Here is a 71,302-nt window from a genome sequence, read left to right as displayed (position 1 = left end):
CAATAAACATAAAAAGAAACACACTGGGAAATTAAAATCTAACAAATTCTGGGGTCAATATTAAGAAAAACTTAAAATATATTTAGAAAAGAATGGCATAAGCATCTGAATACAGGATGTTGCCAAAGCTGATTTCAGAAGTTGATGATTATTTACAGAATAAAGCTGAAATTCAATAAATTAAGATTTATCTAAATAAGCCTGAAAAAGAATATAATGAATTAAAAGTACACCCACACATACACAAAATAAACCTTAGATTTATAATGTTCCTTTTTAAAGACACCACGTAGTGACAAAAAATCAGTAATTTCTTGCCCCATTTCACCCCTCTATCTCTACTCCAACCCAGGAAAAGGGCAGGGATGACCCAAAATTGACTGAGACAAGTCACTGTCCTCTGGCTTAATAGCAGTTGTGATGGAAGTCATCTTCTGATGCAAATGATGATAAAATGCACAATTTCTGTAGACAGGAGTTTTGTAATTCTCATCTGTATAATTTAAGCAAATTTTAAATTAGATTATAAAGGGACCAGTCTATACATCACAATGTAATCATCTGTAAACCATCAACTCCCGACTCATTCGGTTGGGTGTCCCTCTCTACATGTGTCTCCCTCCCTCACTGTGTCTTTCTCTTTCCTCTCTTAGTTTCTCATTTCCTTCCCTACTCTCTCCTCCCCTATTTCTCCCCTTCCCTGCCCTGTTTCACCTCTTGTTGCTCTTTCCCCCAACCTCTCTGATGGACCTGCATCTGATTCTCCTCTGCTCTCCTTGTTATACACCCCTTCTGCCTCCACTCTCTAGTACCCTGAGCGTGCTGAATTTCTCTCTGCTGTTCTTCCAGCACCACTGATCTCCGTGTCACCCCTTGCATCCCTTTTTGTCCCAGCACCAAGTCACTCTGTCTGTTATGGCTCCAACTCCTCCTTCCTCTCCCCTTTACTGTATGAAATGTCACCCCCCAAGTCAACCTCCACTCCTACTGTAGGCCAAGGGCCCCTTCCCCCTCCTATTTTTCTCTCCTTCATCTCTCTGTAGATCCCTCCCTTTCTTTTTAGATTTCTCTGTTTTCTTTGCTTGATACTTTTTTGGCTTATTTATTCTCCTTCACTTTTACTGTCTCTTAGCAAGTCCCTCCCCCAGTCTGTATGGTGCCATCTGTTTATGGCTTTCCTTCACTTTTCTTTTCTCTCCCAGTATTTCTATTTCTCTCCCAATTGCTGTCTCTCAATCCCCTTGCCCACACGCGCACAGGGATAGAATGAGATGCCCGCTGCCCGGGAACAGCACACCTTCCGGGGGGTGGGACTGGGGACGGAAGTACAGGGGATGTCACAGGACACACCGGTAGCCCCCGCTCCCTCCCTCCCATACGGAGGTCATGGAGGAAGAGATGACTGCGAAGGGGAGGTGGTAGGATCGACCTGAGGAAACTCGAGGACGGGGCCTCAGGAAAGGTGGGGGTCTCAGTCTCAGGACCTGAAAGACCTTCAGAGGTGATATTAGTGTGTGGGGTGAGGGACGACTGTTGCCAATCCATCTCTTGGTGAGGACTTAACACGGCACATAGCTGGGGGGGGTCAGAAAGGGTTTTAAAGCAGGAAAAGAACTCAGTAGGCGGTGTCCTCATCGCTCTAGGATAGAAACGCTGGGGCGGTTCTTACCGCAATTTCGTGAGTTAGAGCCACCTGCCACAAATAGCCAATTCTTGAGACAGGGGTGAGGTGGGTAGCAAGAGCTTTATCAGATATACCGGTGTATGGAGACAGAGGGGAATGATCTCCTCCTAAAGTCGTCTGTCTCACCAGACTACCGATGGGTTCAGGTTTTTAAGGGCAAAGGGGCCATAAGTTTTAGGGACTTGTGGAATGTGCACTCTCTTTCTTGTGTTTGGTTTTGGTGGTCATATCTCAAACATGTTGATGTTATCCTACCATTATCCCATCAGCTCAGGGGGTAGCTGGTGCCATCCTTTGTCTTATTTGACAAACTTAGATCAATATCACTTGTTTTCCACAGTCTTAGAGGAAACATTGGTTAACACTTACCACTTGGGGAGCTAACATCAGGATCTTACCTGGAGGCAGGGATGGGCTAGGGGAGGGAAAGGAGAGAAAGAAGAAAGAAGAAGAAAAAAAAATTGGCTCAGGTACTGTTTAAGATATGGCTGAGTAGCCTGTTTCAATCCCCCCTTTTTGTTGTAGGTTTCTCAATCTTGGGAAGCAGGGCGCTGTGTCTCTCTCCAGCTACTTCCCGCTGGATGGGGACATCGGATGGGGAGAGAAAGCTGACATCTACTAGGGGTCATATACAGGTTGCGATTTGGAAAGATGAAATTCGGCAACGTCTTGTTAGATTAAGTGATGCACATCCCTGGAGACTGGGAAAGGAGTTCAGTCTACCGGGGCAAAGACCTCTCCAGCCTTGAGGGTGTTGGTGGCGCCCCTGGTAACCACTTTTATTAGACGGGGGCACAAATGCATACCAAAGCGACTGTTACTCCCAAAGTTATTAAAGGAGTCAACCAGGACCCCAAGGTGGGGAAAGGTTAGTGAACCAATCCCACATGCTCTCTTGCCTAGGTGTTGGGGCAGTCCATTTGGTTACCTTATGGATAGCATCTAGTCCTACCTCTACTTCTCCGGTGGTGTTTATCCAGGCACAACAGATTTTGTTAATCACAGCACACACTCCTCCCGATTTGGCTAAGAGGAAGTCTAAGGATATTCTATTATCTACGACCACCTTTACTAAGGAGTTTAAAGAGGTTTGTTGTGCTCTAAGTGCCTTTTCAGTTCCTAGGGCTAGCAGGTGGATAGTATCTGACAAGTTTCTAATGGCCCCTTCCATGTGGTACATTTCTAAGCCTGGAATAATTGTTCTCAAGAACTACCACCCAAACCCATTTTCCTCTAGAACAGGGTTACTTTCCATCCCTGTCATTTCTAGGGATTTTTTTTTAGGATCTACTGAAAACAAATCCCTTTTCTTTTGGGGGATCTTCATGGTGAGTTGGGCAGATGGTGGATGAACTTGGGTTGGGAAAGTCAGGAACCCCAGAGTACACTGTCCCACAAAGTGAACTCCTGTTAAGCACTGAATGGCCCAGGTATAAGGTGATGGCCTAGGGATGGGGACTTCACTGGTGGGGTAGGGTCTCCCTCCACATAGGAAGGTGTATCCTGGTGGAGCACACAAGGATAGATTCTTATTGGGGTCATCGGGAATACTAGAATTGATGTGAATCAACTGGGGTATGGTCAAAAATTTGTTGCAGGACGAAAGAAGCTGGAAGTTTCGAAAAACCTGCCGTGTGACTTTAGCTCGGGGACTTTGTGATCTTGTTCCCCATTTAGTTCCCGAGGTATGATTATAAAGATTAGAGAGGAGAAAACAAGGTATGGGAAACGGGTACTGTACGAGCTGAGCTTGGATTGGGGCCTTGGGGCATGGTGAGTTAAGGTACAGTTAGGGACATCCTTGTGATAGTCAAAAGTTGGGGCTGCCATGGGGCTTAAAGGTGCTCCTGACCGAGGAAGATGATGGTATATCCAGCAGTTGCTGAGATTTCCCCCCAGCCACTGCTTGGGACATGGTGACTAGGCCATTGGATGACCAGTCCGACCCACCTGGGAGGTGGGCAGGCTCTTGATATACTACAACAACTACCTGGATTCCTTCCCCCCTACTGATTTCAATATCTTTTGGCGACCCTTTTTTAAACTTCACACGGTAATAAAACCCTGCATCAGACAAGGTTATATCTGAAATAATGATTGAAAAGTCGTGATTGTATGACCGACTGGTGTCAGCCATGGGGGTCACTCGGGAGGAGCCAGCAGTTTTGAAGTCCCAGACAACTATCTGTTCTTTCTCCCGGGTTACCAGTATCCATTTAATGGGGCCAAATGGAGTCAGAGATGATACGACACACGGAAGAGTCAGGGTATCTCCTACTTGTAAGATCAGAGTCCCTCTGGTTTGCAGAATCAAAGGGGCCTGATTTGTTGCCATGGTGTGGTGTGCGCCATGGAAGAAAAGGAAAACAAAGGTTAAAAATATGATTTTGTGATTTTTTTAAACCCCTACTTTAAATCTTGAACCGGTGTGCAGGAATAAGGTGACTCTTCAGTTCCTTCTTTTTCAAGCGGAGCTGTTTTTACTCTGGAATGACGCACCCATGCAGTCACTCCTACCAACTTTAAAGATGAGTGAGTAGTCAGGAGGACTTCAAAAGGCCCCTCCCATTTGGGAGCCAGCTGGTCTTCAGGGTGCTGGTGTCTCGAAGTCTTTAGTAATACCCGATCTCCTGGCTGAAATCTGTGAAGAGGGGTATCAGAGGGAAAAGACAGATGGAGAGAGGCATATTGGTTAATAATGTTTACAACAGCTCCCAGAGAGCGGATCCAGTCTCTCTTTTCTACCTCTGTCATTACCGAGGTGGGGAAGGTGGACTTTCTCAGGAATGGTCTCCTATGTACTAATTCATAAGGGCTTAACTTAAGCCCACGTCGAGGGGCCACTTGGATTCTAAGCAGTGCAACAGGCAGGACTTGTAACCATGTTAAGTTAGTTTCCTGACATATTTTTGCCAGAGCCTTTTTTAGGGTGTGATTCATCTTTTCAGTCTTTCCTGTCGACTGTGGCCTCCAGGCAGAATGTAACTTCCAATTTATATCCAGGGCTTTGTGATTTCTTGGGTTATTTGTGCCATGAAAGCTCCTCCATTGTCACTTTGAACTGAAATTGGCAATCCGAACCCAGGGACAATCTCTTTGAGTGGTACCTTAGTTACTTCTCGAGGTTGTTTGGTTCGACAAGGGAAAGCTTCTACCTACCCTGAGTAGGTATCCGCAAAGACCAACAGATACCTGAAGTTTCCAGGTACCCGGGGCATAGCTGTAAAATCTATTTGCCGATCTTCTCCCATGTTAGTTCCTCGATGTTGGACTCCTGGCTCTGTTAGATGGGGCACAGTCTTTGGGTTGTTCTTTGCACAAAGGTGGCATCTTCTTGTGACTTCTTGAATGGCCTTGAGGAGACTTTGTCCTGCGACCACCTGTTGGATCCACTCAAGACTGGCATCTCTCCCATAATGAGTTCCTTCATGTAAAGTCGATACTACACTATACACTTGGGCTTCTGGTAGCAGTACTTTTCCTTCGGAGCTCACTAACCAGCTGGAATGGGGAACCGGGTGAAAACCTCATTCTTCAGCCCTTTTTAAGTCTTGAGTGGTGTAGGTAGGTGCAGGAAGGTCAGCAGGGTCCAGGTGAGGGATCAGGGCCATTTCTTTCTCTATCTCATTTCCTCGCATTGCAGCCCTTTTGGCCTCTGCGTCTGCTTTCCAGCTCCCTACAGCTTCAGGGGATTTTCCCTTCTGGTGCCTGGGGCAATACACCACTGCCACCTGGAGAGGATCACTGACTGCTTCTAGGAGCTCAAGAATCTCTGGTACATGCTTTATCTCTTTGCTAGCAGACGTAAGGAGGCCCCTCTCCTTCCACAATGCCCTGTGGGAGTGAAGCACAAGATGGGCATATCTGCTGTCTGTGTACACTGTTACACGCCTTCCTGCTCCCAGCCATAGGGCCCGTCCAAGGACTCTTAACTCGGCTTTTTGTGCCGAGGTGCCAGCAGGAAGCCGAGCAGCCTCTAAAATTTCAGCCTGAGTCACTACTGCATAGCCCGCCCTTTGATGTCCTTTATACATGAAGCTGCTACCATCGGTGTACATTTCTAACTTGGAGTCAGTTAAAGGGGTGTCTGACAGACCGGCCTGCTGGAATAAACCTCTTCTATAATCTCTAAACAGTCACGTATTGGCCCTTCTTCTGAGATGGGTAGTAGGGTGGCTGGGTTGAGAGCAGAGACAGCCTTTAAGATTACATTTGGGTTGTCTAATAGGATTGCCTGATATTTCCCCATGCGTCCTGCTGTAAGCCAAAACCCCCCCTTTTGTTCCAAGAGGGGAAGGACAGTGTGAGGCATGTGAACCATCACTTTTTGTCCTAGGATAAAATTTTCAGCTTCTTGCAGTAAGTCACATGTTGCAGCCACAGCCCAGAGGCAAGGGGGCCATCCTCGAGCCACGTTGTCTAGCTGTTTTGAGAAAGAGGCTACTGACCTCTTGGTTGGTCCCAAAGTCTGGGTCAACACTCCCAGAGCAACTCCCTGTCTCTCATGTACAAACAGTTCGAATGGTTTCTGGAGATCTGGTAACCCTAATGCTGGGGCCGTCATTAATTTATATTTAATTTTTTCAAAGGCTTGTTGACATTCAGCAGTCCAAAACAGGGGTTCTTTATCCTCTCCCTTCAGGGCTTCATACAAGGGTTTTGCCATCAGTCCAAACCCTGGTATCCAGATTCGACAAAAACCTGCCATCCCAAAAAAACCTCTAAGCTGTTGCTTAGAGGTAGGGGGCACTACCCGCATAATAGCTTCTCGCCGGTCCTGGAGAAGGCTCCGCTGCCCCTGTGATATTTGGAACCCCAGATATCTTACTTGTTGTTGTGATATCTGGGCCTTCCTTTTGGAAACTCGGTACCCACACCTAGCCAGATGGTTTAAGACCAGGATGGTATTTCGATCTGAGTCTTCTTGACTTTCACTTGCCACTAAATTATCGTCCACATACTGTAAGACCATCCCCTTTTCTAGTTGCAAGGCCCTCATGTCTTTAGCCAATGTCTCTCCGAAAATTGTGGGGGAGTTCTTGAACCCTTGGACCAGCACCTGCCATGTGAGGTGCCTTTTTGTCCCTGTTTCTAAATCAGTCCATTCAAAGGCAAACAGAAGTTGAGATTCAGGATGCAAGGGAATGCAAAAGAAAGCATCTTTCAGACCTAATACTGAAAACCAAGCATATATGCTGGGTATGGTTACTAGGAATGTATATGGGTTGGGCACAACCAGGTGAATATCTTCTAATATTTGATTAATCTTTCTTAAGTCTTGCACAAACCGATATTCTCCTGTCCTGGGCTTTAACACTGGCAGAATGGGGGTGTTATATGGTGACTGGTATGGTCTTAAAAGTCCAATTTCTATATATCTTTGGGCCAGTGGAGCAATCCCTTCCAGAGCTTCTCTACGGACCAGGTATTGTTTCTGATTTACAACAGGAGCTTCAGGCTTTAGGGTAATTTTGACCGGCTCAGCGAACCTGGCCCTTCCCGGTCTCCCTGATGCCCAGGCTTCCGGGTTCACTTCTTGTTGTATGTGGACAGGGATGTCACTAGGGGCTGCTGGTTCCTCTAGCAACAAGGTTGCTTGCAAAGCGCATGCTTGTTCGGGTAGAATTTGCATCAAAATTCGAGACGGTCCAAAGGTGACTTTTGCCCCAAATTTTGACAAATATATCCCTCCCGAGGAGAGAGGCAGGGCATTCTGGCATATAAAGGAACTCATGGTATAACAAGTCTTTTCCAATTTCACAATTCACCGGTTGGAGGAAAGGCCGAGTTGAAAGTTTTCCTGAAACCCCTACCACTGGGGCAGTACCTGGACTAAGGGGAGATTCCGCGGTGTTCAAAACCGAAAAGGTGGCACCCGTATCCAGAATAAAGTCAATAGGGCATCCTCCCACCTTTAGAGTTACCCAGGGCTCGCGGTGGGAGATAGCCAACGAGGCTTGAGCTCCTGGGCCCCGTCATTCAGAATCATCTAATCATGCCGGCCCTTCCTGATAAGTCTGGAGAGTGGTGGTTTTGGTCTGTCTTGCCTTTCCCTTTTCTCTGGGCACTCCCCTTCCAGTGGCCCGGTTTACAGAAGGCGCACTGGTCAGGTTCTAAAGGTCTCCCTCCTCGCCCCCGGGTGGTCCTTCTTATGGTTCTTATCTCCCTTCCCCCTTCTTCATTCGGGGGGTGCTAAGACTGCTGCTAGTAAGCCTACCTTTTGTTTCATCTTTTGTTTTTCTTTTTGTTCTGCTACCTGGTCCCAGTTACTGAACACCTTAAAAGCTACTTCAAGCAGCTGCCCTATTGGCATCCCAAGTCCTCCTTCTAATTTTTGTAATTTTTTTTGAATATCCGGGGCACTCTGCGAAATAAAAGTCAGGTTTATAAGCCGGGCGTTGTTGGGATCTTTGGGGTTGATATCAGTGTACTGACGAAACATGTCTGTCACTCTTTCTAAGAAAGTGGATGGGTCTTCCTTTTCTCCCTGGATAATTTCTCTAACCTTTTGTAAGCTCTTGGGTTTGGGGGCCCCGTTTCTCAACCCAATGATTAGGCAGTCTCGATAGAACTGAAGTCTACCTGCCCCTTCTTCACGATTGTGATTCCCACCCAGATCTCTAGTAGGAATGGCTTCTGTCCCAGGGGGTCAGCCTCTATTACTAGGGTCTAAGTTATGGAGCCTATCAGCCTCTTTCCGAGCCTACTCTAACACCATATGGCATTCTTCTGAAGTTAACAGAGTGGTGAGGAGTGCCTGTGTATCTGCCCAGGTAGGGCGGTGAGTAGAGAAAATATAAAGAAACAGTTTGGTCATTTTGTTTGGGTCACTCTGGTAGGGGGGTTATGGCTCTTCCAGTTATATAGATCAGAGGTGGAAAATGAAGTATGTACCAGCATTGTCCCCGTGGCTGCCCTTTATCATCAACTCCGGCAGGAACTTCTCTCAGTGGGTACTGCCTTGTCTGGACTCCTGAGGCATCCTCACCAAAAACGGTACCCTGACGGGTATGAGAAGAGGAGACCCTGCCTGAAGTAGCCGGACCTTCACTGCCTGATCCTCCTCCTCCATCCGCCTTTGGTGTGCTGGCCAAGCTAGAATCGGGCTCGACCATTCTGTTTGGAGACCTTGTCGTTCCACGGTCTGACCCCTTGGCTTCTACCACACCTCCCCTATATGAGGGAGGGGGAGCCGAAACGGTGGCCATAGCCCATCCCTCTAGGAGGGGGTCCTCTGATGAGGATTCAGGGAGTACTTTGGCCCTTGATTTTCCCTGGAAGAAAACCTGCTCAGGGGGTGCAAAGTCTGGTAGCAAGACATGAAGGCTTGTACATAAGGGACTTCTTCCCACTTTTTAGTTCTTCTGCAGAACAAATCCAATTGAAGTATTGTATTATAACGTAAAGACACCTCTGGGGGCCACTGTTCTTGGTCCCCCAGCTGGTATTGGGGCCATATGTTGTTACACAGGCGAATCATCTGCTTTTTAGTCATGGGCTCATAGCTATACCTTTTCCAATTGGCCAAAACGCAGCCCAGTGGGGATTCAGCTGGAATAGACCGGCCTCCTCCCATGCTAATATCTCTTTTGTTTAAACTTGCGTCTTCCTGCCCCAGGCAGGATCAACTTTGCTCGACAAAGGGGAGAGTTCGAGCCTCTCGAGCACAATGCTTAATCTATCTCTTCTCTAATTAGGTTTAACTCTTTCAGGATTTCTTGGGCTCCTATCTTAGGACCATAACTTCTTTGGGGACAGTCTTCGAAAATAGTCTGTACACAGACCAATGAAACTAATTGTCAATCTCAAGAACTTAGGTTAAAACTGTTCTTGAACCTGGTGAGGGGTTTTGTATGAATAGGGATTTACAAGATGATGACACCGAGAAAAAAAAAAAGAAAACCTCATGAGGACAAGTAATGGTACATAAGACAAACAGATAGACCGACAAAAGTAACAGATAACCTTGCAGTCTCAACCTCCCAGACAGCAAGACGGGTTGTACATAAGACAAACCTGACAAACAGAGAAAAACACTCAGACCACAAACGCCAGAAAGGAAAGGGAGAAGAGGATAATCTTAGTGAGGTCTAACACATTACTAGGAATGTCTCAATCTCCACTTCAATCCTCCAGATACCTCCTATCCTCAATGCCAGGCACAGGGGCTTCAATCTCCCAATCTAAACCGACAGAGATGTCTATACCCACTCCCCAAAACCAGGGTGCACCAACCAGAGACAGACAACAATCCAAATACAAAACCCACGGCCGATACACACTCATACGCCTGCCCAGCTCTAGAGTCACCAAGAGTCCCTCCTTGCAATCCTACTCATGGGGACGGTCATCAAAGGCATCACTCGCCTTAGAAACCAAGGGCCTGGGTCCAGTTCCAGAAACCACGCTGGCCCGCCCTATTCGCCCTGGCCCTGAGCGCAACAGGGAGAGGGTCGCGGACTCACCTCAGGATCCTGTTTAGGTCTTGCCTTCACCCACTTCTTTGGTGCAGTTGGGGACCGGTGGCGCTGCAAGGGAGCCCGGGTCTGGGGATAGCCTCGGGGGACAAACACAGTCCCCAGCGGCAGCCTGGTAGGAGAACTGTCAGTCAGGCCCGGGCCCCGCCGTGGGGCCACCAAGTCTCAAACAGCTGGAATCCCCATATGGGCCACCAAACTGTTACCGCAATTTCGCGAGTTAGAGCCGCCTGCCACAAATAGCCAATTTCTGAGACATGGGTGAGGTGAGTAGCAAGAGCTTTATTAGATATACCGGTATATGGAGACAGAAGGGAATGATCTCCTCCTAAAGTCGTCTGTCTCACCAGACTACCCATGGGTTCAGGTGTTTTAAGGCAAAAGGGGCCATTAAGTTTTAGGGACTTGTGGAATGTGTGCTCTCTTTCTTCTGTTTGGTTTTGGTGGTCATATCTCAAACATGTTGATCTTGTCCTGCCATTATCCCATCAGCTCAGGGAGTAGCTGGCGCCATCCTTCGTCTTATTTGACAGGCTTAGATCAATATCACTTGTTTTCCACAGTCTTAGAGGAAACATTGGTTAACACTGAACCATTTGGGGAGCTAACATCAGGATCTTACTTGGAGGCAGGGATGGGCTAGGGGAGGGAAAGGAGAGAAAGAAGAAAGAAGAAAAAAAAAATACTGGCTCAGGTACTGTTCAAGATATGGCTGAGCAGCCTGTTTCAGAAAGGCCGGACCGGGCGCGCCTCAGCACGATTTTAAACCGAAATCGAAGGGGATGCCTGGCCCCCGGAAGGCCGACATGGCCGCGCCGGGATCTGTGCGTGTGGGATGGGCAGGTGCAGGGACTTTAACGTTCGGAGAGACCCCTGGGCCGGTTGTGGGAGTGAGACCGCAAAGAGGAAGTCTAAACCAGAAACGAATTTACCTCGGGGTGGCCCTGGCCCTGGGAAACCTTCTGAGTCTGCACTAAGCTGCGCAGGCGCGCGGCGGACAGCCTGTAGGCGTGGGGGCGGGGCCTGGGCGGGGCCAGTTGATAAGGGGCGGGGCGAGGAGATGGGCTAAGTCTGGGCGATGAACAGATCAGGGTGGTCCCGGGGGCGGGCCTGGGCCTGGCATTCCCTAAGTCTCCCTCCAGTGCGTCTTTACCTCTTGGGTTTGGACCTCGTTCGCATTATGTGGGGGACAGTGGCTCTCTGCCTATTTTGACTTAATGTTTCTGACAGGTTAAGGTAAAAGCTTAGAGTTGTGTGGGCCACTGATGTTGGAACAGCGATGTTTTCCTCTTAACAGGTTGAAAACATTTTAAGTCCAAACCGTTTGTGCAAGGGGGTGGAGACTAGTAATGACTGAAGCACCGTTGGGGCGCTGAGTTCTTGGTGGGGGGTCCAAGCGTGGAAGTGGCTGGATCTAGGAGCTGCAGTTAAATTTAATGTAAGCCGTTTAATTAAGGAAGCATTGGTGCTGTCTGTGTAGGAGATGCAAACTGAAATGTGAAATGCAAAGCTGCAGTTTCATCCAAATGTTGCTTAAAAAGTAGCAATGATTTTTTTTTTTTTCTGTTCCTAACCCTTCTCCCCCATAAGTCACTAATGTGTGTGAGTGTATATATATTCGGAGTCATTTTCCTCTCTAGGTTTCGTTTTGGATGGTTTCTATTAAGTCTTTAAATTCTCTAATTGTGTCTTATACAATGTGTGCTCTGCCATTAATCTCATCAATTTTTTTCATTTCTGATATTGCAGCTTTCCTCTCTAGAAGTTTGAGTCTTTTATATCATCAATAACTTTACCTACTGCGTTCAGTGTATTTGCTAACTTTCCTGTGACCCCAATACCCCCCCAGCATATTTTCTCCCTTTTCAAAATGAGCAACTGAGAGCTTAACCTAAGGCCAACACAGAAAAGGCCAATATATACCTTAAATTGTTCTTCCTCTGCCTGCCTCCTTCACTTACCTCTGTTAATGACTTTGTTTTGACCAAATGTTAATGACTTCCTTCTTTTTTTCAAACTGATGCAAATAACCTTTTGTTCTGTCCTACCTGTGGCATACAACCCCCACAGGAACCTTGGACCCCAGGTATCAGATATATATTTCTTTAGCTTAATAAAGCAATGTCTGGCAGGGGACTACAAAGACACTTCTAACCCTTGTAAGATTCTATATAAGCTCTAATGTAAAATTGCTGTGTTGCTGCTGGGTCCCTGGTGATGTATACATCTCCTTAATAAACTTTCTCACTCTTCTGACTTGGAGTATGTTTCATTGGCTCTACTGCTCCAGGGCACGGGCCCTAATCAGGTAACATTTGAGCAAATGGGATTCAGATATAATTGTTTTAATGTGTTTTCTACTAATTTTTGTATCTGTATCAGTTATGTGTAAGGGCACTAACTTTAAAAATAGCTATGAGTTTTCTTTGTACTTGTTACTCCAATCCATACTTCAGATGAATGATAAAGTCAAATACCTTTGAGATAAACTTTGTTGGCACCACAATTTGCATAAGTCATTAATTTCTAATGATTTTAGTGTAATTTCAAGTTCATTTGACATTATTCTGAGTAACTAGAAAGTGCAGTTTTTATTTAAAAATTGTTATGTATTTTACCTGTTTTGTTTTCTGTTTCAAAATATACTGTCAGGTGTGGGTAACAAAGCCTGTTAAATATATACTCTTTAGAAGACATTTGGATTCATTTTCACCTAAAGAATAATTAATTTTGCAGTATTTCTAAGGGCATTTGATCGGAGGGTCTATTCTTTTTATATGAACCCTAAAGAAGGTAAAACTAGATTATCAAATTTCCAATATCCTTATTTCTACCCTCCATAATTTTTAAGGCATTATCTGTGAGTGACCGTCTACTATGAAGTATTTGTGTCTATCAAATCCCTAGATGTGGGAGATTTCTCTCCAGTTAGAATTATTTGATGAGACTTTTGGATAAAAAAGCCTATTCATGCATATTACACTTATAAGGTCTCACTGCAGTGTACATTTTAGGATGTTTCATAAGCTTTAAGCATTGGTTGCAGTCTTTGTGATGTTCATCACATTTGAATTATCTGATATTAGTAAGGCTTGGGAGCCTTGTTGGCGTGTAGTGATTAAGAACTTGGTTGCTAACCAAAAGGTTGGCAGTTTGAATCCACCAGCTGCCCCCTGGAAATCCTATAGGGCAGTTCTGCTTTGTCCTGTAGGGTCACTATGAGTCGGAATCGACTCGATGGCAATGGGTTTGGTTTATTGTTTCAGAAAGGCTTGAGCATCATTACAGGCTTTGCCACAGTCATAAAATTTGTGAGATTTAATTCCAAAATTAATATTCTGATGATCCCCAAGGATTGAATTTTGGATGATAACCTTGCCACACATATTTTTAAGTTTTCTCTCAGGTATTTACTTTTTGATGTTCAGTAAAGCCTGACTGTTGTTTAAATAATGTAAAAATGATGCCACCTGTAAAAATGGCATGGCAGAAGCATCTGACCTTCTCTAACTTCACAGGGGGGGAAGAAGAATCAAGATCAGCCCAAGTCTGATTTCTATGAACATGCCTCTCCACCCTTCAAACCTTTTACCATTTCTGACACCAGCTGTCCCTCCCATGGCACTCTCTACTTCTCTGCTGGGTTTGATAATTCATTGCTGTGGCCACACAGAACTCACAGACCATACTCACAGTTATGGGGTTTATTAGGGAAGTAACAGTTTACAATTCAGGATCAGGGACAACTCAGGATACAATTCTTCAATCAGGACAGCCACTTTTCAGCCATGTCTGCAGGTAGGCTGCTCTGTGGCCCTCGGCCTGGCCTCTGTCCTGCTCTGGCAAGTGCTACAAAGCTTTTTAGCTCCACCAGTAAGTGCCTGGAGGAAGGTACTCAGCTGTCTCACTCATGGGTCGGCAAGCCTAGCTCCACTTAGAAGTGCCCCGAGTAACACCACTCAACCAGCAAGTCTCCTGCTCGAAGATGCTCAGCTCTTGCAGTCTGTAAGCTGGGAAGCCCACTGTGCCACCTCCTGCCAGTCTTCTGGTTCTGCTGCTTTTGCGGCTGTGTCTCTGCTGCTGCTTTGCACTCTTTCTCACTGTCTCTGGTGTTACAGCTCCTCTCTGTCTCCCTTCAAGCCTAGCAGGATGGCAAAACTGACCAATCCCCTCATTAGGGTCCCACCCCAACAAGGGTGCCATGCACCTTATTTACATTTTTAGCAAGCTATCCAATCCCCTTGCAGGCAGAAGCACTATTTGCATAGTACCACCCAGTCATTTGGTAGGAGTTACAAGACCATGGCAAGAAAGGCCACATAAGAGTGTCCATTGCACTGCAAGTACATTCCCCCACTCAATATAGTTTTAAGACCTCGTCCAGTAGAACTTCCTGAAGATCAATGTGGATTCAGTCTGTCTAAAGGCCTTCCCCAATTTATCACACTAATATGTGTCCTCTAATAAATGTTCTCTGTCTTTTGTTTTTAATCAGTAGAAAATGGGTCAAAACTCTCCCATATTTATTGCAAATGTTAATTTTTGACACTAGAAGGGATTTTCTCAAATTGTGAGTGAGGAACTATTTCGATAGATTTCTTCATTTTATTACATTTAATAGAATGCATCTTCAGCTTGAAATCTTTACAGTTCAGACAGATGTGACTGAAAGCTTAATGCAGTCCTACTTTCAAATGATTCCATACATTTGTTCCTTCATAGATAATGCTGATTTTTAGTTTTATCAAAGTTCTAGGAAATGTCATCTGCTTGTGCTCTTGATTTGTTCTTTCCCTTACAGAACACTGTTGTGTAAAAGAAACTGACCTCAGGTGGGAATTATTTGAGGATTTTTTATGTTCTGAATTTTTTCTCCTAGTGAGAATTTTGTTATAGGGCACTATTGGTAGTCTCTTTCAACATGGCCCTGCCGCTTCTCAAACTGACTTTTATTGCCTCATTCTTCCCTGAAATAAAAATTACTGAAGTAAGACCTTGGTGTCTTTACAAGCTCATTGATTGAAGTGCTTCTCTCATTAGTGCCCTCAAAACGGGATAATTTCTTGGTCTTGAATGCAGTTGAGATAATACATAAAAAGAAAATCAGGTCTTTTTTTGGGTATTCTTGGAGAAATAAATATTGCATATTGGAAAGCTCATGTCATACCAAATGTTATACATGTCATGAGCACAGAGCTATGAAACTTCTCAATCATTACCTTCAACCAAAAATATGTTTCAGGGACATAAAGGCAATGGGATCCTCAATAAAGAAAGGGTGATTATGCATTATATGCAATACAAACTATTTTCATGGTAACCCAACTACAGAGTTTCAAATTCCCTATCACCAGACCATTCATGTAATATATATTTACAATATGAACCCAGGCAAAGAAGGGGTTTTTCACAGGTACATAAAAAATACAAATTGGCAGTGATGTATGAGTGTCTTATGTTTGAAGAAACTCATATCTTAACACATTTACAGGAAAATTATTGTATAAAAACAGATGGTTGCCAAAATATTGCACATTATATGCCAAATAAACCTTCCACAACAAACAGCTAATGAATAACCTAAACAACAATTTAGATTTACAAAACAAGAAGAGCATCAAAAAGTCAAGGAAAATATAGTAATACACAGAAACAAAACATCCTAAAAATCGATTTGAGTATGTTTTCTGACAATATAGAAATTAAAGAAGAAGTCAGTAACAGATATCTGGAAAATACCCAAATATGTAGAAACCAAACAATCTACTTCTATGTAAACCCTAGATCAAAGAAGAAGTCTCAAGGCAAATGACAGAAATTTTTTAATTAAATAAAAATAAAAATACAACATATAAAACTTGTGGGATGTAGCCAAAGTGGTGCAGAGAGAGAAATTTGTAGCAACAAATGCATATATTAAAAAAGAAGAACGGTGTCTTAGTTATCTAGTGCTACCATAACAGAAATACCACAAGTGGATGGCTTTAACAAAGACAAATGTATTTCCTCACAGTGTAGTAGATTAGAAGTCCAAATTCAGGGTGTCAGCTCTAGGGGAAGGCTCTCTCTCTCTGTGGGCTCTAGAAGAAGGCTTTCCCTGGTCGAGGAGTTTCTCAGGTAAAGGGTCCCCGTTTCCAAAGGATGTGCTGTGCTCCAGGTGCTGCTTTCTTGGTGGTATGAGGCCTCCAACTCTCTGCTTGCTTCCCTTTTATGTCTTGAGAGATAAAAGTTGATGCAGGCCACACCCTAGGGAAACTCCCTTTACACTGGATCAGAGAGGTGACCTGAGTAAGGGGTGGTGTTACAATTTCACCCTAATCCTCTTAACATAAAATTACAATCACAAAATGGAGGTCAACCACACAATACTGGGAATCATGGCCTAACCAAATTGACACATATTTTTGGGGGGACACGATTCAATCCGTGACAAAAGGTCTCAGCTCAGTAACCTAAGATTCCATTGTATCAAACAAAACAAGAGCAAATTAAATCTCTGGCAACTGAAGGAAGGAAATAATGAAGAGCAGAAGTCATTGAAATTGAAAAAAAAAAAAGAAAAATCAATGAAACCAAAAATGGTTTCATGAAAAAATAAAGTTGAGAAAACTCTCATCAGAGTGACCAAGAAAAATGTCACAAATTATCATTATCAGGAAAGAAGGCAGTAGCATCACCATAGTCCTCCCCACACGTAAAAAGAATACTAAGAGAATATTATGAACGACCTGATGCTCTTAAATTGGACAACTTAGATGAAATGGGAGAAATTCCTTGAAAACAAAGCTCACTCATGAAGAAATAGTAACATTAACTGAACAGGCCTTTATCTATGAAAGAGGTAGAACTCATAGTTAAAAACCTTCCAGTAAATAAAACTTTGGACCAACATGAGTTCACCGCTCAATTTTATCAAAGAAATATTACTGTGATGCAGTGACCTCCTATATGTGGACTTTGACCTTGATTATTTGGAAAGACAGCTTAGGAGATATTTCCCTAATTGGTGAGAAGTTGTTACCTTTGCCCTAGTTCTTTTGAGAAGTTGGGGGACCACCTAGGGTGTTTTCTACCACAGACTCTTTCTTTTGCCAGGGGAACAGCCAGTCTGTGCCAGCAGAAAATGTACTTTTGTACAAGACCTTAGTTGACTGACATTTTAGGGGTAATTGCTGGTCTGGTGAAGGAGGCCCCACCTCATAGCTGTTGAGGACTGGGATATGTATATAAATGGCTTAAATGCATAGGTTCTGAAGGCCTTCTGGTTGACAGAAGTTATGAGGGGAGCACATCCTTTGGGATGTGGAAGTCCTTCCCAGGCTGGCAAAAAAAAGCTGCAGCTGAGAGACCTGCTGGATAAGACCTGGACTGGCAGAGGCAGAGACCTGTGGCAGCAGGGTGGTCGCAAAACTACAGTATGAACTGGGCTAGTTAGCAGCAGAGCAGCCAGTGGTGAAAAAGCCCTACAGTGGAGAGGCTCTGTGACAGAGAGCTGTTGCTAAGAGAGCCGCAGTTGAGAGGGCTCAGTGAGCTGCTACAATATGAGCTGGGCCGGTTAGCAGCAGAGAGAGGCCTGAAGCCAGAGAGCAGCTAAGAGAGCTGTCCTGGTCAGAAGCTATCCCAGTCAGAAGCTGTCCTGCACTAAGAAGGGAGGAATGTGTTCTCCACTTCTGGGACCATTTCAGATCTTAGCACACTCTAGGCTCTTACCTTAAATTGTTTGAAACATTGACTTAAAATAGGCAGGAAGCAGCTGTGCTAAACCGAACACCACAGTGATAGATCTGAAAGCAAAGAATCACACACTGTCAGGATGAATCGACCTGGCAATGCCCAGGGGAGGGGTGGGCGAGTCCCACTCATACCTCAACTCCATCCCCAACCCAGCTGGCTCCCTGTGCCATCCTGGCCTCTACCGCAGCCTTCCCCGTTGCCAGCCCCGCCCCTTGTCCCACTGCACAGGCAGTTTCCTGAACACATGTAGAGGATTGGGCACACTCAGTGATATTATCTCATTCAAACTTGAGCTTTGTGGTCCCCCAGGCACTGGTCCTCCACACTGGGGGTCTGAGGAACACTCTGGTGGATAAAGTCCCCATACCTGCTTGTCGGTCATGGTGAGTCCTGGTGTCACCTTGAGATGTTCTGATCATTGCTCTGATGCTGGGGTCTGCATTCAATTCTACTTAAAATTCCCGAGGCCCTCCCATCCCCAACCTTTCTGCCTTTGATCCATGCAGACAGCAGCTGTTATGTCACTTGCCTGCTTAGAACCCTTCATTGATTCCCATACCCTCCCGCTGCCCTATCCCAACCATGCCAGGTAAAGTCCTCACTTGGCACATGCGTTCAAGTACATTGCCCTTCATTCCCTCATCCCCAGGCTTGTTCCCAAAATTCCAGTAAGAGATTTGAAGGGTAGCAACACGTCTCCAGCCTCCATATTTGATTTCAGTGCATCGCCTTGTACCATTCCTGTTCTTTCACTGAACTAGTTAAAGGGACATCATTCTTCACGTTTATACAGAACCTACTCTGTACTTGTCATTGCCCTATGTGAATTTTCACATCACAAAAGCTTCAGAAAAGCGTTTTTAGATTTATTTTGAGCCACCAATATTCTCACCAGAGTAACACATGGAAGAAGAAATGCAAATTAAACATATAATTTGGGTTAAAATGTGTGGAGGAAAAAAACAGTAGGGACAAATTTAAGAGTTTTTTTTCTTACTATAATTGAAAAAGAATTGTTAACATTTTGCTTAACACCATAATCTCGTTACTATTTTTAAAGCCTTAGAAAATTTTCTCTTTAAGATTAAATCACATTTATTGCCTGATAAGCACTTCCACATTTTCATGAAATTAATGTAAAAACATTAGGCATGTTATCTATATAGATTTCACAAGCACTTTGAAAAATCATACTGTATAAAGGGTCCTGTTTGCAGCAGGAAAGGTCATGTAGGATGATATTGAAAACCAAACCAGCATGGTGACTCCATGTGTTTCAGAGTAGAACTGTGTTCCAGAATGACTGTAACCTTTTGAAAGTAGATCACCAGGTCTCTCTTCCAAGGTGCCTCTGGGTGGATTCGAATCACTGACCTTTCAGATTAGTAGTCAAGTGCTTAAACATTTGTCACCCAGGGACTCTTAGCAAGATACTAGCATGAAGGAAATTGTGGAGTTTCAAGAGCAAACATTCAGTATTATATTTGAGAACCTTACTCCACTTTTTTGTGTTTGACTACTGTCATGGATTGAATTATATCCCCCCCAAAATGTATCAATTTGGTTGGGCCATGATTCCCAGTATTGTGTGGTTGTCCTCCATTTTGTGATTTTATGTTAAAGAGGATTAGGGTGGGATTGTAACACCCTTACTAGGGTCAAATCCCTGATCCAATGTAGTTTCCCTGGGGTGTGGCCTGCACCACCTTTTATCTTACGAGATAAAAGGAAAGGGAAGCAAGCAGAGACTTTGGGGACCTAAGACACCAAAAAAGCAGTGCCAGGAGCACAGCGTGTTCTTTGGACCTGGGATCCCTGCGTGAAGCTCCTAGTCCAGGGGAAGACTGACGAGAAGGCTGACAGAGAGAGAAAGCCTTCCCCTAGAGCTGATGCCCTGAATTTGGACTTTTAGCTTACTTTACTGTGAGGAAATAAACTTCTTGTTGTTAAAGCCATCCACCTCTCTTATTTCTGTTATAGCAGCGTTAGGTGACTAAGACAAACTACTGACAGGCTTTAACGCTCAGCTGATAAAAAAGAGGAAGTGCTCCCTTCCTTTTGGTGCTAGTGGGGTGTTCAAACCACATACAGGTACTCTCAGCAGCTCCACCTCCTAATTACCATAGAAATACAAGCCAGTCTCCTATCCCTGATCTCTCCAACCTGTAAAGCCTCCCCAGCTCTTGTTATGTAATAGGCATTCTCACTCCCCTTTAGTATATGGCATCACCATTCTTAACATCTAAACCAAACTTTGGTTAGAGGTCCATCCTGTCTTTGTGGACTGGGCACAAGTGCAAATTAACTGAAAGTTTTGGGGGAGTGAACATATAAATTTTCTAGTTTACCTATACTATGCTTATTCTTAAGGGAAAATAATGAATATTCATCTCTTGAAATGATTCCAGGGAGGACTCTAAGCAGGGGAAAAAATATTATTCCTTACAAAGGAGAGGAAGACCATCATTTCTCTTCCATTATTTCTGTCACATTAGCAGTCCATAGTAAAGTATCATTCTGTTGCCATGAAAACCTCTCAAGTCTTTCTCAGCCTGCTGTGTTTCTTGGTCACCTGGTAGAGCAATAATTCCCTATAATTAACACTGACCCTCTACTGTAGCAACGTGTCTGGGGAGGTCTGAAAACATTTACTGTGATGGTTTAGAACATAGTTTTGTGTCTATCCTTAAGCTCTCTCCAATTTCTTATTCAAATTTACACCGTATCTTAAATTCAGTGTCCTTATCAATCGCTTCCCAGAGAGCACCACATTGACACACGAAAGATCTGTGATAAAGGTTTCAAACTTCAGGTTGAAAGCCATCTAAAGTAATAAACCTTTTCAAGAACTCTGATATGGCTGAATAAAAATATTGTCTAAACTGAAAAACACTGAACCTTTTTACAGATGTCCTCGTGCTTTTGATACCTATTATCTCATAAATTTTAAATGATTTTGCCTTTTAATTACACTGCAGGATGTCACACCTAAGGTTTATTAAAGGAGCCTGGTGATGCAACAGTTGAGCCTCAGCTGCTAACCGAAAGGTTGGTGGCTTGAACCAATCCAGCCTCTTTGTGGAAGACAGACCTGGTGATCTGCTTTCATAAAGATTACAGCCTAGAAAACCCTTTGGGGCAGTTCTACTCTGTCACATGGGATTGCTATGAGTTGGAAATCGACTTGATGGCACCGAATGACAACAAAAAGGTATTTAATCTTTCAGAAAGACAAGAAGTTTAGCTCCTTGTAGTATGATGTCTCCGGTATGTAGTCCATTGTGAAAATGGACTAAAGGATTTGTGACATCATTACATTTGAAGGGCTCCTCTCCAGTATTTATTCACTCATGCATCCAAAGGTGTGAACATTTGATAAAAAATAAAAGATCACATTCATTTGTAAGGTTTCTCTCCAGTGTGAATTTTCTCATGATCCCCAAGGCTTAAGTTTTGGATAAAAGCATTTACACATATACTAGATTTACATCGTTCATTTGCAGCGTGCATTTTCTGATGTCTAGTAAGGTTTGCAAAATGTGTAAAAGTTTTGCTACATTCATTACATTTGTAAGGTTTTTCTCCAGTATGGCTTCTCTTATGATTAGTAAGGCTTGAAAGCACGGTAAAGGATTTGCCACACTCATTACATTTGTAAGGTCTCTCTCCAGTATGGCTTCTCTTATGATTAGAAAGGCTTGAGTGCATGGTAAAGGATTTACCGCACTCGTTACATTTGTAAGTTTTCTCTTTACTATGAGTTATCTGATGATCCCCGAGGTTTGGACTTTGGATGAAAGCATTCAGAGATATATTAGATTTACGAAGCTCCTTTTTAGTATGTATTTTCCGATGTCTAATAAGGTTTGAAAAATGGGTAAAGGCTTTGCCACATTCATTACATTTGTAAGGTTCCTCTCCAGTATGAATTCTCCTATGATTAGTAAGGCTTGAACGCACAGAAAAGGCTCTGTCACACTCACTGCATTTGTAAGGTTTCTCTCCAGTGTGAATTCTTTGGTGAATCCTGAGGTCAGATTGTTGCCTAAAAGCCTTGCCACATTCACTACATTTGTATGGTTTCTCACCAGTGTGAATTTTCTCATGATCCCAGAGGTATGAACGACATAGAAAAGCCCTACCACATTCATTACATTTATAAAGGTTCTCTTCATTATGGAGTCTCTGATGTCGAGTAAGGCATGAATGCACAGTAAAGGCTTTGTCACATTCGTTACATTTGTAAGGTTTCTCTCCAGTATGAACTCTCTCATGACCCAGAAGTTGCGAACGTCTGATAAAAGCCTTACCACACTTGTCACATTTATAAGGTCTTTCTCCAGTATGAATTCTCTGGTGAATCCTAAGGTTTGAATTTTGAATAAAGGCCTTGCCACATACACCACATTTATATGGTTTCTCCCCAGTATGGATTCTCTTATGTTTAACAAAGTTTGAGAAGTAATTAAAGGCTTTGCCACAGTCATTACATTTGTGAGCTCTCAATCTAGAATGAACTTTCTGATGTTTACTGAGGGTTGAGCTTTGGTTGAAAGTCTTCCCATCTTCATTATATTCATAAAGTTTTCCTGTAATATGTGTTTTCTGGTGTTGTGTAAGCAATGAGGGATCCTTAAACACCTTCCCACATTTATTACATATGTTGAAATTGACACCAGGAGGAATTCTTTGAAGTGGTGAAGCTGGGCAACCATTGTTGATAGACTTCTCAACTTGATTGCATCCGTAAATTTTCTTTACAGGTGGAAATCTCTGCAGTCCAGCCAAATCTGACTGAAAGGTTAATCTAATCTTATTTTCAAAACATTTCATGTTCTTGTTTTCTCCACAGCTAATGTTATTTTTGAGTTTTAATAAATCCCTTACAAATGGATTCTCATGTTTATAATACTGACACACACTTTTTCTTACAGAAACACTATGCTTTAGAAGAAAATTATTCCAGGATGTGTCATGCTGTTGGTCTTCTCTACCAGTGGGATCATTATTATGCGAGGTAGTCACTCCTCGGTTATTTCTTTCATTATATCCCCAATGACTCTCAAATTTATGCATATTTTCCAGGGCTTCTCTGAGGTCAGAATTCTCTAGACTATGACTTTCATGTCCTTCCAACGTCACTGTTTGGAATACTTCTCCTTTAATAACGTTCTCATGTGGTGATAATTCCTGGAGCATATATCTAGAAGAGATATCTGAAAGATATAAAGAACCATAGGCTTACTATGAAGTAGAGTTGGAAAATGAGTAAGTAGCTTAAACTGAGAAATATATTACATCAGAAGTAATACTTATCATGAACAGAGTTACAAAACTTACCAGTCACGGTGCTCTAATGTTTAGGAATGCAAAAAGGCAACAGCATTCCTCAGTAAAGAAAGGGTGATTACATGTCGTTCAAATTATTTACATGGAAACCTAGTTTCAAATACTCTATGACCAGCTCACTCACACAATGTAAACTTAAGAACTGAAAGAAGGGGTATTCTACTACCACTTGAAAGTACAAGTCAATTATCAGTTTCACTCTTATTCCAAGGCCAGGATTTTAACTACTGTTACAGACTGAATTGTGTCCCCGCAAAATTCGTGTTGTATGATCACATTTGGGAATGGGTTTTCTTAGTTATGTTAATGAGGCAGTATTAGATTAGCGCCTATCTTGAGCCAATCTCTTTTGAGACGTAAAAGAGCAGATTAAACAAGGAAGTACAACAGAGATGGGGGAAGATAGATACCATGCCACATGAAGACCACCAAGGAACCAATGAGCAAGGATCTTCCCCAGAGCTGACAGAGACAGAAAGCCTTCCCCTAGAGCTGGTGCCCTGAATTCGGACACCTAGCCTCCTTAAATGTGATAAAATAAATTTCTGTTTGTTGAAGCACAGATTTTGATATTTGTTATAGTTGCACTAGAACTAAGACAACTACCCTACCAAAATCACATTCCCATAACGTTGTAAGCATAATTTTTCAGATAAAAAGGCTAGGCCCACAGATTATGTACACAACGCTAATTAACAAAGAAAGTAAATTCTACAGCCAGAGTTTGAACCATCCTGAAGCAACAGACACCACTGCCTACTCAGGTGGTGCAGATGCCAACAGGTCACAGTAAATCCTTGGTCACAGGAAGAAATGCTTCAAAGGAGATACAAGACTTGAGCTGTATCAATCCAAACCCACTGCTGTTGAGTTGATTATGACTCACAGCAGCCCCATGTGACAGAGCGGAACTGCCCCGTAGGGTTTTCTAGGCTGTAATCTTTACAGAAGCAGATTGCCAGGTCTTTTCTCCAGTTGACTGCTGGGTGTGTTTGAACCACTGACCTTTCAGTTAGCAGCAAGTGCCTAACCATTGCACCACAGGGCTCCTTATGTCATTAACAGTATTAACCAGGGATTTCTTCTTGGATGTGTCATCGTTCCCTACGCATGTTGAATTAGATGAGGTTACAGGGACCATGTCATAGCGTGTTGTAAGACACAATAAACACTTTGCCTTCATCTCTGTTTCAGCTGGGGCACTACTAAAGTTGAACGTTACATGTCTGAAGAACAGAGTGATAAGCAGAAGGAAGGAAAATTTCCTTTGAGAGCTTACAAGAAATAAACTTTTGCTTTCCTACAGATCTCTTCCATTTGGGGAGTTTCCCAAAGATTAATAGATCTGTTTCCTCTCTGCCCATGTGTGTTTTAGCCTGTGTTTATACTTTTGATACATTCCTACCCATATGGGTTTTTTTTTTTTTTCCCTCTCCACAGCCCAGGGCTCTTCCCTTTGGCTCCAAAATGGAGATTATTCAGGTCAGAAAGAGAGATTCTTGATTATAAGAAAAAAGAAATGTGATGTGCGGAGACTTTTCCAGATAGAATCCAAACCCTCTGTTCAGCGGAGAAAACAGGACATTACAGATGGGTCTAGAAAACTAGTTCACAAATTTGTCCATGGACTGCATCCTTCTAAATGCCTGTGTAGATACCTAGCTCTCTTCCAAGACCTACTGAATCAAAAGCACAGGGGTAAAACCAGGAAATCGGATATTTTAAATGTTTGGTGTAAAGTTTTGTGATACTCAAGCTTTGGGACTACCACTGATGACGTAGTGTGAAGAGGGCAGATCATCTGAAGAAAGAGGAAGGTCACAGCCCAGATGGGGCATTATGAAGCTTTTCGTTCCTAAGTGAACTTCAGTCTCTCAGTTAAGAACAGGGATTTTAAACTCTAGCAAGGCAGGGGCTGCCAGGAGACTCTCAAAGGAAAATGCAAAGATACTCAAGGGCAGATCCCTACTTCTGGAGGAAAGTTATGCTCACCCAAGGAGACAAGGTTCCTGAAGTTCTCCAGCATCACGTCCCTGTACAAAGCCTTCTGAGCAGGGTCCAGGGATTTCCACTCCTCCTGAGAGAATTCTATGGCCACATCCTTGAATGTCAACAGTCCCTGTAATGAAACACACATCTTACCAAGTAAATATGGAGAGACTTCTAATTTTCATGCAAAATGAGAAGACAGAGGTATAAGGATCAACTTGATGGATGTGAGCATTCTGACAGGTCCATGTAAGATAATTCTGAGCAACTTATGTGTCCCTAATTTTGTTTTATTATACTTTTCCAAGAGAGGGTGTGAAACCCACTAATCATTGTGGACTTCACATTTTTATGGACAATAAAAGAAATATGCAAACAAAAAAAATTCAACAAGTGTCATCTATATAGACCTGTTAGATGTTAGTTCTGCACAGCAAGTGACAACAATGAGCTTCTCAAATGAGCTAGAGCAAGAATGGTGTCTTCATGAACGACAAAGTCCACTGTGTCTTTAAAGAAAGGTCAGAATCAAAAAACTGTGATGCCAATAACCAAAACGACTAAAATTTTTGAGCAGGAATGTGCTAAGCTTTACTCTAAATGCTTTATATGCATTAAATCGTATGGTGACATAATAGCCCAATAGAGAAAGATCTGTTTCCACCTTACACAGGAGACAACTGTGTCACAGGCACTAAAAGACACTCAAACAGCTAATAAGTGACAGACCCAGCACCTGAACCCAGGTTGTCAAGTTTTAGAACTGAACCTAAGAAAACTAAACAGTTAAGAATAGGTTGCAGACTATTTTCAAACTGAGAAACTTAAAACAAGTTCAAGCCCAACAACATGGAAGTGGATAAAATGTCATTATGTATGTGCACACAGACACATACACATAATTTGTTACTATTCTTATTACTCTTATCTCATTGTTACTTACTTCTCCTACTGCATTGACATTATAGCGCAGACAAAAATTAAGGCCATAAAAATACTTAATGTATATTTTCAACTGTTCAAAAATATAAAACTAATTTAATGATATACATTTTATAAAAACCATGAGCTTGTAAATATTTGCACACACACATACATACACATTTAACACACTTAAGTGAAATGAGAGTAGTTATCTCTGAATGATGTATTTTTGGGATAAGGTTTCATTATCTTTTATTTTTACTCATGTGCATTTCAGCATTTCTAGTATAATGAAAATGTATAAAGTATATTATATAGCCTAGTCATTGCTATTCCACATCGGGTTAGTAAAAAAACAAACTACACAAAAATGGAAAAAAAATAAAATAAATAAATAAAAAAATTTAACTTTAATCTCCATGAAATACATATATGTAAAAATATAAACACAGTTTTATCCATTTAAGTTTAAACAGCCATTCACAAAAGAGAAGCTGAATTTATTCCACTAATAAAACAATGATCCAAGATCAGAAAATTTATTTATTGTATGTACTAATTTAACAGATTAAAATAGATAAAAAGATTTCTTAAGGAGTAATTCTTTAAAGAAATTATTGGATAATAAAATCATTCTGAATAGGAAATATGGAAGACAAAACAAAACTGTCATTCAGCAAGAAAACTGAAACAAACATGATCAGCAGAAAGCATTTCAACCAACAGAAAGGCTGAGACAAGTGGACTGGCCAGGGCTCCTGTCATTCACCACTGCACGGGATGCCTTAACCAGGGCCAAAGGAAGAAGCAAGAGGGAGGAGAAAAAAGACAGTCAAAGCCGGACCTGTTATAAATCACAGATGGCAGGATTACGACTTTACAATCTAGAAAAAGAATGTATTTGAACTCTAATAACTAATGATATACTGAAAACAGGTTTTCTTCATTAGTAGCTGTAATTGAAAAACAACTCACACAAAAAAGACATAGCTTGCATTTCCATTAACAAACACACCTTGACATCTATTTATAAGACTATTTTCAGAACTATGTTGGGAAATTATAAAACTTCACTGAAGGACAGAACAAAGACATGATCAAAAGCTAACAAACCTGATTCCTATTGGACCATGTGGTGGTATAAAGACGCTAGGGACTGGAGAGATGCACAGCAAATCAAACAGAAGAAACGGGAGATTTCAATAAAATCTGTGACATTGAAGGAGAATCAATACAATTTTGAACAGAAGCACAAAATGAAGCAGCTTGTCCAACTATATAAGTACTATCACTTTGCTATATAAAACTTCAACATGAAACAAAATAGCTACAAGAAGTATATGCAAAAACCAAAATTAGAGACATAAAAAATAAAACATTAGAACTAAATGGAGCATAATATTTTGGAATCATGAAATAGGTCACGCCTTCCAAAGCGAGATAAAAAACCATAAGGTACGAAGGAAATATTTACTTTTCATTACTGAAATAAAATATACACCAGAACATATATGAAGAATTAAACTACAGACTACAGAATACCTCCTAAAATACATTAAAAGAAAACCCAGCCAAGTATGAAAATCCATTTTATATGCACATGTCCAAAAAATAATGAAATGTACTCAGACTCACAAGTAGCCGGAGAATGGAAATAAAAACAGCTACCATTTTATTTCCAGCTCTTCCAAAAGTAAAAAGAATAGAGTCTCAAGTTTTGCTTAAACCATATGGGAAATCTCACATGTTATTGATGGAAGAGGGTATTTTTGCAGCTTTTGGGAATGACAGGGCGTATCTTCCCAGAATCTATCAAAAATACGAAATGCGTCATCATCCCTGAAGTCACAATCACTCTTCAAGTTGCCCGACCTGGAGGAACACTCAGACATCTGCAGAGAAGTCAGCAGTCTCCCAGGCAATCACTGCGACAGCGAAACTCGGTAAAGGCCACATATGTCTTCGTTATGAGAATGCTCTAATGAGGATCTAAGAGACCAAGCTAGCTCTATGATTACCAACACGAAAACAACTCCAAGACATCGTGTAAATTTTCCAAAGTTGATGAATACAAAGCATTCACTGGAGAAATTTTTCTAAAATTATATAATGATGCTTAAATGCCTTTTACCAAGACCTGCACTGACTCCTGACATAGAACTGCAGCTGTGGTTGCAGATGGAGGCGGTGAGTGAGGGTGCAGGGCGAAATGGGAAGGGGATCTTTTCATTCTTAGGCCCTACTGTGTGGAGTCTGGCCGTGAAACAAACATATCCATCATGTGACGTTTAAAAGAAAATATTTAACAATGGTAGAACCAGAATTTGGCTCCTCCCTGTCTGATGACAAAGAAACTTCTTTGGCTGAATTATAACTATTTCTACCTAAAACAAACCTGCACAAACACACAGTCTCAATGGGATGGATGTGCTGTGAGTGATTTAAAGACACTCCTATTGTTAGACATTAAGGTTGATTTCATATTTTAAAACCGATTATAGAATAAGATATCCTCTTTCACTGGTATCTGTTTCTGAACTTTATATCCCATTCTAGATCATTAATATTTTGGAGCAGAAACACACTGATTTACTTGTTTAGCTTTGAATGCATTATAAAATCAGGCAGAGCAGGTTCCCCTTATCAGTCTCCTTTTCCAGAATTTTCCAGCATCTGTGCACAGTAACACACCCCTTCCACGTGCAGCTTCTTCCATGATTGTCCACAGAGAACTGACATGGCTCCTAGATGTAGCCCATTCCCTGCTGCACACTTGGTCTGGTGCGAATCCCTTCCCATGATGCCCCCCAAATGGAGCCTCGTCACAAGTCCCATGTCCCTGGGTGACCGTGAGATGAAAATCTGCATGGAGTTAAGAGGGGACTGTGGCAGGCAGTATATGTCAGAGTCAGACGAGATGAGCAAATTGTCAGAACAGCATTTCAGAAAGGAGAGGACTGCCACCAACCAAGAATATGACTGTTACCTGGGAGCGAGCCATTCCGGATGTCTCTTTTTTCCCTCCTCCAGGCTTCATCCTGAGGCAAGATCAGTCTTGAGAAGTCAATGCTGAGTATGGAAAATATGCTGGTAAAGGCTTACAGTCAGCACACCCCCTTCCTGTGCCATAACCACACACACAGGGAGGAACTCACCATGGTGAAAGATGGTCTCTGCTACCCAGTGTCCCAGGAGGGACTCAGGGACAATAACCTCCTACATGGAGACCAACAGGTGAGTTTATTACCCTCAGGTCCTGGTGAAGCCCACACTCCACTGCAGCAGGGGGATCAGGGCTAGAGTGACTCTCCCCTTCAGATCCTAGACCGGGCCCTGACATCACACTCCATGCAGAGCAGAGCCCCTCACCTCCTTTTTCTCAGACTATTTCTGTTACAGCAGCACTAGGGAACTAAGAGAGTCAATAATTTCTTGTCCCATTTCTTGCCCCCACTCACCTATTCCAGGAAAAGGGCAGAAGGTGACCCAAAATTGACTATGACAAGTCACTGCCCTCCATCTGAATAGGGGTTGCGATGGAAGTTATCTTCTGAGACTAACAATCATGAAATGCACAAGCCTTATAGACAGGGGGTTTTGCAATTCTCATTCCCTAGGGGGTTTTGCAATTCTCTTTCTCATCTGTATACTTCAAAGAAATTTTCAATTGATTAGAAATTAAAGTCATAAATCAATGTCACAGCTTAATCATCCATATCCCATCAACTGCCCACTCCTCTGGGTCTGAGTCCTCCTCTTTCTGCATGACTATGTGTCTCTCTCACTCTGTATGTCTTTTAGATCTCTTTCCTTTTTTCTCTTTACTCCTGTTCCTTTCCCCCTCAGTTTCTTTCCCTCATGTTGTTCTACACTACCTCCTCTCCTGCTGTTTCTCCCCTTCTACTTTTCCTACCTGTTCAGCTCCACTCCTGCCCTGTTTCATCTCTTGTTGCTCTTTCCCCCAGTCTTTGATTGATGCCATTGCTATATATTTATGCTCCTCTCTGCCCCCATTTCTGTTCCCCCCCTACCCTCACTCTCTGGCACCCCCAGCTTGCTGAGTTCCCTCCCTCATTTCTCTCTGATCTCCGTCATCCCTTGCACCCTTTCTGTCCCTGCATCAATTTGCTCTGTCTGCCATGGCTGCAACTCTTTCATCCTCTCCCCCTCTGTTTGAAGTGCTTCCCATCCCCCGTCGCCCCACTCCTACCTTCCGACTAAAGGCTCCCCGCCTATTTTGTTCCCCCTCACTCTCTGAAGATCTTCTTTTCTCCCTGTAACTTTCTCGGCTTATTCTCTTTCATTCAAACTGTTTTTGCGAATCCCTCTTGCCCCCTCTATTCTGTTATCTGTTTATGGCTGTCCCTCAGTTTTCTTCTTTTTTAGTATTTCACTTTCTTTGGCAGTTGCTCCTCTCTCTTTTTCTCGATCCCCTCATCCACACATGCACAGTGATGGAATGAGATGCCCGCTGACGGGGAAAAGCACACCTTTCAGGGGGTGGGATCCGGGATGGAAGAACACAGAGGGACCGGATCCCCTTTCTCACACGGGAGCCTGGGAGGAAGCACTGACTGCGACAGGGAGGCCGGAGGAGAGGCAGGACCCGGCCTGAAGAAGACGCAAGACTAGGTCTCAGGAGAGAGGTGGGGTCTCAGGGTCCCAGGACCAGGGAGAGGATGCGGCGTGTCGTGAGGCAGACCCGGATGCACTCTCGCAACAGGTGGGTAAGGGATGTCGCGGAAGTGAGAGAGGGGGATCGGTAGGGGTCGGTCTGAGGAGGACGCAAAGGTGTTGGTGCCTGGGGTCTCAGGAGAGGTGGGGACTGGAGAGTCCCATAGGTAGAGGACGCGGTGGCTTGCGCTGCCATCGAGGGAAGAGACTAGGGGGCAAGAACGCTGCGAATCCACCTCCTGGTGAGGACTTGATCCGCGCAGGGCAAGCCGGGGTCAGAGAGGCGTTTTAAGCAGGGAAACAACGAAGCAGGCAGCGTCTGCACTGCCCGAAGGCAGAAACGCCGGGGCGGGGATTCGCTGGAGGGCGATTTTACACCTGAACGGACGCGGATCCCCTGTCGGCGGTGAAGCGACCAAGGCTCGGAACGTCTCACGGCTGCGCCGGGATCTCCGGAGGTGGGAAGGGCAGGGGTGGGGATATTAACGTCTGGAGCAGCCCCGGCCCCAGGTATGGAGGACCGGGACCGCCAAGAGAAAGTTTTAAAATAGAAAGACGGCAACCTACCAAGGTATGACCTTCGCTGCGCGCAATCCGCTTCCGCGTGTGCGGTAAACCGCGCAGCCGCCGATCGGAAAGCGACGCAGTAGCGTGGGGCGGGCTCTGGGCGGGGCCAACCGACAGGAGATGAAGCGGGGAGCGTGGCCAGGCCTCTGCACGTACCGCAAGAAGGCGGGGAGGGAACGGCCAGGGGGCGTGGCCTGAGTGGGGCGCGCGGATGGCCAACTGCAGGGGGAGGAGACTGGCCATTCCTGGCCAGGGAACGTCAGGAGGTGGGGCGGGGCTGGCGAAGGGGCGGGCCCTGGGCGGGACCGAATTTCCTACGCCTCGCCCCTGGGCGTTTCCTAGTCTGTCAGTCTTGACAGTCCGCGATTCTCTGCTGTGCATTCATTTGAATCTCTGCGGTGTCCTGTGCAGCTCGGCTTCCTCCTCCCTATTTTAAGTTAATATTTCAAACAATTTAAGGTGAAAGAGTAGTGCAGGTCACATGTGGAAAGTTGAGATGTTTTCCTCTTAAAATGAAACCGTTCAAGTCAATGTCTGTTCTTCGAGCGGGTGGAGACGTCGGTCTAGCGAGTGAGGGGGCTCGACAAATCGGGGGCTGAACTTCGGTGAGGGGTGTCGGTGTGAGGCGGGGGTGGAACCAGGGGACGTCTGAGCTAGAGGAGTTAGAACTTATTTAATAAAGCAAGAGTGGGGTTTTCTGCGTAGGATATGGAAACGCGGTTCTGGTCACGGCCCCATGCCCGCCCCTCGCCCCCAGGCTCCGCCCCTCGCCCTCCCAGGCCCCACCCCTAGCCCGCCAGGCCCTCCGCGCACACCCGGAAGTGAATCTAGGGAAGTGAGGGGCGTACTCGGTGAGTGACTTTCCGTTGTTTTTGACTCAGGCCTGAGCCTCGCGTTCCCCCAGGCTCTGGTCCTGTATACTGGGGGTCTCTTGGCCGCTCCGGTCGTTAAAGCTCCCATATTCGCGCGTCTCGCTGTGAGTCTCTGTATGGTCCGGAGACGTTCGGAAGCCCGCTCGCTCAGCAGGCGGGTCCCTGGGTCTGATCCTGGTCAAAAATCGCCCTGAGGCCGGTCCTTGGCCTTTCTGCTTTCGGGCCTTGTAGGCACGGCCTGCTGGGTCGTTTTCCTGCTTAAAACCCTTCACTGATATCCGCATCCCTCCCAACCCCGCCAGGAGGCGGGTCCAACTCCTTTGCGCCCCCGCCGCAGCTTCGCTCTGTTGCCGGGTGGAGACTCCAGGTTCTGCTTGGCACAACTCGTTCCAGCCAGTAAGCGAGAGACCTAGGTGGGAGCGTAGAAAGGCGCCTTTACTGCATTTGGAAAGGAAAGGAGTAGTTGGGGCTGCCGCCGCCAAGGCTGTTCAGCTAAGTCTGTGGGGAAGGTTACTTTAAGGCATTTACAAGTTGGAAGTTCATAAGAGTTACATCAGCGACTTTCTTAATCATACTATGCAAGCGCAATGGGCTTTACCTGTAACTTCCGGGGTCTCATGTTCAGTAAATGGCGGTTAAACTTCACCCAGAGGCGGGGGAGGTAACCATTCATGAGGTATTAAATGAGCTAAAAGGTTATCCCAATGTCAACATGGGGCCTAAACATTCCGCCAGTTTCGTCTAGTTTTAGGGCAACAGTTAAGGAGAGGGGAACTGGGATTTTAAAGTAAAGTTACAGGGAATGCGAAGCAAAGGAACCAGAATTCTAAACTAAAGCTACTGGGTGTGCCAAGAAAGATTGCTTGAGGCAGTGGAATTTTCCGCATCCTGGGGACTTCTGTCTTAGCCCCATGGGCCACTCTCTAGCCCTGGGACTCTCCAGCCCCCCACCCTCATCAACAGGTCCTGTGAAGTTGGCCTGCTCTTCCCCTCCTCACTCTCCCACAATCCTCCCCTTTAGGGTGACCACCTTGGGGAAGGTGGTAAAACCCTTCACCCCCACCCCATCCCGGGCTGGGAAAGGTGACTTCCACATATTCACAGATACTCCCTGTTTCTTCTGCATAAATTTTGTCTCACTTGTTGTGCTTCTCCTGGTGTGTTTACATTGCTAATGCCCTGCTGGACAGTGTTCTTTCTGGACAGTTGTTGCCTTGGGGTCAGCTCCGGACTCTGGTGACCTTATGTATAACAACAGAATAACATTTCCAGGTCTTGTGGCATCTTCATGATTGTTGGGATACCAAACCAAAAACCAAACCTGTTACCGTTGAGTCGATTCTGACTCATAGCAACCCTGTAGGACTGAGTAGGACTGCCCCATAGGGTTGCCAAGGCTGTAATCTTTCTGGAAGTGGAGCTGCTGGTGTGTTTGAACTGCTGACCTTATGCCCTTAGCAGCCTAGTGCTTAACTACTGCACCACCAGGCCTTCTTCCTTGGTATGCAAAACAAAAAAACCCAGACCCCTTGCCATCCAGTCTATTCTGACTCAAAGCAATCCTATATGGCAGAGTAGAACTGCCTCATAGGGTTTCCAAGGCTGTAACCTGTACAGAAGCAGATTGTCACATCTTCCTCCTGCAGAGTGGCTAGTGGGTTTGAAACGCCAACATTTCTGTTAGCAGCCGAGTGGTTAACCACTGCACCACCAGGGCGTCTTCATTTGGTATACAGGACATCTGTATGTCAAGCAAAGGAACCAGGATTCCAATGTAATGATATGGGGCATGCCAAGCAAGCTTGGATCAGAGGGGGCTGGGAGGGATGTGGGGCAGAGACAGAAACACTGAAAGAGGAGAAAGACTGAGGGAAAAAAGAAGCATAAGGGAGAAGTAACTCTCTGGTCTCTCAGATACATCTAGCAGACACCCTTCTTTCCTCCCATCTTTGTTCTGATATCACCTTCTCAGTTGAGCCTTCTCTGACCCCCATTTAACATTCCAGCTACACATTACCCCCACCTCTGGCCCATTATTCCTGCTCTGCATGTTTCTCTCTGCTTGTGCCCCTTCGACTGTCCTGATCCAGGTGACAGTATGGCCCCAGGGGAGAGCAGAGTCACAGGTGGGAGGTGTGCTGGGCCTGGCTCCTCTGAGCAGCCTCAGGCCTGGCTGCACACTGGCTTGCTGAGGCATTTTATAAGTGCGTCCATATTCCCCCTCTCTCGCCAAGAGATAAGGAGTGGTTAGGCACTCAGCATCTCCAAGGGAGAAAGATGTGGCAGTCTGCTTTCATAGAGGTTACCATATGGGACAATTCTCCTCTGTCCTGTTGGATTTCGATGAGTCTGAATCAACTTAATGGCAACTAGTTTTTTTTTTCTTTTGGTTTTCCCAAGAGGTTCCTCTGAAATAGTGAGGGTGGGGCCCAGCTTCCAGAGTGGTTAAAATACCTCAGGTAATTCTAATCCGCAACCAGCATCTAGCACCAAGACTCTGGGTCATCCATTTCTGAGGGTGAAACCTGACTCACTTCCAGGGAGAGCTGAGGGAGCTCTGCTCTGTATGAGGTGTGGTGTCAGGGCTGGTCTGTGACCTGAAGGGGAGCATCTGCATCCCAGATCCCCCTGCTGCAGTGGAGTGTGGACTTCACCAGGAGTGGTGGGCAGTAAACTTATCTGTTGGTCTCTGTGTAGGAGATTATTGTCCCTGAGTCCCTCCTGGGACAGTGGGCAGCAGGGCGTGTCATTCCCCAAGTGAGGTCCTCCCTGTGTGTGTGGTTGTGGTACAGGAAGGGGCTGTGTTCATTCCAAGCATTTACCAGCATATTTTCCACACTCAGGATTGACTTCTTAAGAGTGATCTTGCCTAAGAATGAAGCCGAGAGGAAGAAGAAAAAAAGAGGCGTCCAGAATGGCTCTTTCCCGGGTAACAGTCATATTCCCAGTTGGTGGCTCTGTCCTCTCCTTCCTGAAATGCTGTCGTGACAATTCGCTCATCTCATCTGACCCTTATGTGTCCTCCCTGACACATTCTCTCGCCCTCGCCCAGTCCCCTCTCACCTCCACACAGATTCCACCTCATGGTGACCTAGTGACGTGGGACTTGTGAAGAGACCCCATTTGGGGAGTGTGGTGGGAAGGGCTTCACATCAGGCCTGGGTGGGAGACAGGAAGTGGGCCCCATAGGGGCAGTGAGGGTGGGCAGTAGGGAGGGTTTGGGGCCACATCTGGATGCCCTGTCAGCTCGATGTAGGACAATATTAAAGCAGCTGCACACTTCTGTGCCATATGAATGTGTGGAACCGCTGATTATTCTAGAAAGGAGACCGATCTGCCTGATTTTATTAAACGTTTGAAACTAAGTAAGGGAATTGTTGTTTTTCTAGCTCCACAGTATTAATGGCTTGAAGTGAAATAGTTTAGAAAGAGACATTTGGGATTTATTGGTTTTAAAATATGGAGCCCACCTAATTGTGTAACAGTAAAAGCAACCCAAACCAAAGCTGTGGCTGTCGAGTCAATTCCGACTCATTGGGACCCTGTTGGACAGAGTTGAACTGCCCTGTAGGATTTCCAAGGCTGTAATTTTTACAGAAGCGGACTATCACATCTTCCTCCCACCATACATGCATGCATACATACGTAGGTAACAGAAATTCATACAGGTGTTACAAAAACACAAGTTTCTAGAATGTGCCTATGAGTATCATTCATAATAGTTCCAAACTAAAAACCACCCATATGCCTATTGAGGAAACCCTGGTGGCGTAGTGGTTAAGTGCTTTTTTTTTTTTTAGGTTATGCCTATTGAGTGAAATGATGAAATTTTTTGTTATTCACACAGTGGAATCCTATATAGCGATGGTAATATATGATCTACAAGAATATGCAGATACAGATAAGTCGACAAAATATAGAATGAAATAATCCAAATAGAAAAAGAGTCAATCTTGGTAGTCAGAAGGAGATTGTCTGGCCTGTCTCTGAGGCCCCTCTGGGTGGGTTTGAACCACCAGCCTTTCAGCTAGTAGTTCAGCACTTGACCATTTGCAACATCGGGGGACTGCTGAGTCAGTGCAGTATAACTCCCTTGATGTAATCCCACCATTGCCATCCAGTTGGTTTCTGACTCATAGCGACCCTGTAGGATAGAGTCAAACTGCCCCATAGGGTTTCCAAGGCTGAAATCTTTACAGAAGCAGACTGCCACATCTTTCTTCTGCGGAGCAGCTGGTGGGTTCGAACTGCCGACCTTTTAGTTAGCAGTCGAGCCCTTAACCACTGTGCCACCAGGGCTCCTGTGTCTAACAGTAGGAGGCTCTCTAAATCCCTCACAGTACGTCCATGCCACGGAGATCATGATGCTCACTTGGGGACTGTCCTGCAGCAAGTGTTTTAGGTAAAAATGGTTGTAATTCAGCCAAGATGTAGGGGCAGAATTCTCCTCGTCATCAGAGAGGCTGGAGCCAATTAAATATCACATGGTGGATGTACAGTAAAAACCTGCTAAAGCCAGAACCTGTGGAAGGCAAACTTGTTAGAGAAGGAAAACTCAAATATTTTCTGCTAATAGACAGCAATAGAAAAGTGGTAAGACTGCACCGTGTCAAAGGTGGAAAACTTTCGAGACCTGGAAACACAAAGCAGTCCCATCGAGTTCTGGTTCTCACAGGTTTCACTGTATTTGTTTTGTGGGAAAACTCCAAACGATGCGCTGTAGAGACTGAGAAATAAAATGTCCTTTTGGCAGTCACATCTTCCACTGTCACTCACTGTGTCCCTGCAGAACCACTGTGGTCAGTTCTGAGGCAAAAGTTACTGCAAGTCTTGCTAAAATACATCATTGATGGTTTAACAAAATAAATTCTTCTATGAATATTTTCCTGTGATGTTTTATTCTTCAGCTTTTCTGAAGGTTTACATCCCATGTGTCTTGGATTTGTTTTCATGTTAGTAAAATGGGGCAGGAGCCTTGGTGGTGCAGTGGTTAAAGTGCTCAGCTGCCAATCAGAAGGTCGGCGGTTCGAACCCACCAGCTGCTCCATGAGAGATGTGGCAGTCTGATTCTGTGAAGATTACAGCCTAGGAAACCTTACGGGGCAGTTCCGCTCTGTCTTATAGGGTCATTATGAATCGGAATCAACTGGACAGCACACACACAACAAAAATAACAATCTCTCCTACAGGGATTGTTTGCTGCAGTTCGGCAGGTGTTTAATTGAAATCGTGTGTATAGAAAAGTGTTTAGATATGGCAATCTTAAATCCATCCTCTTTTTTTATTGTGGTAATATTCACACAGGGAGCCCTGGTGGTGCAACATTTAAGTGCTTGGCTGCTAACCAAAAGGTTAATGGTTCAAACCCTCCCAGTGGCCCCGAGGGAGAAAGACCTGGCAATCTGCTCCCATAAAGATTAAACCAAAAACACTGAACCCATTGCCGAGTGGATTCCGACTGATAGCAATCTGATAGGACTCAGTAGAATGCCCCATTGGGTTTCTAGGGCTACAAATCTTTACAGAAACAGACTCTCACATCGTTCTTCTGCAGAGCAGCTGGTGCGTTCGAACCACCAAACTTTTGAGTTAGCAGCTGAACGCTTCACCACTTGAGCCGCCGGGGCTTCTTTTCCCATGAAGATCGCAGCATAGAAAACCCTATGGTGCAGTTCTAGTTCATCACATGGGGTCACTATGAGACGGGATCGACTTGACGTGATGGCATACAACACACGTAGAGCTGGCTTGCTCTTTGAGATCCTCATTAGAGCATTTGCACAGTGAAGGCACACGGGGCTTTTACAGTTTTTTGCTGTCACAAAGAATGTTGCAGTGGTTGCTTCTGAACACACCGCCCTCTGCAGATGTCTGAGGGCTCCTCTTCAGAATGACGGACGCTCCTCTCACTGTTTGTGGAAAGGACTCCCCATTGCCACTCGGTAAAGTGTGTTTTTCATTGCAGGGACTGTTGACGTTCAGGGATGTGGCCATAGAATTCTCTCAGGAGGAGTGGGAATGTCTGAACCCAGCTCAGAGGACCTTGTACAGAGATGTGATGTTGGAGAACTACAGGAACCTGGTCTTCCTGGGTGAGCACAACTTCACTCCGTGAATTATTATGTTTGCCTGGCATGGACTCTTGGGATTCCCTGCTGTGCTTAACTGAGTTTCCGATCCCTGTTCTTAAGGCAGTGATTGAAGCTGTTGATTCAGAAAGGCGCAGTTTCATAATGTGGCTCATGGACTTTGACCTCCCCATTTCTTCAGATGTCCTCTATGTTACGTACTAGATGAGTGGTGGCTCTGGAACGTGAATGCACAAAAAACCTCATGAGAAACTTCTAAATATCCAATTGCCTGGTGTTCCCCCCATGCTTCTGATTCAGTTGGTTTTGGAAGAGAACTAGATAATCTGTGTATGTAAAATATTCCCTAAGCATTTGGAAGGAGACCGTCAGTAGATGGATTTGTGAAATAATTTTCTAGGCCCATCTATAATGTTCTCTTTTCTTAGCTGAATAAAAACCTTGTCTATTGCTGTTGAGTTGATTCCGACTTATAGCGGCCCTATAGGACAGAGTAGAACTGCCCCCATGTGGTTTCCAAGGCGGTAATCTTCATGGGAGCAGACTGCCATATCTTTCTCCTGTGGAGCAGCTGGTGGAATCAAACTGCCAGCCTTTCAGTTAGCAGCTGAGTGCTTAACCACTACGCCCCCAGGGCTACTTCTTAGCTGAATAAACGGCTGGAATTGTATTCTGGAAAAGGTATGGCATATCATAGTCCTTTGTTTCTTATCAGTAGAAATTTCTCTCTCTGATCTGAATATTATCTCTGTTTTGGAGCAAGGAAGAGAGACCATAGTAGAACTGTGGGGTTTTCCATAAGATATTCTTGTTCATAATTTTTATGGAAGCAAATTGCCAAGCCTTTCTTCCTTGGTGCTGCTGGGTGGGTTCAGACCACCAACCTTTAGGTTAGTAGTTGATTGCAAATTGTTTACACCACCCGGGGACCTCTTCTGTAATTCAAATTCCCGAAACCAAACCCACTGCTGTCAAGTCAATTCTGGCTCTTAATGACCATATGCGACAGAGTAGAACTCCCTTGTGGGGTTTCCAAGATTCTAAATCTTTACGGAAGCAGACTGCTGCAGCTTTCTCCCATGAATTGAACCGCTGACCTTTTGGTTAGCAGTTGAATGCTTTAATCACCTTGGAAGAAGGATCTGGCGATCTACTTCCGAAAAATCAGCCATTGAAAATTCTGTGGACCACGGTTCTACTGTGATCCACATGGGGTCGCCATGAGTCAGAATTGACTTGATGGCAACTAGTTTTATGGCCTCTTTGGTCCATTGGCTTTGAGAGGGACCAGGAGAGCTCTTTGTAAAAAGTCCTGTTTCTCCCCTTGGTTTCTTCCTCTGTACTTTCTTCCTTCTGATGCTCAGTTCTCAGTTCCTAGAGGTCAGACCAGAGGCCTCTGTAGTCCAGACCCCAGGACCTATCCAGTTTCAGTTCACATTTTTCATCCTTGAGAGAATGTCTCTAGAGATGGGAAAACATTGGCTGCTCTTCCATTGCATCTGGGGTCCCAGGAAACTACATGGGGTGTCTCAAGCACAGGCCTCTCACCCATTTCTGCCGTTCTGCTTTTGCCACATGTTTGTAAAAGGGGTATGAGGTAGATCTTTGGAAATCCTCTGTTTGATCCCCTTTGCTACATGGGGAGAGTATGTGTCAGTCTTTTAGGCGTTTAACCTGGAGCCTGTGGACAGAGCAAATGGTGTCTTTACAAGATCCCTCAAAATCCGACCCCCTTATGTTACTTTCTGGTTAGCACATTTTGCTCTTGGCTACTACCCGAGGGGTGGCAGTTCAAATACACCCAGTGGTGCCATGGAAGAAAGGCTTGGTGATCTGCTTCCCTAAGATTGTAGCCAAGAAAACCCTATGGTGCAGTTCTACTCTCAAGCATGTGCGGTTGCCATGAGTTGGAATCAATGGCAACAGGTTTGGTTTTTATCATTTACTTTACTCTCATATCTGTTATTTTTCTCAGTCTTCCAGACCCTGTATCTACTCTGGGAACGGAGAAAAACCTTGGTCTCTCAGATTTCGTATTCTCTCAAGTGTGCGTATTTTTGACTTAGAAACTTGGTTTTGAAATATATATTCTTAGAGTCTGAAATTTCATCCTTTCTGTTTTGGTCCACCCATTAAGTGATGGACAACTTCTGATGGATTCTTCTATGTATAGAATTTACTGGGTAACAGAAAATTCTTGAAGGAGAATACTTCGGTATATTATATTTTTTCCTGCTGTTTGTGATTGGTTGTTAACCTAAAGGTTGGCAGTTTGAATCCACCCAGCAGCTCCTCTGGAGAAAGGACTGGCAGACTGCTTCCATTAAGATTAGAACCAAGAACACCCTATGGAGCATTTCTGTCTTGTAGCATGTCTTGACAACTGACAACAACAGGAACTTACAGACATGTCCCTTAAGCCACTGAGGAGAGTGAGTAGTCAGCATGTCCTAGCATGGACACAGAAAGTATCAGGACAGCCTGATGGATAAGTGGTTCCAGGTGTCTCTGGTATTTGTGGAGTATCTCTGTGTCTCTCAAGGGCCGTGTGGCAGCATTGATGAGATATACTAATCGTTATTCCTTTTAGGTGGCCATCACCAGTGTAGGCATTTGTCTTAGGGGGAATGTTGTCCAAGTTCACAACTACATGTCTAAGGCTTTTAACCAAACTTTTGTCCATGTCACATTGTTCAACCCATGTGTGTGCCATTGTTCATTTTTCAACAAATGCAATTTTAAGGCTTCATAGTGAAAGAGCTTGTGACGTTGAAAGATGCCCACATTTTAACTGTACCCTCATTTGCTTTGCTTAGTTCACTGTTACTTTTGTCTTGTACATTTCCTTATATTATAAATTGCTTTTTACGTATTTAATCGTTACACACACACACACACATCTTTGTTTTTTAAATAATGTTTTGTTGTGTTTTAGGTGAAAGCTTATATAGCAAGTTAGGTTCCCATTTAACAATCACTACACACATATGCTTCAGAGACATTGGTTATGTTTTTCACAATGTTTTAACATTCTTATTAATTTCCTTCTGGATGTTTTTCCTCGAGTAATCTGGTTTCCCTGTCCCCTTACCCTTTCATCTTTGCTTTAGAGTAATTGTTGACCATTTGGTCTCCTATAGATGATTTCTTAAAGGTGCATAGTACTCACTGGTGATATATTTTATGAGCCATTCTGTTATTTAACTAAAAGGTAACCTCACGGGGCTAGGTTCGGTTCAAGGTTTAAAGAGCATCTCAGGGCAGTAGTCTTGCGGAGTCCTTTAATTTCAACTGATTTAGTAAGTCTGGATTTTTTAAGAATTTGAGTTCTTTGTCACATTTTCCTCTCCTGTCAAGATCTATCTATTGTAGCTAGTTACATATTTTTGGTAATAGTCATAGTAGCCTTTGTTTTAAATTTCCATTTGGGCTGTGGTATTGAGGAATTAATATCGCTTTACATATTTTACAAAAGGATTTCTTTCTTAAGTGATGAGGGTTATGACTCAGCAGCAGTTTCCCTAAAGCCTATACAACTTCCAGAAGTTTGTGAAAAGAAAGTCATCATTATTCCTTCTACTTTTGTTTCACAGGATCTAGTACCTATTATTAAAACATAGTTTTCTCAGTTAAATATATTGTATTTTTTTACATTGGTAGTTTTTGATATCCTGAAACACACTGTATTCAGTTAACTGTCTGAGTCAGAGAAATACCATTACATTGATTTACCATAATTTGTCATCTGAGATGCATGGCTTTTTCTATAGTATAAATTTTCTAAAAATAACTTGTTGGGTTTTATTTGAATTTCACTGAATTTTTATTTTTCAGAACAAATGCTTTACAGGTAGTCCCTGGCTTACGTTGGGGTTCTGTTCTTACTACTCTGTTGTAAATTTGTTCTGACATAAGTCGAATATATCTTTTTTTTAGTTTTTATTATTATTGCCTTTTATTATCAGTATCTTAGTAAATCTGATTTTCGAACGTTTGTGGGTGAACATCTGAGAATAACATCAGCAAATTATGCACTACAACATTGTATATGGTACATATTACTAATGAGAAGATGTAAAAATAAGTGAGTAAATAAATTGACCAAATGGTTGTAAGTGCGCTTTGTTGTAATCGGAATGTGTGGGGGGGGGGGGGACTGTGTGTGATAATGACTGTACTCCATATCTAGATTCATCACGCACATCCTGGTATACTGTCTTAGTTATCTAGTGCTGCTAGAACAGGAATACCATGAGTGGATGTCTTTAACAAAAAGAAATTTATTTTCTCACAGTTTAGGAGGCTAAACAATTGCCACAACAAAAAAAAGCACTATCGTCGAGTTGCTTCCAACTCTTAGTGATCCTATAGGACAGAGTAGATCTGCCCTATAGGGTTTCCAAGGCTGTAATCTTTATGGAAGCAGACTGCCACATAGTTTTCTTGTGGAATAGCTGATGGATTTGAACTGCCAACCTTTCAGTTGGCAACCGAGCACCTTAACCACTGTGCCGCTGGGGCTCCTTGTTTAGGAGGCTAGAAGTCTAAAATCAGGGTGCTGGCTCTAGGGAATGGCCTTCTCTCTCTGTAGGCTCAGGAGGAAGGTCCTTGTCTCTTTTGAGCGTCTGCTCCTGGGCGATCTTCATGTGGATGGCATCTCTCTTCCCCTCTCTCTGCTCCCTTGCTTAATCTGCCCTTTTATGTCTCAAAAGAAATTGACCCAAGATACACCCTATACTAATACTGTCTCATTAGCATAACAAAGAATCTGTTCCCAAATGGGATTATAACCACAGGCATAGAGGTTAGGATTTATGACACGTGTTTTTGGGGAACAGCATTCAACCCATAACATATATTAAACTGACATTTCAATATCTCATTGTATTTAATAGAGAACATAGCTAAGGTTTCGCTGTTCATGTACCTCTTCAGCACTGTTGCTTATAAAACCTATATTTTACAGAAACTTTCTAAAGTCCTGGAAATGACATTCTTTAACTAATGTACGTTCCTATCTTCCTTTTAAACGGACTTTGTGTAACACTCACCGCTTCCTTGTTGATGTTCCTATCTTCCTTTTAAACTGACTTTGTGTAACATTCACCGCTTCCTTGTTGATTCAGATCCCAGTGCCAGCCTGTTCCTGTTGCTCTGGGGCCGTTATTCGCTGCTTGTGTTGCTGATCAGCGGCCTGTACAATGGCCTCCTCCGCAGGTCTCTGTGGAACTACAAGAAATTGCTCCAATACTTAACTGCTGCTCTTAAGGCCACCCTTCTGTACAAGGCTTTCTGAGTTCTGGGTCATTTAGTTATTTGGCCCTGAAGATTCCTTATAATCTGATGATCTTTGTGAAGTCAAATGCATGAATTTTGGACAAGTGCATGTTAATTTACATTGCTTCATAATGATACCTATACATCTACTAATACATATAGTAAGAGTACCCTTACTTCTTCTCTTAGTTATCTAGTGCTGGTATAACAGAAATACCAGAAGTAGGTGGCTTTAACAACAGAAATTTTCTTTCTCACAGTTTAGGAGGCTAAGCAACAACAGCAACAACAAAAACCCACTGCTGCTGAGTTGATTCTGACTCGTAATGACCCTATAGGACAGAGTAGAACTTAGAACTGTCCCATAGGGTCTCCAAAGCTGTAATCTTTATAGAACAGACTGCCACATATTTTTCCCACAGGGCAGCAGGTAGGTTTGAACTGTCAACCTTTCAGTTAGCAGCCAAGCACCTTAACCACTGCGCCACAAGGGCTCCTTGTTTAGGAGGCTAGAGGTCCAAAATCAGGGTGCTGGCTCTAGGGAATGGCTTTCTGTCTTTGTTGGCTCTGGGGGAAGGTCCTTGCCTCTTTTCAGCTTTTGTTCCTGGGTGACCATGTGGTTTGGCATCTCTTTTCCCCATCTCTGCTCCCTGCTTCCTTGCTTAATCTGCTCCTTTTATACCTCAAAAGAGATTGACTCAAGACACACTCTACACTGTCTGATTAACATAAAGAAAATCCATCCCAAATGGGGTTATAAGCACAGGTATGGCGGTTAAGATTTACAGCACATACCTTCGGGGTATTCAATTCAATCCATAGTACCCCTTGTTTCTCCTCTCCCAAAGATTGTGTTAAGAAATTCAAATATGGTTGCAAACAGAGGAGTCAACAAAAGGAACTATTATTTTTATAAAAATAAGACAGGTAACAGCAATAACAAAAAACAAGAAGACCTCAAAAAGTTTAACATGCCAAAACTGGTAAATTTCTACTTGAAAAAATGATGTAATCATTTAGTTCATATGTAATTTTTCTTAAACTAATGTAATCCCAATCCTGAGAAGCTTAGACCTAGGCGAAAACCCCCTCTTAACTTTTTATTTCTATAAGAACTCTCTTCCCCCCACCCACGGGTCTTCATTCTCCACCCGTGGTCACCCTCCGTTGTTACACTGTTGGTGAGTTTCGTTACATGTGCATGTGGATATACAGAATGAATTCATCCATCTTCTTCCTGATGGCCATATCCAGAGTTTTGCTTTCGGGTCCCACAAATAACATTGTTGTATTTGTCTCCAGGAATATGTATGTAGGACTCCCTCCAGTATCTGTCTATAAGTGGAACCCGTGGGATATGCAATTTGAAGTATTTCAGAGCTGATACTGGCTTAGACATGAGTCTGCTTTCTTCCCATTACATCACACTCCCTCCCTATTTAATCTCTTCCATTTTTACCCATAATATTGTTCCCGCAGAATGCGTCAGTATTATGCCACTTGCTAGAGGGCATCGGTGGTTCAGTGGGAGGGTTCTTGCCTTTCATGCAGGAGACCTGGGGTTAGATTCCTGGCTGCTGTACCTCATGCACAGCCATCACTGGTATGCCAGCCGAGGCTTGTGTGTTGCTGTGATGCTGAGCAGGTTTAACGGAGCTTTCAGACTACCATAAGGTGGTATTGGTAGTAGCACCAGAACCTCTCTAAATTCACAAGGGGGATTGATGAGAATTACCATTAGCACAAAAGCTATTTCCCATGAGGTGGAGGCATATCTGACCAACCTTTGTTACCAATTCTGATACCAGTCGTCCCTCCCACAACACTCTCTGCTTCTCTTCTGGGTTTGCTAATTTGTTGCAATGGCCACACACAACTCACAGACCATGGTTTCGGTTAAATGGTTTATTAAGGACATAACGGTACAACTTGGGATCCAGATCAGAAAGTACGTAGGTAAAGCGTCCCTTCTTCAGTGCAGGACAGCTCTCTCCGCTCCTCTTGGCCATGTAGATTCCTTTCAGCCCCCAGAGGAGAGGCCTCCTCTTGGCCCCTTCAGGACAGGCTCCTCTTTTTTTTTTTTTTAATTTTTATTGTGCTTTAAGTGAGTTTACAAATCAAGTCAGCCTCTCATACAAAAATTCATACACACCTTGCTATGTACTCCTAATTGCCCTCCCCCTAATGGCACAGCCCACTCCTTCCCTCCACTCTCTCTTTTCATGTCCATTCTGCCAGCTTCCAGTCCCCTCTGTGCTCACATCTCCCCTCCAGATAGGAGATGCCAACATAGTTTCAAGTGTCTACTTGATCCAAGAAGCTCATTCTTCACCAGCATCTTTTTCTATTCAATTGTCCAGTCCAATCCCTGTCTGAAGAGTTGGCTTTGGGAATGGTTCCTGTCCAGGGCTAACAGAAGGTCTGGGGGCCATGACCACTGGGGTCCTTCTAGTCTCAGTCAGACCATTAAGTCTGGTCTTTTTGTGAGAATTTGGGGTCTTCATCCCACTGCTCTCCTGCTCCCTCAGGGGTTCTCTGTTGTGTTCCCTGTCAGGGAAGTCATTGGTTGTAGCCAGGCACCATCTAGATCTTCTGGTGTCAGGCTGATGTAGTCTCTGGTTTATGTGGCCCTTTCTGTCTCTTGGGCTCCTAATTACCTTATGTCCTTGGTATTCTTCATTCTCCTTTGGTCCAGGTGGGTTGAGACCAATTGATGCGTCTTAGATGGCCGCTTGCTAGCATTTAAGACCCCAGAAGCCACTCTCCAAAGTGGGATGCAGAATGCTTTTTTTTAAATAGATTTTATTATGCCAATTGACTTAGAAGTCCCCTGAAACCATAGTCCCCAAACCCCTGTCCCTGCTACACTGGCCTTCGAAGCATTCAGTTTATCCAGGAAACTTCTTTGCTTTTGGTTTAGTTCAGTTGTGCTGACCTCTCCTGTATTGTGTGTTGTCTTTCCCTTCACCTAAAGTAGTTCTTATCTACTGTCCAATTAGTGAATACCCATCTCCCTCCCTCCGTCTCTCCCTCCCCCATCTCCTAACCATCAAAGAATATTTTCTTCTCTGTTTCAACTATTTCTTGAGTTCTTATAATAGTGGTCTTACACAATATTTGTCCTTTTGCAGCTGACTGATTTCACTCAGCATAAGGCCTTCCAGATTGCTCCATGTTATGAAATGTTTCACAGATTCATCATTGTTCTTTATCGATGCATAGTATTCCATTGTGTGAATATACCATAATTTATCCATTCATTCATCCTTTGATGGGCACCTTTGTTGATTCCATCTTTTTGCTATTGTAAACAGTACTGCAATGAACATGGTTGTACATATATCTTTTGGTGTAAAGGCTCTTATTTTTCTAGGATATATTCCAAGGAGTGGGATTGCTGGATCATATGGTAGTTGTATTTCTAGCTTTTTAAGGATGCGCCAAATCGATTTCCAAAGTGGTTATACCATTTTACATTCCCACCAGCAGTGTAAAAGTGTTCCAGTCTCTCCACAACCTCTCCAACATTTATTATTATTTTTTTTTTGGATTAATGCCAGACTTTTTTTTTTGTTGTAGTGAGATGGAATCTCATTGTAGTTTTGATTTGCATTTCTCTAATGGCAAACGATCATGAGCATTTCCCCGTGTATCTATTAGCTACTGAATGTCTTCTTTAGTGAAGTGCCTGTTCATATCTTTTTCCCATTTTTTAATTGGGTTATTTGTCTTTTTGTAGTTGAGTTTTTGCAGTATCATGTAGATTTGAGAGATCAGACGCTGATCATAAATGTCATGGCTAAAAACTTTTTCCCAGTCCGTAGCTAATCTTTTTACTCTTTTGGTGAAGTCTTTGGATGGTGTTTGATTTTTAGGAGCTCCCAGTTATCTACTTTCTCTTCTGCATTGTTAATAATGTTTGTTTACTGTTTATGCCATGTATTAGGGCTCCTAACATTGTCCCTATTTTTTATTGTTTTAGATTTTATATTTAGGTCTTTGACCCATTTTGAGTTTGTTTTTGTGCATGGTGTGAGGTATGGGTCTTGTTTCATTTTTTGCAGATGGATATCCAGTTATACCAGCACCATTCATTAAAAAGACTGTCTTTTCCCCATTTAACTGATTTGGAGCCTTTGTCAAATATCAACTGCTAATTTGTGGATGGATTTATGTCTGGATTCTCAATTCTGTTCCATTCGTCTGTGTATCTGTTGTTGTACCAGTAACAGGCTGTTTTGACTACTGTGGCGGTATAGTAGGTTCTAAAATCAGGTAGAGTGAGGCCTTTCACTTTGTTGTTCTTTTTCGGTAATGCTTTACTTATCCGGGGCCTCTTTCCCTTCCATATGAAGTTGATCATTTGTTTCTCCATCTCATTAAAAAATGTTGTTGGAATCTGGATTGGAATTGCATTAAATCTATAGATTGCTTTTGGTAGAATAAGCATTTTTACAATGTTAAATCTTCCTATCCATGAGCAAGGTATGTTTTTCCACTTATGTAGGTCTCTTCTGGTGTCTTGCAGAAGTATTTTGTAGTTTTCTTTGTATATGTCTTTTACATCTCTGGAAAAATTTAGTCCTACATATTTTCTTTTCTTGGGGGCTATTGTAAATGGTATTGATTTGGTGATTTCCTCTTCGATGTTCTTTTTGTTGGTGTGGAAGAATCCAACTGATATTTGTATGTTTATCTTGTATCCTGAGACTCTGCTGAACTCTTCTGTTAGTTCCAGTAGTTTTCTTGAGGATTCCTTGGGATTTTCTGTGTATAAGATCATGTCATCTGCAAACAGAGATACTTTTACTTCTTCCTTACCAATCTGGATGCCCTTTATTTCTTTATCTAGCCTAATTGCTCTGGCTAGGACTTCTAGGACAATGTTGAATAAGAGTGGTGATAAGGGGCACCCTTGTCTGGTTCCCGATTTCAAGGGGAATGCTTTCAGGCTCTCTCCATTTAGGATGATGTTGGCTGTTGGCTTTGTATAAATGCCCTTTATTATGTCGAGGAATTATTCTTCTATTGCTATTTTGCTGAGATTTTTTATCATGAATGAGTGTTGAACTTTGTCAGATGCCTTTTCTGCATCAATTGATAAAATCATGTGATTGTTGTCTTGTTTTAATTTATATGATGGATTACATTAATTGTTTTTCTAAAGTTGAACCATCCCTGAATACCTGGTATGAATCCCACTTTGTCATGGTGAATTATTTTTTTGATATGTTGTTGAACTCTATTGGCTAGAATTTTGAGGATTTTTCATGAGGGATATAGGTTTGTAATTTTTTTTTTTTTTTACCTGGTTTTGGTATCAGGGAAATGGTGGCTTTATAGAATGAGTTTGGGAGTATTCCATCCTTTTCTATGCTCTGAAATACCTTTAGTAGTAGTGGTGTTAACTCTTCTGAAAGTTTGGTTGTACTCTGCAGTGAAGCCGTCCTGGCCAGGATTTTTTTTTTTGTTGGGGGTTTATTGCTTACCTTTTCAATCTTGTTTTTTGTTATGGGTCTGTTTATTTGTTGTACCTCTGTTTGTGTTAGTTTAGGTAGGTAGTGTGTTTCTAGAAATCCATTTTTTTTTAGGTTTTCAAATTTGTTAGAGTACAGTTTTCAGTGGTAATCTGTTATGATTCTTCTAATTTCAGTTGGGTCTGTTGTAATATCGTCCATCTCATTTCTTATTTGGGTTATTTGCTTCCTCTCCTGTTTTTCTTTTGTCAGTTTGGTCAGTGGTTTATCAAGTTTGTTAATTTTTTCACGAACCAGCTTTCGGTCTTGTTAATTCAATTGTTTTTCTGTCTTCTATTTCATTTAGTTCTGCTCTAATTTTTATTATTTGTTTTCTTCTGGTGCCTGTGGGTTTGTTTTGTTGCTCTCTTTCTATTTGTTCAAGTTGTAGGGATAATTCTTTGATTTTGGCCCTTCTTTTTGGATGTGTACATTTATTGATATAAATTGTCCTCTGAGCCCTGTTTTCGCTGTGTCCCAAAAGTTCTGATAAGTGTTTTCATTCTCATTGGATTCTCTGAATTTCTTTATTCCATCCTTAATGTCTTCTATAACCCAGTTTTTTTGAGCAGGGTATTGTTCATTTTCCAAGTATTTGATTTCTTTACCCTGCTTTTTCTGTTATTCATTTCTACTTTTATGGAGGACAGGCTCCTCTTGGCACTGCTCTCTGTCATCATGATTCTGCCACTGCTGGCTCTGCCACTGGGCACCTTCTAGGCCTGTTGCTGCCTTCAGTGTTACAGCCCTTGACCTGCGTTACAGCTCTTTTAGGAGGTTCCTTGCTGCCTCTCTCTCTCAATCTGCTTCACTCTTCCTTCTGCTTCTTGCTGTCTGAAAAACCTTTGTGGGATTGGCTGCATATATACACAAACTCTGCATCAATTTCAAGGCGTGGCCCTCTGGCCAGGGCTGCAAACTGACCAATCCCCTCTCGGTAGGCTTCAGATACTTCATTTGCATAGTATATTGACCAGTTCCTGCAAGGTGCATACCAATCAGAGGGCAGGCTATAGCCCAGAACCAGACAAAATGTATCAAATCACAAGTTGTTTACAGATAACCCAGGAAATGTCAATCAACCTGGGCCAAACTATCAAACTCTCTGTGGTGGAAAAGCACAGGGGAAAGATCTCATGCTGTTTTTCCAAAGAACCAAGGCACAGTGCTTAACCATTTGTGCCACCAAGGCTCCTTTCATCTTTTTTTCCCTCAAGACAATAATTGTATTTATTTTTTTTTGTTGTTAATTGAACTTTAGATCAAGGTTTACAGAACAAATTAGTTTCTCATCAAATAGTATACACATTGTTGTATGACATTGGTTAACAACCCCACGACATGTCTCAAAACTCTCCATTCTCAAACCTAGGTTCCCTATTACCATCTTTCCTGTTCCTTTCTGCTTTCCAGTTACCTCCCCAGGGCTGGTGCGCCCCTCTAGTCTTGTTTTGTTCCATGGGCCTCTTCAGCCTTTGGCTGAAGGGTGAACCTCAGCAGTGGCCTCAATACTGAGCTGAAAGGGTGTCTGAGGGCCGTATTCTCAGGGTTTCTCCAGTCTCTGTCAGGGCAGCAAGCCTGGTCTTTCTTATTGAGTTAGAATTTTATTCTGAATTTTTCTCCAGCTCTTGTTACCACAAATCGCAGATTCGAGCTGCCTACCACAAAGCCAATACTGAGACAGGAGGAGGTAAACAGCAAGAGGGCTTTATTGAACACCAGTATTCAAGAGACAGAGGGGGTTAAATTTCTCCCAAAGTCTGTGTAATTCTAAAGAGCTAGTGGGAGGGTTTTATGGGGCAAGATTAGGGTTACCTAATGTTTTTAAGCCCGTAGCCCACAGATGGTCTTATACATCACAAAACAACTATAAGACACTATTAAACTAAAGATATGTATGTCAGACATCTGGACTCTAATCAGTATGTTTGTAACAGGCTGAAAAAAAACTCACTTAAGAATCTCTCGGCTAGTGGAACTCTTCTGCCAAGCCCACTCTGTCTGAGATAGGGAGCAAGAAAGTAAGTTGCAGATTAAAAATGCCAGGCAGTCTTTCTGCTGTTTTGCAGGCTGAAGGCCATTTCTCAAGAGAACAAATAAGAGAGACCAAAGCCACAGGAGCTAAGAGAGCTCTGTACCCCTTTGGAAGAGACCGGTGCAGCTGGTGCAATAAAAAAATGTTTAGAGATTACTTAGAGCATCATTATGGCATTAGTTATGTCAAGCTCTCAATCACCCATTGTGAATAGGAGAAAACATGTTGTAAGGTTTTAGGGTGTTTGTTATGTTAAGAGTGGAACAGCTGCTCAGCCGTATCTTGAACAGAATCTGTGCCATTTTCTAAAGACTAGAGATTAATCACAGTTTATACAGCTATACTAAAACAAACAAGAAAAATATATTCCCTCTACTCTTAATATTAAAACACTGGAAAAAATGTATTTTCTCCTCTTTGCTCTGTCCAGGACCCTCTATTGTGATCCTTGTCAGAGCAGTCACCAGGGCTCCTTTCTGCGTGAATTGGGGATGGATATATAAATCCTGTGGGCCCATTGTTTTAATCCAGAAAATTGTAATAATTTACCTCAGGGATATTTAAACAAATGAATGCCATTAGAGGGCTTAGAATATGGCATGGCATGTTGTTAGGACTTAGTAGTTACCTTCATTTAATAAGATATGTCAGCTCTCTGTCATGTTTATTAAATAGATTATCCTTTGCCTGCATTCTATCCAGAATGCTTTCATTTTGTAATTTCTTCCATATCATCGCGTCTCTTATGTTAGCTAACAAGTTTTCAAAAGACGTAGTCTATATTACTTACATTTTGTGGCCAAAGAACTTAATAATTCAAGGACAGTCCACAGTTGGGATTGAGCCCAGGTGGTGCAGTGATTAAGCACTCAGCAGCTAACTGAAAGGTTGGTAGTTCGAATCCCTCAGCTGCTCTGCGAGATAAAGATATGGTGATCTACTTCCACAAAGATTACAGCCTTGGAAACCTGTGGGGCAGTTCTACTCTGTCTAATAGTGTCGCTATGTGTTCGAAAAGAATCGACTCCATAGCAATGGGTAAGCCCCCCCACCGTAGTTAGGGAGCTGTGCTAGTTGCTGATGTGACATAAGTGTAGGCAGGAAATCATAATTGTGATTTTCAAACTGCCTTCTCCAATTCTTAATCTTTACAATATTTTGTATTTATCTAGACCTAATATTTCAACCACCAGTGGTATCAACACATTTTCCTATTTTTCTATTGTATGCTCCTTCTGGAATATGTCTTTTCTTTTGTTCTTAAGAGAGGAGTTTTTTTCCTGCTGGATTTATAACAGGTTACTGTTTTATGAATTTTGATTACGATTTACAACTGATGGTTTCTGACTATCTATTCTGGATTAAACTGCTATACACCAATTGTTAATGTTGCAAAATGCTTATTTTATATAGATATATTGGTTTCATAACAATTATTTAGAAGAAGGAGTCCATGGATGGCACAAACAGTTAAATGCTTGACCACTAGCTGAAAGATTGACAGTTTGAACCACCCAGAGGCACCTTGGAAGACAGGCCTGGTGATCTGTGTCTGAAAGGTCACAGCCTTGAAAATCCTATGGAGCGCACTTCTATTCTATAATATATGGTGTCATCATGAGCTGGAATTGACTCGACAGCCACTAACAAGAACGACACTCAGAAGAATATTTTGTTAATCTAGTGTTTTATTAAATTCATCCTGATTTTTACCTGTGCATTTTTATTTTATAGTTCTGAATTGCGAATTACCATTTATTTATCTTATTCATTAGGTAAATGTGTTGAGGATTATTTAGCATTATGGTATAGAGTTTAGTGCTTTACTACTTATTTGTGTAAAATAATTATGCATCAGTATGCATTAGTGTAATTATTTGACTTCAAAGACAAGACAGCCGTTTATCTATGCCATTTGTATGCTTTTTGGTAGCAGTGGAAAAAAATATACTGCTTTCAGAGTCTATGTGAGTTTATATAGTGTGAGTGGCTCGGTCATAGGGTGTTTGAAACTAGGCTTCCCTGAAAATAATTTGAATTACATGTTATCACCCTTTATTGAGGAATCCTGTTCTCCTTGTGTTAGGAACACAAGACATTTAGGAAATGTCTGAAGACTGGTTGAGATGATTCATAACTCTACTGATTATAAATATTACTTTTGGTGTAATGTTACATATTTTAGTATATCATCTTCCAACGCTAGTTAATAGGGAGCCCATGGTTCTTTATATCTTTCAGATATCTCTACTATATGTGTGATCAAGGAATTACCACCAATAGAGGATGTTAATAAAGAAGAATTCTTCCAAATGGCGATGTTGAAAGGACATGAAAGCCGTGGCATCGATGATTTTGACTCTAGAGAAGTGTGGGAATATAAGCATGAGTTCGTAAGTCTGTGGGGATATGATGAAAAAAATTATGAAGGAGTAACTACAACCCAGAACAAAAATCTCACTAGTAGAGAAGACCAGCAACCTAACAAATCCTGGAACAATTTTCCTATAAAGCAGAGTGTTTATGTAAGAAAAAACGTGTATCAGTATATCAACCACAAGAAGCCGTTTATAAGGAATTTATTAAAAGTAAAAAATAACGTAGGTTATGGAGAAAACAAGCATATGAAATATTTGGTAAATAGAATTGGATTAAGCTTTCAGTCACACTTGGCTGAACTACAGGGATTTCAAACTGAAGAGAAAATTTATCAATGGAATCAAGTTGAGAAGTCTGTCAACAGTGGTTCCTCAGTTTCCCCACTTCAAAGAATCCCTCCTAATGTCAAAACCAACATTTGTAATAAATATGGAAGCATTTTTATGTATCCTTCATTACCTACACAATACCAGAGAATGCAACTTAGAGAAAAACCTTACAGTTGTAATGACTGTGGAAAAGTCTTTAGGAAAACCTCAAACCTCACTAATCATCAGAGAATTCATTCTGGAGAGAGGCCTTACAAGTGTAATGAGTGTGGCAAAACCTTTAAGCAATGCTCAAATCTCATTAAACGTCAGAATATACATCCTGGAGAGAAACCACACAACTGTAATATATGCAACAAGGCATTTGTCCAGAGTTCAAGTCTTGTGGAACATCAAAAAATTCATGCTGGTGAAAAACCTTACAAATGTGCTAAATGTGGTAAAGCTTTTATGAAACGTTGTTACCTTTGGGGCCATGAGAGAATTCATACTGGAGAGAAATCTTACAAATGCAATGAATGTGGCAAAGCCTTTACCGAGAATTTAAACCTTAGTAAACATAAGAGAATCCGTATTGGAGAGAAACCCTGCAAATGTAATGAATGTGGCAAAGCTTTTAAGCAATGCCTACATCTCACTAAACATTGGAATATACATCCTGGAGAGAAACCACAGAAATGTAATGTATGTGACAAGGTATTTATCTGGAGTTCAAGTCTTGCGGAACATCAAAGAATTCATACTGGCGAAAATCTTTACAAATGTGCTAAATGTGGTAAGGCTTTTATCAAACGCTGTCACCTCCAGGGCCATGAGAGAATTCATACTGGAGAGAAACCTTACAAATGCAATGAATGTGGCATAGCCTTTACTGAGCGTTCAAACCTTACTAAACATAAGAAAATCCATACTGGAGAGAAACCCTACAAATGTAATGAATGTGGCAAAGCTTTTAAGCATATCTCATGCCTCAGTAGACATCAGAATATACATCCTGGAGAGAAACCACACAAATGTAATGTATGTGACAAGGCATTCATTCGGAATTCAAGTCTTGTGGAACATCAAAGAATTCATACTGGCGAAAAACCTTACAAATGTGCTAAATGTGGCAAGGCTTTTATCAAACGTTGTTACCTCCAGGGCCATGAGAGAATTCATACTGGAGAGAAACCTTACAAATGCAATGAATGTGGCAAAGCCTTTACTGAACGTTCAAACCTTACTAAACATAAGAAAATCCATACTGGGGAGAAACCCTACAAATGTAATGAATGTGGTAAAGCTTTTACCCGATTTGCAAACCTTACTAGACATCAGAATATACATTCTGGAGAGAAGCCACGCAAATGTAATGTACGTGACAAGGCATTCAGCCAGAGTTCAAGTCTTGTGGAACATCAAAGAATTCGTACTGGAGACAAACCTTACAGATGTGCTACATGTAGTAAGGCTTTTTTTGAAGATTGTCACCCCCGGGGCAATGAGAGAATTCATACTGGAGAGAAACCTTACAAATGCAATAAATGTGACAGAGCCTTTACCAAGAATTCAGACCTTACTCAACATAAGAAAATCCATACTGGAGAGAAACCCTACAAATGTGCTAACTGTGGTAAGGCTTTTATCAAACGTTGTTACCTCCAGGACCATGAGAGAATTCATACTGGAGAGAAACCTTACAAATGCAATGAATGTGGCAAAGCCTTTACTGAGCGTTCAAACCTTACTCAACATAAGAAAATCCATACTGGAGAGAAACCCTATAAATGTAATGAATGTGGTAAAGCTTTTACCCATTTTGCAAGCCTTACTAGACATCAGAATGTACATCCTGGAGAGAAACCATACAAATGTAATGTATGTGACAAGGCATTTATCCAGAGTTCAGGTCTTGTGGAACATCAAAGAATTCATACTGGAGAAAAACCTTACAAATGTGCTAAATGTGGTAAGGCTTTTATGAGACGTTGTCACCTCCGGTGCCATGAGAGAATCCATACTGGAGAGAAACCTTACAAATGCAATGAATGTGGTAGTGCCTTTACCAAGAATTCAAACCTTACTCAACATAAGAAAATCCATACTGGAGAGAAACCCTACAAATGTGCTAACTGTGGTAAGGCTTTTACCAAACGTTGTCGCCTCCAGGACCATGAGAGAATTCATACTGGAGAGAAACCTTACAAATGCAATGAATGTGGCAAAGCGTTTACTGAGCATTCAAACCTTACTCAACATAAGAAAATTCATACTGGAGAGAAACCCTACAAATGTAATGAGTGTGGCAAAGTTTTTGCCCAATTTTCAAACCTTATTAGACATCAGAAAATACATACTGGAAAGAAATATTGTAAACCTAATATGTTTGGCAGTACTTTTATCCAAAGCTTGAGCTTGGGGGATCATTAGAGAATTCGTACTGGAGAGAAACATAAAATATAGTGAATGCTACAGATCGATTAAGTGTGTTCAAGCCTTATTCAATACCAGAAAATCCACAATGGGGAGAATCCATACAAAACTAGTATTTGTGGCAAAGTACTTAACCAGGGCTCACACCTCAGTAGACATCAGGATATGCATTTTTTGAGAGAAAGCCCAGCAAGAGAATGTGTCAAGGCTTTTATCCAAACTTCAAAACTTACTGTGCATCACAGAGTTCGCATTCAAGGGAAACTCAACAAATGTGATCAATATGATAAGATTTGATCAGGTATTCACACCTTTGTGGTCATGACAGAATTCATAGAAGAGAGAAATGTGTTGAATGGGGCAAGGCCTTTAAGCAATGCACTGACCTCAGAGTTCCCTGAAGAATTCATACTGGAAAGACCCCTTAACAAGTGTAACGAATATGGTAAATTGTCTAACCAGTTCTTACATGGACTAAACATTTGCGAATTCATTCTTATCCTTTTCAAAGGTTAATCAACCTCATGTTAAATTTCACAGATAATTAAAAACCCATTTAACACTCGTATATTAGTGAAGCCAAGGGCATCTTTGGAAAGGTCCAGTTATCTTCCCTTTATGAAATATTTTCAATTCTCTTTGAAAAGGCTATATTACTTTTGATGACTTTCAACCTGAAGTTTGAAATCTGTTGATGTTATGGGTTTATCATAAGCTTTTTATGTGTCACCATGATGGTATTAGGGAAGGGATTGGTAAGATTAAAGGGACTACTTCATTAAGTAGTTCATTTATATACATGTAACCTCGTGTTTAGAAACCCTGGTGGCGTAGTGGTTAAGTGCTACGGCTGCTAGCCAAGAGGTCGGCAGTTCAGATCCACCAGTTGCTCCTGGGAAACTCTATGGGGCAGTTCTACTCTGTCATATAGGGTCGCTGTGACTAGGAATTGACTCGACGGCAGTGGGTTTTTGGTTTTGAAACCTGGTGTTGGTGAAGAATTTGAAATATAATATGAACTGCCAAAAGAACGAACAAATCTGTCTTGGAAGAAGTACAGACAGAATGCTCCTTAGAAGTGAGAATGGTGAGACTTCACATACTTTGGACACTTACCAGAAGGAATCGGTCCCTGGAGGACATCATGCTTGGTAGAGGGTCAGCGAAAAAGAGGAAGACCCTCAACGAGATGGATTGACACAGTGGCTGCAACAATGGACTGAAGCATAAAAACGATCATGGGGATGGCGCAGGACCAGGCAGTGTGTTTTGTTCTGTTGTATTTAGGGTCGCTCTGAGTCAAAACTGACTCAATGGCACCTAACAACAACAACAACCTGGAAAAAAACAAAGTTGCTGAATTTTAAGACAGAATGTTGTGTAAATTTGTGAGCATGGGGAGTGATGGAGAAAAGACACAAAAGTATAATCTATATCATCATCATTTCTAGAGCCAGGGCTCCCTTCTACAGATTGTTGGTGTGATAGAGGGCCACTGATGATTATTCGGAAGGATTGCTCTACCAGCTGACCATGAAAGAAAAAGAGCAGGCCAGGACATTAAAGTGTAATGTTTTCAGGGAAGCAGAATCATAGGTTACCAGGGACTGCATATGTGATAGAAATACTCAAGGGGAAATGATGGTCCCCCTCTCCTTTGAAAGGAAATAGCTGTTTTATATCACATTTTAATGAAATGAGTCTCATTTTGGAAACTAAAAGAGCAATCATCAGAGGACAGTTAGATAATAAATTAGCATATGGGCGTGTAGGATTCACATTCAACCATTGAAATTGCATTTTGGTACCATTAGAATATCATTGTTCTCTTGTCTTAATAAAATGTAATCAGTTTTTCATAAACCTGGATGAATCATGTTCCTTCTACAACCCATGCATATCCCGTCTCACTGGGGAAGTTCATAACAAGTGCTAATAATACAGTTAGGCTCTGAGGGTTGAATGGCACCTATAACACATTTTTTTTCCGTCTTTATATCAGACAGCATACCATTTTTAGGAACATATAATTTGCATTTGAGTTATTTTCTCTGCATTCTGCCCCTCGGAGTTTTATATGGTTATAATGAAAATACCAAAACAACGGCAATTTCAGATTCTTCCCCACTAGCACTGGCATTACTATTGTTATTATTGTGGTATAAATATACATAACAGAACACTTGGCAATTTAACAGTTTTTACACGTATAATTCAGTGACTGATTACATTCTTCGTGCTGCTGCATCACTGTTCGTGACTATGTACCATGTGGTTATATTTGGCCACGCTCTTTTTTGGTACCTAAATAAGATCCATGGTTTGTATTGGCCTTGATACACACATGGTAAAAAATACAGATATGTTAAGCATATAGAAGGAGCCCTCGTGGCACAATGATAAGTGTTTGCCTGCTAAGTGCAAAGGTTGGCAGTTCAAACCCACTCAGCGACTGCACAGGAGAATAACCTGACAGTGTGCTCCTGTAATGATAACAGCCAAGAAAACCCTAGGGGGCAGTTCTTCTGTGTCACACAGGGCTGCTGTGAGTCTAAAATCCACTTGACAGCACCTAGCAATAACAACACGAAGCATAAAAAAGTTGGAAGTTAAAGAAGGTGTCAAAAATAAAGGTTAGAATAATGATTTATTTCCCCCCTGCTTGGAGTCCTCAAGGAAATAATTTAAAAAGATCAATCAATGTCTTAATTCATAAGTTTCCCCTTAAGAGTGAACAGATATAATTAAGAGGAATTTCTTTTTCTGGATATAAACTAGGAACTTCACATATTCACCCTGTAGTGAGTTTGAGGGAATTTGGGGCTGATGCAGAGAAAAGATATGATCAGGAGACAGCAGTGTTGCAGAACAAGATATTAATTGAGGCCGGTGTATTGACAGTTTGCATGCAAGGGGAAGTTCCTGCAGCAGGAGACTCTCCAAAGGCAAAAAGAGTAGGGGAGCCACCAGAAAGGGAAGAGAGTTGTCTTAGTTTGGATTCTCTAGAGGAGCAAAGCCAGTGAGACGTGTGTGCGCGTGAGGGCGGGTACGTGTATTAACATATATATGTGTGTGTTAAATATACATATAGCCATCGTTGTTAGGTGCTATAGAGTCGGCTCTGACTCAGCAACCCTAGGTACAACAGAACGGAACGCTGCCAGGTCCTGCGCCCCGTCCTCACAGTTGTTGCTGTGCTTGAGCCCATTGTTGCTGTCTCAGTCCATCTCCATGAGGGTCTTCCTCTTTTTCACTGAGGCTGTACTTTACCAAGCATGATGTCCTTCTCTAGGGACTGATCCCTCCTGATAACACGTTCAAAGTATGTGAGATGTAGTCTGTCCGTCCTTGCTTCTAAGGAGCATTCTGGTTGTACTTCTTCCAAGACAGATTTGTTCTTTCTTTTGGCAGTCTGTGGTATGTATATTCAGTATTCTTCGCCAACACCACAATTTAAAGGTGTCAGTTCTTCGGTCTTCCTTATTCATTGTCCAGCTTTCACATGCAAATGAGGTGATTAAAAACACCATGGCTTGGGTCAGGTGCACCTTAGTCTTCAAGGTGACATCTTTGCTTTTCCACACTTTAAAGAGGCCTTTTGCAGCTGATTTGCCCAATGCAATGTGGTTTTAGATTCCTTTACTGCTGCTTCCGTGGGTGTTGATGTTGGATCCAAGTAAAATGAAATCATTGACAACCTGAATCTTTTCTCCGTTTATCATGATGTTGCTTATTGGTCCAGTTGTGAGGATTTTTGTTTTCTTTATGTTGAGGCGTAATCCATACTAAAGGCTGTGGTCTTTGATCTTCAGTAAGTGCTTCAAGTCCTCATCACCTTCAGCAAGCAGGTTGTGTCATCTGCGTAACACAGGTTGTTGATGAGCCTTCCTCCGGTCCTGATACCCTGTTCTTCATAAAGTCCAGCTTCTCGGATTATTTGCTCAGCAATACGCATGTATATGTATGTATGTGTATAGAGAGAGAGAGATTGATTTACTTCAAATGATTGGCTCACACAACTGGGCTGGAAGATCCAAAATCCATAGGTCAGGCTGAAAGCCATAGATTTATGCAGGCTTATGTGTGCAAGGTCTGTGGGTCAGGTGATGAGAAGAGTATAGGGTCCAGAGAGAAGTGAGAGTGAGCTCTGCCAGAATATCCATTTATATTCTGGTGGCAGACCACACCCTCAAGAAAACTCCCCTTTCAACTGATTGGTTGATTACATCAAATGTAAAGTCATTACATTCATATTTACATTACAGAACAGCAGCCAGTCCAGTATCTGGCCAAACCACAGAAGATGGCCTACTCAAGTTGATGTATAAAATTAGCCATCACAAGGATAAGAGAATTCCCTGAAGAGAGTAAAAAGGAGATATGTCTAAGAGATATCTCTTATGTGCAAGGAGGAGAAGTCTCCGGGTTTAGACAAGTTCAAAGGCAGTGGCAGCTTTGGGGCTTGTAACTGTGGGATTTGTCTTACCTATGACTAGCAGATGTTGGGCACAATTTTACAGGGTGTAAAGGAAGGCAGACTCTGGCTACAAGTCTGCTTATTTGGGCTAATTTTAAAACAACTGAATAGTTAAAATTTGAGTTTTGTGCTAGTGGGGGCTTTTGGGCTAATGGGCCTCAGAACGCTATGAAAAAATAAGCAACTTAGGGCCAATACACAGAGGCTGTCTTTGGCTTATTTATATTTTTGCTGTTGGTAGTTGCCATCCACTAGATTACAACTCATGGCAATGCCATGTGTATCAGTCAGAGTAGAACTGCTCCCTGTGGTTTTCAATGTCTGTTATCTTTTGCAAGCGGATCTGCAGATCTGTCTTCTGAGGTGCTTCTGTGTGATTTCCAACCAGCAACCTTCTGGCTAGTAGTCACGTCTGTAATTGTTTGCACCACCAGGGACAGAGCTGGCGTAAGGGGTGAAATGGAGGATGAAGTGACTGACTCTGTCCCACGTGTTGCCCTCTAGCTGAATAGAGTTTGCAAATGGAATTTATCCTCTGATGCAAATAAGTATAAGATATATAAATCTCGTACATGAGTTTGTAATTCTCATTTTCTGTTAAACAATTTAAATCTATTAGAGAACCATAGTACTTCACAAGTTAATTTTCCATGTCTTGTCGACTCAACACTCACCTCCTTTTTTCCCCAGTTCTGTGTTTTCTCCCTCTCAATTTCTGCTCCTCATTTTGTTGCCTCCCTTCCTCTCCTAAGGAGCCCTAGTGGCAGAATGGTTAAGTGCTACGTTGCTAACCCAGAGGTGGGCGGTTCAAACCCACCAGGTGCTCTACAGGGGAAAGACCTGGCAATCTACTTCTGTAAAGATTTCCAGCCTACAGCCTAAGAAACCCAATGGGGTGGTTTTACTCTGTTGTTTCGTTCTGTAGTACAAGGGGTCACTGTTAGTCGTAACCGACTCAACGGCACCTAGCAACATAGGGTCACTGTAGTCGGATTTGACTTGATGGCAGTTTTTTTCCCCCCTGTCCTGCTCTATTTATTCCTTTCTATTTCTCCTCCTACATGTGTTTGGCCCCATTCTGTTGTAACCCCTCTCGTTTTACGCTGTTCTCCCTCCCCAATCTTTCTGATTGTCCCTCAACTCCATATATTTCTGCCTCTTTCTCCTTCATCTCTGTTCTCCCTGTCTCAGTAAATACCTGAAACCTTAAAAATAGAATGTGTGTGGCAAAGTTATCATGCAAAATTCGATTCTTGGGGGATCATCAGAATATTAATTTTGTAATGAAGTCTTCCAAATTTTATTTGTGCCAAAGCCTTTGATGATACTAAAAAAAAAACAAAACTGTCATTAAGTTGATTCTGACTCATAGACGTCCCATGTGTACAGGGTAGAACTGCACTTCATAGGGTTTGCCAGGATGTGATTCTTTTTGGAAGCAGATCTCCAGGCCTTTCTTCCGAGGTGCTTCTGGGTGGGCTCATCACCAACCTTTCAGTTAGTAGTTGAGTACTTCCTGGAAACTGTTAATAACGTTCAGTCCTTGTTAAACATATAGCTCAAACATGATTAACATTACAAAAACTGTAACCAGTGATTAAAGCTTTTGAAACATTACAAAATGTATTATTCTGCAATATTTTTGTCTTCCATGGCCCCAACTCTTACACCTCTCCCCCACTCTACCAGAATGATATCCTCCACTCTTGGTTGGCCCCATTGCTACTGCTCGTCAAGATTCCCCTCTCCCCATTTTGCTCCTATTCATCTTTCTGAAGATCCCCCCTTCTCTAGAATCCTCTATTTTTCTTACTTCCCACTTCTTCATTATGATTCATTTTCATTCTTATTGTCTCTCCAGATTCACCCCTTTTATCATCTATTTAAGCAGCCCTGGTGACGCAGCGGTTAAAGTGATGGACTGCTAACCGAAAGGTCTGCTCTGCAGGAAGAAGATGTGGCAGTCTTCTTTTGTAGAGATTTTGCAGCCTTGGAAACCCTGTGGGGTCACATGAGTCAGAATTGACTGGTAGTGGGTTTTTTTTGTTGGTGGTGGTTTGTTTGTTTATCCTTTATTTTGCCTTCTCTGTTTTTCTCTCATTCCTTTCTTTTTCAGTCTGTTTCTGTCTTGGTCACCCGTTCCCCTGCACGTTCACAGGTATGGAATAAAGATGTCTCCTGCCCAGTAAGAGCACTTTCTTTTTTTTTAAATTTTTATTAAGCTTCAAGTGAACGTTTACAAATCAAGTCAGTTTGTCACATATAAGTTTATATACACCTTACTCCATATTCCCACTTGCTCTCCCCCTAATGAGTCAGCCCTTCCAGTCTCTCCTTTCATGACAATTTTTCCAGCTTCCAACCCTCTCTTCCCTCCCATCCCCCCTCCAGATAGGAGATGCCAACACAGTCTCAAGTGTCCACCTGATACAAGTAGCTCACTCTTCATCAGCATCTCTCTCCTACCCACTGTCCAGTCCCTTCCGTGTCTGATGAGTTGTCTTCGGGAATGGTTCCTGTCCTGGGCCAACAGAAGGTTTGGGGACCATGACCGCCGGGATTCCTCTAGTCTCAGTCAGACCATTAAGTATGGTCTTTTTGTGAGAATTTGGGGTCTGCATCCCACTGATCTCCTGCTCCCTCAGGGGTTCTCTGTTATGCTCCCTGTCGGGACAGTCATCGGTTGTGGCTGGGCACCAACTAGTTCTTCTGGTCTCAGGGTGATGTAAGTCTCTGGTTCATGTGGCCCTTTCTGTCTCTCGGGCTCATAGTTATCGTGTGACCTTGGTGTTCTTCATTCTCCTTTGATCCAGGTGAAGAGCACTTTCTTAGTGTGGCATTGGGAATGTGAACATGCCATACCAAGCACAGCCAGTGAGAACCGATTTGTGCAGAAGACACATGGAGTGTCACCAACAAGAGCAGGTCATATCCCCCAAACTAGGGAGGTCACAGGACTCCCTGAGGTGATGGTTATATGGAACCGCAGAAGGTGGGTCCTTGTCTGATACGCTCAGACTTGCCAATTATCTGGACATCAGTCTTTGAGAAAGAGAAAGTAACTTTATTGCAATGTGCAGAGCCAGGAGCCAGAGGGAGTTCCTCAGATCCAGCTCCCTGAGCTACGGTGAAGCAGGATGGCGGCTGCAGAGGCATGCTGGGGAGGGAAAATTCTAGAAGGTGGCCAGGAAATAGGAGGTGACATGGTTCTTGCTCCACCTCTCACTTCGGAATAGGGTCCGGGTGATGATTTTCCTTCTGATTCATTCACCCTGTTGTTGTATCCCCTGTTGAGGTCAATTAGCAGGTCACAATTGGCCCTTCTGCACATGCAGGGTGGGCCAAATCTGCTTGGGCTAGTTTAAGGACTAATGGAAATTTACTGGCATTCGTAGGGTCAGGTTACAATGACTGTGAAGGGGAGGATTAGGGAGGGCCTGGGTCAGTCCAGAGAGGGACGCCAAGGACCAGGGGTCTCAGGGGAGGGAAGGAGTCTAGGAATTCCAGGGCCAGGGAGAAGACCCGGGTCAAGGGGCTGCAAGTGGAGCTGCCCTCCAGGGGTGAGGCTTGGGGGGTGCAAAGGCCACGTCCATCTTAGGAATGGGGAGTTTACACAAGGGTCAGGGCAAGAGGGGGTCAGGCAAGATTTTAAGCAGGAAAACGATGCGGCAGGCAGTGCCTACATGGCCAGTGGGCTGAAAGGTTGGGGTGGGGACCCGCTTCAGTGTGATTTTAACGAAAATTTAATGTCCAGAGCAACCTCGGGAGTCTGTGGAGGACGAGAACTGTCAGCAGCGTATCTGAAAAACAGCGCTTATGGCAATTAGTTTGAAATTGCCCGGTGATCTCACAGCTGGCCATGGAAACTGCGATGGCCAGTAGAAACTGTTCCTTGGCACGTGCACATGCCCTCTCAGCGCCCTGGCAGTACCCAGGGCACGGGCCATACCTGCTATACCCTAGGTGAGCGAATTATTGCCCTCAGTGTGACCAGTCCTCCTCTAGATTCGCTTCAGGGTCTACAAGAAACTGTACATAGGTAGCGGAGAGAGGCGGGCAATACAGGGAGGAGTGATGGGGACAAGAGGCGGAGTCAGTATTAGGGGCAAGGCCTGAGCTTCCTTTTCAGGCCCTGTCCCTGGGCTTTTCCAGCTTTGTCATTCTACAGCATTGGAGTCTCCGGGTTTGGAGCTTTTTAAGTTTCTTAGGCGTCTTGTGGAGCAGGGCTCCTTCTTGCCTATTTTAAATTAAACGTTTGGAACAATTTAAGGTAAAAACTTAAGAGTTGTGTGGGTCACTCATATTGGAAGCTCAGATGCTTGCCACTTAAAAACTTGGAAATGGCTTATGTTAAAACGGTTTTTGCTGGTGAGAAAAGGCTGAAATTGGCACGGGCGACTCAGCCTTTGGGGCTTTAGGACCTGGGTGGGGGTAATCTATGTAGAGCGGTGGTTGGATCCTGGGACGTCCAGCAATTAGAATAACTTATTTAACTGAGTAAAGCCTGGATTTGTCTGTATAGGCTATGGAAACTAGAATACAAGATGTAAAACCTTCGGTGAAGAATGTGCGATTTCATATTGACTCCAACAGAACATAATTTACATTTTCCCCATTCACCCTAGGGGGAGATACCCGTACTCAGTGCCAGGGACTTCATGGGGCCAGGACCTGTGCTAAGAAGGTGGAGGACCAAGACATTGCTTTGAAAGAACAAGATTTTCTGCTTGTATAAATTCCTTTCTCCTTTACATCGAATTTGTTCAATTTTACACTTCTTGAGATGAATTATAAATTCAAATGCCTTTCAGAAAGACGGATGACATCCCAAGATTTACTTATGTCATTAATTTCTAAATATATTTTAATTTCTCTTTTCCTTATCTTTATTCCCAGAGTTATTTGGAAGAGTATCTTTTAAATTTGAAAATCGTGGGGAATTTTAATCTAGTTTTTGTTATCTGAGTGTTTTGTGTCAAGTGTGGATAATGAGAGTTGTAAAATGTGTACTCTTTAGGAGATACATGGATCTACTTTTAAGTAATGAAAAGTTGATTTTGCAATATTTCAAGGGATATTTGATAGGAGTCTATTCTTTTATATTGACATTAAGAAATAGCAAAACTGAATTTTCAAATTCTTAGTAGCTTCGTTTATAGCCATAACTTTTAATGTGAAATATATGAATTAATATTTCCTCTTCTGTTGCCTGGGTAAATTCTGAAGTTTTTACTGGGAGGATTTTGGCAGGACCAGATTTCAAATATACATGCTGAATAAAGTTCTCAAAGATTATTTCCAATAGAAGATATCCTTCTGTTTTTCCTGGAGCTGATACGAGTCTCTCTCTAATGTTTAAGTTTTTTTATATTAAATGTTTGGTCTCATGATTTAAGTGTTAGAAGATGAGTTTATTTTGGCCAAGTGAACAGAAACAACCCCAAGGTTCATAGAGAGGAGGGCTCCTAGGGCTAGTTCTCTTCTGAGTTCTTCTCATTCCTCTCATATCTGTGGAAAGCAGATACAGGTTAAGGAGCTAGAACAGTAAACCATTTCGGTTAAAGAGGACCTGATATCTGAACTCCCATTTAGTTTTTCCTATCTTCTTAGATAGGGGTCAAATGATATAGCTCTGCCTGTGTAAACCATCAAGCCTCCAACCCACTTTCTCCATCATATATTCTGCCACCAAGTTTATATATAACATGTGCTTGGTGAGTCTCCAAATCTGCTGAAGTGATTCCTTTTGGGTCCATTGGAATACCTATTGTTTGGACTCTCCCAAGCTCCACATGGGAAGCTGAGACCATAAGGTAGCTGTCTGAGTAAACCAAGGTCTGGCTACCACCTCTCTGGATCTCCGTTTTTTTGACTGAGATGAGAAGTGAAAAGTAGTAACAGTGCATTTAAGTGAATTGGTTCAATTTATGTTTTCCTCATTTTTATGATGATGATGATGAAAAGAGAGTTTCCAGGCAGTTCTTAGAAACACCGCCGCACTGAAGAACTAATCCTTTTTTCAGTAGAATCTGCAGCCTATGTAAGCACAATGGTTGTAGGATGACAGTTTCATGAGGGTCACTCAGATGGCCTGATGATGAGGTGGCCCCTCTAAAATGGAGTGCAGCGTGTGTAAAGGAGCATTTGCCCACATCATTTCCTGGGAATCACTGACCCTTACTCTTTTTGGTACCCCTCGGATCTAGTATATGTGATTATCAAGCAGCCTGAGATGGGGGGCTCCAGCTTGAGAGCAGAGATTTACTGATATCTATGCTGGGAATCAAACTAGGCAAGCCTTAGTGGAATGAAGCAGTTCGTGTGTTTGATTTAGCATGGTGGAATAGAGGGGCTTGCATTCGGAGACTCCAGTTCCCCTGGATAGAGACAAGACCATGTGAGGAGGTGGCAGATGGGAAGTTTGTGAATATCATGGCTACCCGTGTTAGAAAAAATTTGTCAGGCTTTGCTCCTGCATTTCTGCTGAGACCATCAGGACCCTCATGCCCTAAAACTTGTCTTAGTGTTTTTCCATGATGAAAATATGTTTATAGAGGTATATATAAATACTGTCAGTCTTAGAACAAATACATCTGGAAGGATGATGAGAATTCAACTTGCTTACTTTGGAAACATCATCAGGAAATACCAGTCGCTAGAAAAGGACATCATGTTTGGTAAAGTAGCGGGTCAGTGAAAACAAGGGAAACCGTGGATGAAGTGGATTGACACAATAGCTTCAACAACGAGCTCAAATATATCAAAGATCATGAAGATGGGATAGGATTGGGCAGTGTTTGTTCTGTTATACATAACATTGCCTTGATTTGGAGCTGATTCAACGGCAACTAGCAATGTCACGTTGGAAGTGAAGAAAACAACCCAGAAGTAGAAAGTCCTTATTTTTCCTCGCCCTCAATTGTAAACACTTTTAGTAAACCACGATTAATGGTTTTAGGTAATATGTGATAAAAATTAAAAATTTTTCATATTGTTTCATTAGGCTCATCATTTATATTTTAAACTTGTAAAATTAGTTAAATAATATGAATAAACTCTTATTCCCCTTGAATGTGTCTTGTTCCATACTAGAAGAAGATTTCCTAATGTAACATACCCTTTCATCCGTGTGAGCTCTACCCCTCCAGGCCATTTTATATGCATTTCAGAGGCAAGTTTCGTACCCTGATATTATTATATTTCATACGTATTATATTGTATGTATTAAACTACCAATTGGTTTCCATAATAAGGAATGCTTTTTGGAATACTTTAGTATTAGTGCAAAGGGGTCTTCCTCAACTTCTTAGCATTGAAGAGAATGAATGTACCAGAGCTTATCTAATGATTTCCCCCATTTTAGACTTAAATGTTTATTTGTATCACATGGTTAGCTAGAATGTGCAGTGATTCTGTGATGATCCTTGTACTTCCTGGTCTTTTGGACATGAGTGAGTGTTACCAGAGTGGTTCTGAAAAGCAGAATTGCTGGCTCTTTGGGTGTAATTTTTATCAATTGCTTTGTTATAAATTACTCCAAAACTTAGCAACTTAAATCATTTATTATATCAGTTTCTGATCATTAGGAATCCAGCAGAAGCTTAGCTCGGTGGTTCTACCTCATGGTCTCTTAAGAATCTGTGGTCAAGCTCTCAAACGCACCTACTTTGATCTGGGCCTGCAGTCATCGGAAGGCTTACTGGGGAGATCAGAGATCTGTTTCCCCTTTCTCCTCCCTTATAAGAAACAACTCCAAGAAATAACAACTGGTAGTACATTTTGTGGATATACTGACAATTTTTAAAAATATTTTTTATTGAAAAGAATTCCTAGTTCCACAGGAACATATTAAATGATAAAGTATTTAAGCAAAAAAGAAAATATCCAATGTCCCATATCAGTTTGATCTCCAGACATAATTATTTTTTCATCAGTTTGAAGAGTGTCATGGATTGAATTGTGTCCCCCAAAAATATGGGTATCAATTTGGCTAGGTCATGATTCCCAGTATTTTGTGCTTGTCCATCATTTTGCCATCTGGTGTGATTTTCCTATGTATTGTAAAACTTGTTTCTATGATATTAATGAGATGGGATTAGTGGCAGTTATGTTAATGAGGTGGGACTCAGTCTATAAGATTAGACTGTGTCTTAAGCCAATCTCTTTTGAGATACAAAAGAGATGAGTGATCAGAGAGACATGGGGACTTCATACCGCCTAGAAACAAGAGCCAGGAGAATAGTGTGCCCTTTGGACCCACGTTTCCTGCACTGAGAATCTCCTAGACCAAGGGAATATTGATGACAAAGACCTTCCTCCAGAGCTAAAAGAGAGAAAGCTTACACTGAATTTGGACTTGTAGCTTCCTAGGCTGTGAGAATAAATTTCAGTTTGTTGAAGCCATCCACTTGTGGTATTTCTGTTATAGCACTAGATAACTAAGACAAGGAGTATCTTTTTATATTTGAAATTTATATCTGAATACACCTGAAATTGCAATATATATAAATGTGAAGTAGAGGGTCAGCAAAAAAGAGGAAGGCCCTCAACAAGATGGATTGACACAGTGGCTGCAACGGTGGGCTCAAACATAGCAATGATTGTGAGGATGGGGCAGGACCAGGCAGTGTTTTGTTCTGTTATCCATAGGGTTGCTATGAGTCAGAACCAACTTGAGGGCATCTAACAACAACAAATATATATATACCGTTGCAGCCACTGTGTCAATCCATCTAATTGAGGCTCTTCCTCTTTTTAGCTGACACTCTACATATATATATGGTTATTGAAATTTCACATGTATTCAGACATAAAATTCAAATTTAAAAAGATACCTCTCAAACTGATGAAAATAATCATGTCTGGAGATCAAACTGGTATGGGGAAAAGGGTAAATATATATAAAATAAGGAGCCCTGGTGATGCAATGGTCAAGTGCTTAGCTGCTAACTGAAAAGCTGGGGGTTCTAACCCAAGCCAGCAGTTCCATGGGAGAAGGACCTGACGATTTGCTTCTGTAAAAATTACAGCCAAGAAAACCCTATGAGGCGGTGCTACTCTCTCACATAGGGTCACTATGAGTCAGAACTGACTCAATAGCATCCAACAACAACAACAACATAAAATGTTATAAAATACAAAGTGGTGAACGTTCTTTTGTGGTCTAAAAAGTGGTGATAAAAATGTCATAAAAAACCCACTGCCGTCCAGTCAATTCTGACTCATAGTGACCCTGTACTACAGAGTAGAACTGCCCCATAGGGTTTCCAAGGAGCACCTGGTGGATTCGAAGTGCTGATCTTTTGGTTAGTAACACTAGCTCTTAGCCACTACAGTGCCAGGGTTACATTTATATATATAGTATACGTATTTGTCATAGGGTTGAATAAATGTCCATTTACTCTAATTACATCATTATTATTTTCAAGTTTTTGAATTCTCAAATATTGCAATTGTAAAGAAAGGTGTCATGGATTTAGTTATGTCCCCCCAAAAATGTGTGTATCAATTGGGCTGGGCCGTGATTCCCGGTATTATGTGATTTTCCTATATGTTGTAATTCCTGCCTCTATGATGTTAATGGAGGATGGGCAGCAGTTGTGTTAGTGAGGCAGGACTCAACCTACAAGATTGGATTGTGTCTTGAGGCAATCTCTTGAGATATAAAAGAAAGAAGCGAGCAGAGAGACGGGGGACCTCAAACCACGAAGAAAGAAGCACTGGGGCAGAGTGTGTCCTTTAGACCTGGGGTTCCTGTGCAGAGAAACTCTTAGTCCAGGGGAGGATTGACAAGAAAGACCTTCCTCCAGAGCTGACAGAGAGAGAAAGCCTTCTCTGGAGCTGACGCCCTGAATTTAGACTTCTAGCCTACTAAAAAAAAATAAACTTCTTTGTGTTAAAGCTATCCATTTGTGGTATTTCTGTTATAGCAGCACTAGATAACTAAGACAAAAGGCATATGACAATGTTTCTCCAGGATTGAGGAATTGTCTGTTTTTTTCTTTTGATATCATAGATTTTGCTCATTTGAGTATTTCCTAAAGCAAAATTCTCCATAAACAAAACAAATCCTTCTCTCCAGCTCCAAACATGGCTAAGGCTCCAAAATAGAATGATTTCCTCAACTTGGCGACTTTGGAGTCGACTCTGACTTTTCTATTTTACCAACATGCCAATTGGGATCATTGCTTAAGACAGAATAATTTATCTTCCAAAGGTACCAAAATTCAGTCATTTTTATCTGAGCTATTATTTTATCCAGATCTCTCCCAAGCTTTTAAAAAAGCCTTCTGACAGCCTCTGTCTTGGGATTACTTTTCTCCATCCAGTCTATTCCATAGATTTTTGCCTGAAAATACTTTCATGTTTGGTAATATCTCACCAACCATTAACATATTTCAAGCGATAACTTCTTGTTTTAGTATTTGAAGGAAAAATGCAAACTTGTGGCTTCAGTTTCCTTCCATGTCTGACACATTATTTCCCCTCCAACTCCACCCAAGCCCAGGAATGGTC

General features: G+C 42.5%; 2 protein-coding genes across 10 annotated transcripts; one reads left to right on the top strand and one right to left on the bottom strand.

Moving 5' to 3' along the window:
• Positions 1 to 14,861: 14,861 nt before the first annotated feature.
• On the bottom strand, positions 14,862 to 31,656 carry LOC104845518 (zinc finger protein 677-like). 7 transcript variants are annotated; one of them, XM_064294210.1, is made up of 4 exons: positions 29,144 to 31,392; positions 27,271 to 27,366; positions 25,237 to 25,363; positions 14,862 to 23,111 (listed from the first exon to the last, which is right to left on the bottom strand). In XM_064294210.1, exons 3-4 carry the CDS (start codon positions 25,268 to 25,270, stop codon positions 21,292 to 21,294), a joined length of 1,854 nt encoding a protein of 617 aa, XP_064150280.1. In that variant the 5' UTR covers positions 25,271 to 25,363; positions 27,271 to 27,366; positions 29,144 to 31,392; the 3' UTR covers positions 14,862 to 21,291. The 7 variants fall into 7 exon arrangements, with proteins under 7 accessions (XP_064150280.1, XP_010584901.3, XP_064150279.1 ...); XM_064294206.1 differs by adding an exon at positions 31,399 to 31,465 and having other exon boundaries at positions 14,863 to 23,111; positions 25,237 to 27,966; positions 29,144 to 29,226; XM_064294208.1 differs by adding an exon at positions 31,399 to 31,465 and having other exon boundaries at positions 14,863 to 23,111; positions 25,237 to 27,366; positions 29,144 to 29,226.
• A 101-nt stretch (positions 31,657 to 31,757) lies between these two features.
• Positions 31,758 to 65,521, top strand: LOC104845517 (zinc finger protein 677-like). 3 transcript variants are annotated; one of them, XR_010323405.1, is made up of 7 exons: positions 31,758 to 32,249; positions 35,114 to 35,199; positions 38,236 to 38,362; positions 53,429 to 56,755; positions 63,601 to 63,779; positions 64,542 to 64,750; positions 65,413 to 65,521. XR_010323405.1 is itself a non-coding variant. In XM_010586596.3 (4 exons), the coding sequence occupies exons 2-4, from the start codon at positions 35,146 to 35,148 to the stop codon at positions 56,305 to 56,307; spliced, it is 3,060 nt and encodes a 1,019-aa protein (XP_010584898.2). In that variant the 5' UTR covers positions 31,758 to 32,249; positions 35,114 to 35,145; the 3' UTR covers positions 56,308 to 62,642. The 3 variants fall into 3 exon arrangements, 1 of the variants encoding a protein (XP_010584898.2); XR_010323406.1 differs by lacking the exon at positions 35,114 to 35,199 and having other exon boundaries at positions 31,759 to 32,249; XM_010586596.3 differs by lacking the exons at positions 63,601 to 63,779; positions 64,542 to 64,750; positions 65,413 to 65,521 and having other exon boundaries at positions 53,429 to 62,642.
• The last annotated feature ends 5,781 nt before the right edge of the window (positions 65,522 to 71,302 follow it).

This window comes from Loxodonta africana, chromosome 11, assembly GCF_030014295.1.
Source record: "Loxodonta africana isolate mLoxAfr1 chromosome 11, mLoxAfr1.hap2, whole genome shotgun sequence".
NCBI lineage: Eukaryota > Metazoa > Chordata > Mammalia > Proboscidea > Elephantidae > Loxodonta > Loxodonta africana.
The sequence above is the reverse complement of the archived record's forward strand: the minus strand, read 5'-3'. Positions and strand labels throughout refer to the sequence as shown.

Coding starts and splice junctions, on each gene's coding strand:
- LOC104845518 (XM_010586599.3), bottom strand. CDS start 31,641: ATGGCCAGTCTCCTCCCCCTGCAGTTGGCCATCCGCGCGCCCCACTCA. Junction 25,364..31,398: donor GCAGCGAAGGTCATACCTTG/GTAGGTTGCCGT, acceptor GTTTCATTACAG/GGACTGTTGACATTCAAGGA. Junction 23,112..25,236: donor CAGGAACCTTGTCTCCTTGG/GTGAGCATAACT, acceptor TATATCTTTCAG/ATATCTCTTCTAGATATATG.
- LOC104845517 (XM_010586596.3), top strand. CDS start 35,146: ATGAAGCCGAGAGGAAGAAGAAAAAAAGAGGCGTCCAGAATGGCTCTT. Junction 35,200..38,235: donor CCAGAATGGCTCTTTCCCGG/GTAACAGTCATA, acceptor TTTTCATTGCAG/GGACTGTTGACGTTCAGGGA. Junction 38,363..53,428: donor CAGGAACCTGGTCTTCCTGG/GTGAGCACAACT, acceptor TATATCTTTCAG/ATATCTCTACTATATGTGTG.